The sequence below is a fragment of the Caloenas nicobarica genome, chromosome 10 (assembly GCF_036013445.1).
Source record: "Caloenas nicobarica isolate bCalNic1 chromosome 10, bCalNic1.hap1, whole genome shotgun sequence".
Classification (NCBI taxonomy): Eukaryota; Metazoa; Chordata; class Aves; order Columbiformes; family Columbidae; genus Caloenas; species Caloenas nicobarica.
In genome coordinates, this window is record NC_088254.1 from 1336848 (window position 1) to 1407672 (window position 70825).

Below are 70825 nucleotides of genomic sequence, written 5' to 3' on the forward strand. Positions count from 1 at the left end.
TTATCAGGCTCTGCTGGGCCCTGTTGGGATCCGTCAGGCTCTTTCGGGCCATGTCAAGTTCTCTTGAGCTCTGTCTGGCCCTGTCGGCATCTATTGGGCTGTGTTGGGCCTTCTCATGTGTTATCGAGCCCTGTCGGGTTCAGTTGGGGTTTGTCGGGATTTCTCAGGCTGTCGGGCTATGTCTGGCTCTGTCAGTTTCTCACAGGCTTTGTTGGGCTCTTTCAGGCCCTCTTGGGCTCTGTCAGACTTTGTCAGGTTCTGTCAAGCTCTGTGAAGCCCTGTCGGGCTCTGTGGGGCCCTGTCGGGCTTTTTCGGGCTCTTTCAGGCCCTGTCAGGCTTTGTCGATCTCTGTCAGGCTCTTTCAGGCTGTGTCAGGCCTTTTTGAGGTTTGTCAAGCCCTGTCGAGCTCTATCAGACTCTGTTGGGCCTTGCCAAGACCCAAAAATTCTGTATTTTGACCCTCAAAATGAATATTTAAATTTTTAATATACCTTAAAATTGAGTTTGGGGCTCAAAACGAGGCTTTTTGCGCCCCAAAATGAGGTTTTTGCCCTCAAAATGAGCATTTAGTTCTTTAAAATGGAGTTTGGGGCCCAAAATTCCACCCTCCCTCCCCAAACTACCCCCAAATCCCTCCCATGGGACCCCCTCAACCGTTTGAGACCCCCCCACCGTCCCCTGATAGCCCCCGAGACCCTCCCAACCCCCCCCATAAACCCCCCAGGACCCTTTGAAACCCCCAGAACCCCCAATAACCTCCCTAGGACTCCCCAGGACCCCCTGGAACCCCCAATTTCCCCCCCAGTTAACCCCCCCGGACCCTCAGTTCTCCCCCAGACCCCCCAATAACCCCCCTGGGACCGCCAGACCCCCCGTTAACCCTCAATTAAACCTTTAATTCAATCAAACGCCAATATCTTCCCCGTTTCCTGGCCCCGCCCCCAAGCGCGTCTGCGCAGGCGCAATCGCCCCACTCCCCCCCGCCGCGTGCGCTGAAGCTCCACCCCCTCCGTGCTCTCGGCCAATGAGTAATCGCTCCGGTCCCCTCCCCTTTCCCCACCCCGCACTCTTTGAAGGAGCGATCGCTCCGCCCCTCTCCGCGCTCGCCCCGCCCCCTCTGTGAATGAGCGGTGGCTCCGCCCCTCCCCGTGCGCGCGCTCCAGCTCCCTCCTCCCCCAGCGCAGCTTTTTTTTGGCGGGAAGCAGCGTTTTTTAGGGGGGAAAAAAGCGGCAGTTTTGGGGGCGGGACGGGACGGTGAGGGGAGGCCACCCACGGTGGGGGTGGGGAGGATGAGAGAGGAGCTGAGGGGACCAATCACAAGGAGAGAATGAGGGGACCAATCACCATGAGGGACTGAGGGGACCAATCAGAATGAAGGACTGAAGGGACTAATCGCAACAAGGGAAGGACCTGAGTGACCAATCACAGGCAGGCAAGCCCAGCACTGGCCAATCAGAAGGAAGGACCTGAGGTGACCAATGGCAAGGAGAGATTGAGGGGTCCAATCACAAGTGAGGACTGAGGGGACCAATCAAAAGGGAGGACCCAAGGTGACCAATCACAACAAGGAAGAACTGAGCAGGGGCCAATCCCAGTGAGGGCCTGAGGTGACCAATCACAAGAAATGATAGAGGCGACCAATCACAATCAAGGACTCAGGAGACCAATCACAAGTGGGGGAGGAGCCAAAGTGACCAATCACAGCTCATCAAGCTCAACACCCACCGATCACAAGAGAAGGCCTGAGGTGACCAATCAAAATGAGGAAGGAGCTTAGGGGACTAATCAGAAGGAAGGATGGGAGCCAATCAAAAGGGATGAGCTGAGGGGACCAATCACAATGAGGGAGAAGCTGAAGGGACCAATCACAAGGCAGAACCTGAGGTGACCAATTGCAATGATGGACTGAGGTGACCAATCAGAAGGGAGGACCCGAGGGGACCAATCCCAGCCAGCCCGCCCCAGGTGGGCGTGGCCAGGAAGTCACGTGTTGCCCACATCAGCCAATGAGAAGCCGCCGGTGTCGTCTTTATTCCGGAATCCCCTCCACGAGGCGCCACCTGCCCAATAAATAAGAGAGGGGGTGTGTGGCCAAAGCATCATGTGACACCCCCCCCCCCAGACCCCGCCCCCTTCCTCACCTCTCCTCCTCCTCCACAGCCAAACGACCAATGGGAGCAACAGGAGCAGCGCGGCCACACCCCCTGCGCAGCCAGCAAACAATAGGACGAGCGGGAACTGGGCTGGGCGGGAATGGAAACCACCAATGAGAGGGCGGCCAAAAAAATATCCATTTTCCTGCCATTTTTGCCACCAACCAATGATGTTTTGTGAGGGTGAAACTCAAGGTCAGGAGAGGGTGAAAATTGGGGGAAAAAATTAAATTAATTGTCATAAGAGGGTGAAATTTGTGAGAAAAACACGAAACTTATGGTCAAGAGAAGGTGAAAATTGGGAGAAAATTAAATTAATCACCGTGAGAAGTTGAAATTTGTGAGAAAAAGGTGAAATTTGTAGTTGGAGAAGGTTAAAATTGGGAGAAAATTAAATTAATCATCATGAGAATGTGAAATTCACCATGAGAGGGTGAAATTCGTCATTGTGACGAGACAAAATATGAAAGAAAATTAAATTAATCATCATTGGAAGATAAAAGTTATCATGAGAAGATGGAAATCATGGTCATGAGGAGACGAAATCTGGGAGAAAATTAAATTAATTGTCATGAGAAGGTGAAATTTGTGGTTGTGAGAAGGTGAATATCGGGCGAAAGTTAAATTAATTGTCATGAGTAGATGAAATTCGTCATAAAAAGGTGAAATTCATCATCACGAGAAGATGAAACTTGGGAGAAAATTAAATTAATCATCATGAGAAGTTGAAATTTGTCATTGTGAGGAGACAAAATTTGAGAGAAAATTAAATTAATTGTCATAAGAAGGTGAAATTTGTCATGACAAGATGAAAATTGTGGTTGTGAGATGGAGAAAACTGGGAGAAAAAGAAATTAATTGTCATGAGGTGAAATCCATAATGAGAAAGTGAAATTTGTGGTCCTGAGAAGGTGAAATTCATCATGAGGACAGAAAATTTGAGAGAAAATCAAATTAATTATCATGAGAAGTTGAAATTCATCACAAGAAGGTGAAATTCATTATCGTGAAGGAGAGGAAACTCGGGAGAAAATGAAATTAATTGTCACGAGAAGGTCGAATTCATCATGTAAAGGTGAAATTTGTGGTCATAAAAAGGTGAAAATTGGGAGAAAATTAAATTAATCATCATGAGAAGAAATTTGTGGTCATGAAAGGATGAAATTCATTGTGATAAGGTGAAAATCATTATTGTGAGGATACAAAATTTGGGAGAAAATTGAATTAATCATCATGAAAAGCTGAAATCAATCACAAGAAGTTGAAATTCATCATTGTGAGAAGATGAAATTTGGGAGAAAATTAAATTAATTGTCATGAGAAGGTGAAAATTGTCATGAGAAAAGGAAATTCATGGTCATAAGAGGGTGAAAATTGGGAGAAAATCAAATTAGTTGTCATGAGAAGACTAAAAATTCATCATCATGAGAGGATGAAATTTGAGAGAAAATTAAATTAATGGTCATGAGAAGGTGAAATTCGTCATAAAAAGATGAAATTCATCATCATGAGAAGGTGAAACTTGGGAGAAAATAAATTAATTGTCATGAGAAATTGAAATTTGTCATCATGAAGAGATGAAATTTGAGAGAAAATTAAATTAGGCATCATTAGAAGATAAAAATTATCATGAGAAGATGAAATTTGTGGTTGTGAGAAGGGTGAAACTTGGCAGAAAATCAAATTAATGGTCAGGAGAAGATAAAAATCCTCTCGAAAAGCTGAAATTTTCCCATTTTCCCCCATTTTGAGCCCCAAGAACAGAGGTACCGCTGACGGTGACGTCGGCCATGTTGCTGGGCGGCCCCTCCACCCACGTCCCGCCCATGTTTTCCTCCACGGCGCAGCTGAAGTTCCCGCCGAACCCCGGAGGGGTGCGGGGGATGTAGAAATGGGAGGAATTCCCCAAATTTTCTGTCATGGAACCTTCTGGGCCTGGTGCCATCTTGACCCCATTTCGGTAGAAGTGGAAGCTCATGGCGAAGGCAGTTCTGGAGGCCTCGCACGTCAGGCCCAGGGGGGCGTCCTGAGGCACCACAAGAGTTGGGGGATCCACGGACAGGTGGGGAGCGGCCGCCGCCTCTGCCGGCAAAAATTGACACAAAATCCAGAGTAAAAATGTCATATTTGGGCAAAGAGTCAACACAAGTTGGGCTGGGTACAATAGGAAGCCAAGGGTTGGCTGTGAAGGCTGAGGTGAAGGGGTCACTGAAGCCTAAGTGGGATTTTGGCCCCAAAATGGTGGATTTATTCACCAAAGTGGTGGATTGTTACCTCAAAATGGTGGATTTAGCCCCCAAAATGGTGGATTTTGTCCTAAAAATGGTGAATTTTACCACGAAATTGGTGGATTTGATCCCCAAAATGGTGGATTTAGTCCACAAAATGGTGGATTTTGACCTCAAAATGGTGGATTTGTCCTCAAATGGTAGATATTGGCACCTAAATGGTGATCTCATCCAGAAAATGGTGGATTTTGTCTCCAAAATGGTGGATTAGTCGCCAAAATGTTGGATATTGTCCTCAAAATGGAGGATTTTCTCCCCCAAAAGTTGGATTTTGTCCCCAAAATTCTGGATTTTGTCCCTCAAATGGTGATTTTGTCCTGAAAATATTGACTGTTGTCCTGAAAATTGTAGGTTTTGTCCAGAAAATGGTGGGGTTTGCCCCCCAAATACTGGATTTGTCCTGAAGATGTTGGATTTTGTCTCCAAAGTGGTAGATTTTGTCCTGAAAATGGCAGATTTTTTTCTTCAACATGGAGGATTTTGTACCCCAAATGTTGGATTTTGTCCAGAAAATGGTGGATTTTGCCCCCCAAATGGTGAATTTCCCCCCCCAAATGGTGGATTTTCCCGACAAAATGGTGGATTTTGTCCACAAAATGGTGGATTTCGTCCCCAAAATGGTGGATTTCTCCCATTTTTTACCTGTGATGAGCAGCAGGCGGGTCTGGCTGGGGTAGGACGAGACCCACCGGCCCTCAGTCTCCTCCTCGTACCCGCAGGTGACATTGCCGGAGAGGCCCCTCCCAGCAGTGGCCACTTTCAGCTGTGCCTCAGTTTCCCCCGACATCAACTGGGTCCCCTCGGTGACCTCGATCTCATCCTTGTAGAAGTGGAATCGCCGCGCCCCGCCCCCTGCCGGAGCATGGCAGAGGAATACGAGGGGTCGACCTTCCACAATGATCCCGCCCGCAGGGGTCAAGGTCAAGGTCGGCGGAGGCGGGAGGTCTGAAATTGTGAAAGAAATAGCTTTAGAAGGTTTTTTTTAAAGATTTTTAGCTTTTTTCCAATGTGAAAATCTCAGATTTTGAAGTGAAAATCTCAAATTCTGAGGAGTAAACATCAAATCTGTTGTGAAATCTCAAATTTTGAGGAGAACCCCTCCAAATTTGAGGTGAAAACATCCAGTTCTGAGGTGAGAAACTCCAATTTTGAGGAGAAAATCCCCAATTTTGAGGTGAACACCTACAAATTTGAGGTGACAACCTCTGATTTTGAGGTGAAAACCCTCCAATTTTGCAGAAAATATCTCAAATGTTGTGAAAATCTCAAATTTTGAGGTGAAAATCTCCAATTTGGGGGAAAAATCTCAGATTTGGAGGTGAAAACATCAAATCTCAGGTGAAAACCTCTAATTTTGAGGAGAATATCTGCAATTGTGAGGTGAAAGCCTCCAATTTTGAGGAGAAAATCTTAAATTTTGAAGTGAACACCTCAATTTTGGCCTTCCACGGTGATGTGGGGCCTCAAGGTCAAGGTCAGCGGAGGTGGGAGGTCTGAAATTGTTAAAAAATAAATTAAAAACTCCATTTTTCGTTGAATTTGGGGAATTTGACCTCACGGTGGCCAAAATTTAAGGTGAAAATGTCAAAATTTTAGGTGAAAATCTCCAATTTTAGAGGAGAAAACATCAAATCTGATGTGAAAATCTCAAATTTTGAGGATAAAACCTCCAAATTTGAGGTGAAAAGTCCAGTTTTGAAGTGAAAGCCTTAGATTTTGAGGTGAAAATTTCCATTTTTGAAGGGAAAACCTCTGATTTTGAAGGGAAAACCTCTGATTTTGAGGGGAACACCTAAAATCTGAGGTGTAAACCTCAAATTTTGAGCTGGTAGCCTCCAATTTTGATGTGAAAACCTCCAATTTTGAGGTGAAAACCTCCAATTTTGAGGTGAAAACCTGAAATTTTGAGGTGAAAACATTTAATTTTGTGGTGAAAACATCACTTTTGAGGTGAAAATCTCCAATGTTGAGGTGAAAATCTCCAATGTTGAGGTGAAAATCTCAAATTCTGAGGTGAAAACCTCTCATTCAGAGGTGAAAATGTCCAATTTTGATGTGAAAACCTCTGATTTTGAGGTGAAACACTCAGATTTTGAGATGAAAATCTCAAATTTTGAGGTCAAAACCTCCAATTTTTAGGTGAAAATCACCAATTTTTAGGTGAAAATCTCCAATTTTCAGGTGACAACCTCCAATTTTGAGTTGAAACCCTCTGATTTTGTGACGAAACCCTCCAATTTTGTGACGGAAATCTCCAGTTTTGATGTGAACACCTCCAATTTTGAGGTGAAAACCTCAAATTTTTAGGAGAAAATATCAGATTTTGAGGTAAAACTCTTCCATTTGGAGGTGAAACCCTCCAATTTTTACATGAAGATCTCCAGGTTTGAGGTGAAAACCTCCAATTTTGAGCTGAAACCCTCCAATTTTGGCCCTCGGCTGCCGGAGTCACCCCACGATGAACATCACCATGCCCACCTCTGACGCTGATGACGACAGGTTTGCTCTCCCTCGAGCGCAGGTAGCGACGGCCTGGGGTGAGGACGCTGTAGGTGCAGGTGTGGGCACCGCTGTCCCTCGGCCCCGCAATGGTAAATGTGTAGACGTAGCTTCTCGTCCTCACCCGTGCGTCCACCGCCCACCCGCTGGTCCCTGAGAAGTGGAACCCTTGGATCTTCTCCTTGGTGGCCGGTGGGGCAGAGCAGCGGAGGGAGATGGTGTCGCCCACGATGTATTCGAGCTTCTCTGGCGTCACCACAATGGTGGGAGGAGGAAGAGGGTCTGGGGAGGGAGAAACCACTTGATTGTCCTCAAAATGTCTATTTTTGAGGGTTAGAGAAAATAAAGAATGAGAAGAAACCACACAGTTTGCCTAAAAATTGACATTTTGGTGGTTGGAAGAGATGAGGCAAGAAGAGAAGCCACCCGATTCTCCTCAAAATGTCTATTTTTGGTGGTTGGAGGAGATGAGGTAAGAGGAGAAAACACCCGATTCTCCTCAAAATGGGTGGTTTTGGTGGTTGGAGGAGATGAGAGATGTGGAGAAACCACCCAATTTGCCTCAAAATGGGCATTTTGGTGCTTGGAGATGAGGGATGAGGAGAAACCACCTGATTTGCCTCAAAAATGAGTATCTTTGGTGGTTGGAGGAGATGAGGAATAACCAGATTGAGGAGAAACCACCCAATTTGTCTAAAAATTGCTATTTTGGTGGCTGAAGGAGATGAGGCAGGAGCAGGTGGGACCTCAATGGGTTTAGGGTAAAAAACGGTGAATTTGGGGGCTGGGGGGGCGGGGGGAGTGGTCCAGGTGGTCACATGACCCAGCAGGGAGGTGGAAACAGGTTTTTTCCCCCAAAATTCGTTACCTGTGGGTGACACCGGCCGGAGGAGCTGGAGAGAGGCTGGAAGAGAGAAATATGAGTGAAAAATGGGAGAAAAAGGGGAAAAAAAGGAAAAAGAAAAGAGAAAAAATAGTGAAGAAATGGGGAAAAAGGGCAAAGAAATGGGGAAAGAAGTGAAGAAATGGAAAAAGAGTGAAGAAATGGGGGAAAATAGTGAATATTTGGGGGGAAATAGTGAAGAAATGGGGAAAGAAGTGAAGAAATTAGTAGAAACAGTGAAAAAATGGGGGGAAATAGTGAGGAAATGGGGAAAATAACCAAGAAATGGGGGGAATTTGTGAAGAAATGAAGAAAAATAGTGAAATATTTTGGGGGAAAAAGTGAATATTTGGGGGAAAAAGCACCGAAAAAAGGGAAGAACCGGCATAACCGTGGTGGCAAGAGGGAGGAGGCACCGAAATGGGTGGAAAAACCCCAGATTGGGAAAAAAATGGTGTTTTGGAGGAAGATATGGAAGACTCACCGAGCAGGAGCACGAGGAGCAGGGTACCCATAGTCCTGTCAGCACGAAAACGGTGGAATAAAGGGGAAAACGCCCCAAAAAAACCCGGCTGGGATTGCAACATCTTTGCTGATGTCACCAGAGCGGGGATGTCTCGTGGTTTTCGGCTTCTCCGTGGTGGCTTTGGGCCAAAAACTGGGGTTTTTGAGGAGGAAAAACATGGCGAATTGGGAGAAAATGGCCCTGAAATCAGGGAAAAAAGGCCCCAAAACAGGGCAAAAAGTTGCCCCGAATTTGGCCAATTCCTAACTGAAGCCATTGGGTTATCCCCAAGCTGTAGGAGATGATGCCTTTTGATGGGACATTTGGGGTTTTTTCACCTGATTTTGAGGGAAAAACCCCAAATTTTGGGCCTGTTCTATCTGGGGAGAAAAAAGGCAAAAAGGGGGACTCCAGAGTTTTGAAACGGGGTTAAAAACCTCATTTTTGGTTGTTTTGAGATCACAGTGGTAGTTTCATCACATTTCGGAGGATTCTGCATTCGAAAATGACAGTAAAAAAGCCCAAAGTTGGGAGTTTTACTTCCTGATTCCGAGGAACCTCAAGGGCTGAACTTCCCCATTTTCAGCAAAATCGTGACTCATTTTTAGCAAGTTTTATTTTTTCCTTTGGAAAATCCATTTTAAGGGATGAAATATTCATTTTGAGGGTCCAAGTATTCATTTTGAGGGTCAAAATTCTGATTTTTTTTAGGGAGAAAATCCTCATTTTTGGGCCAAGAACTCCATTTTAAGGGTCTAAATGCTCATTTTGAGGGCAAAATACTCCTTTTTGGGCCCCAAACTGCAGTTTCAGGAACTAAATGCTCATTTTGAGGGCAAAACCCTCATTTTTTGGGGGGCAAAAAGCCTCATTTTGGGCCCAAACCTCCATTTTAGTGGACTAGATGCTCATTTCAAGGGTCAAAATACTGATTTTTTAGGGCCCAAAGTCTCATTTTTAGAACTAAACTCCTAATTTAGGGCCCACAGTTTCATTATTTAGGGTCTGAAACCTCATTTTGGGGGCACTGCTATTTTAAGGTCAAAATCCACCACTTTGGGGCCAAAATCCACAATTTGGAGACAATATGCAACATTTGGGGGACAAACCCCCCATTTTGGGGAATAAATCCACCGTTTTGGTATACAAAATCCTTCATTTTGATGACAAAATCTACCATTTTGTGGACTAATTCCACCATTTTGGTGACAAAACACACCACTTTGGGGACAAAATCCACCACTTCCTGGACAAAATCCACCATTTTGGGGACAAAATCTACCACTTGGGGGACAAAATCCAACAGTTTCAGGACATAATCCAACACTTTGAGGACAATATCCACCATTTTGGGGACAAAATCCAGCATTCTGGGGACAATACACAACATTTTGGGGACAAAATCCACCATTTTGTGGCCGCCTTCACCATCAGCTTCCACTTCTACCACAATGGGGCCAAGATGGTGCCGGGCCTGGAAGGTTCCATGACAGAAAATTTGGGGAATTCCTCCCATTTCTACGTCCCCTGCACCCCTCCGGGGTTTGGCAGGAACTTCAGCTGCGCCGTGGAGGAAAACATGGGCGGGACGTGGGTGGACAGTCCGCCCAGCAACATGGCCAGCGTCACCATCAGTGGTACCTCCGTCCTCAGGGAGGGAAGGGAACATGCCCGGGGCGGAGTAAGGAGAGCCACTGCTCATTCACAGAGGGGCCGGGGAGATCACTCATTGGCTGAGCACGTGGAGATGTCGGAGCTTCCAAGAACGCACACAGGCGTGGGAAGGGCACGGTGGCGGAGGGGCAGGCAGAGCGATCGCTCTGTCAGGCTCTGTGAGGCCTTGTCAGGCTTTGTCAAGCCCTGTCAGTCTCTGTCAGGATCTGTCAGGATTTGTCAGGCTCTGTTAGTCTCTCACGGGCTTTGTCGGGCTGTGTCAGGCCCTGTTGGGCTCTGTTGGGCCATGTCAGGCCCTGTTGGGCTCTGTTGGGCCATGTCAGGCTCTGTTGGGCTTTGTCGGGCCTTTTTGGGCTTTGCCAAGCCCTACTGGGCTCTGTCAGGATCTGTTGGGCTTTGTTGGGCCTTGTCAGGCTCTGTAGGGCTTTTTCGAGCCCTGTCAGGCTCTGTCAGGCTTTGTCAGGCTCTGTGATGCCTTGTCAGGCTCTGTCAGGATCTATTGGGCTCTGTCGACCTTTGTTGAACCCTGTCAAGCTCTGTTGGGCACTATTGGGCTCTGTCAAGCTTTCTCTGGCTCTGTTGGGCTCTGTCGGGCTCTGTCAAGCTCTGTCAGGCCTTGTCCGGACTTTGTCGGGCACTACTGGGCTCAGTCAGGCTCTGTCAGGCTTTGTCAGGCCGTCTCAGGCTCTGTGGGTCTTTATTGATTCCTGTCAGGCTCTGTACGGCCCTGTCAAGCTCTGTCGGGCTCTGTCTGGCCAAGTCGGGCTCTGTCAGGCTTTCTCATAACCTGTTTGGCCCTGTCCAGCTCTGTTGGGTCTTGTTGGGCTTTGTTGAGACCTGTCAGGCTCTGTTGGGCTCTGCTGGACTTTGTTAAGCTCTGTCAGGCTCTTTCTGGTTCTGTCAGGAATTCTCGAGCTTTGTCAAGCCTTGTTGAACTCTGTCAGGCTTTGTGGGGCACTGTTGGGCTTTGTCAGGTTCTGTCGACCTTTGTCAGGCTCCTTCGGCCTCTGTTGGGCTTTGTCAAGCCTCGTCTGGCTTTGTCAGGCCCTGTTGGGCTCTTTAGGGCTCTGTCGGGCTTTGTCGAGCTTTGACAGGCCCTGTCATGCTTTCTTAGGCTTTGTTGAGCCCTTTTAAGGCTTTGCCGAGCTCTATTGGGCTTTGTCAAGCTCTGTCAGTCTCTGTCAGTGTTGTCGCCCTTTATTGAACCCTGTTGGGCTCTTTCACACTCCATCGAGCCTTGTCAGGCTCCGTAAAATGTTGTCGAGCCATGTTGGGCTCTGTGAGTCTCTGTCGGGTCTTGTTGGACTTTGTTGAACCCTGTTGGTCTCGAGCGGGCTCTGTTGGGCTTTTTTTGGGCCATGTAATGCTCTGGTGGGCTCTGTCAGGATTTGTCAGGCCCTGTTGGGCCCTGACAGGCCCCGTTGGGCTCTGTCGGGCTCCTTCGTGCTTTGCAGGGCTTGGTCAAACCCTGTCTGACTTCGTCAAGCTCTGTCAGACCCGGTTGGGCTCTGTTGGGATTTGTCGAGACCTGTCATGCTCTGTCGGGCTCTGTCATGCTTTGTCAGGCCCTGTCGGGCTCTGTAGGCCTCTGTCAGGCTCTGTCGGTCTTTGTCGGGCTCTTTTGGGCTCTGTCAGGCTTTTCCAAGCCCTGTCAGGCTTTGTCAGGCTCTGTCAGTCTCTGTCGGATTCTGTAGGCCTCTGTCGGACTCCGTTGGGCTTCGTCGGGCTCTTTCAGGCTCTGTCAGGCTTTGTCAAGCCTTATTGGAGTTTGTCAGTCTTTGTCAGTCTCTATCGGCATTGTCACCATTTGTTGAACCCTGTTCAGGTTCCGTCGCTGACAGGCTCTGTTGGGCACTATTGGGCTCTGTCAAGCTTTCTCTGGCCCTATTGGGCTTTGTCGAGCCCCGTCAGGCTCTGTCAGGCTTTGTTGGGCTTTGTCAGGCTCTCTTGGGTTCTGTTGGGCTTTGTCGAGTCCTGTCGGGCTTTGTCAGGCTCTGTTGGTCTCTGTCGGTATTGTCACCTTTTGTTGAACCCTGTCAGGCTCTTTGGCACTCTGTCGAGCCTTGTCAGGCTCTGTAAAATGTTGTCAAGCCCTGTTGGGCTCTGTGAGGCTCTGTTGGGTCTTGTTGGGCTTTGTCAAACCCTGTCGGGCTCTGTGGGGCCCTGTCAGGCTCTGTCAGCATCTGTCGAGCTCTGTCAGCATCTGTCGAGCTCTGTCAGCCTCTGTCAGGCTTTGTCAGGCTCTGTCAGACCCTGTCAAGCTCTGTTTGGCTCTATCTGGCTCTGTCAGTCTCTGTCAAGCTCTATTGGGCTTTGTTGGTTCCTGTGGATCTCCGTAGGGCTTTGTTGAGCCCTGTTGGGCTCTGTCGGGCCTTGTCGCAATCTGTGTGGCTTTGTCAGGCCTTGTCAGGCTTTGTCGGGCCTCGTCAGGCTTTGTCCAGCCCTGACGGGACCTGTAGTGCTCTGTCTGGCCCTGTTGGGCTCTGTCAGGTTCTTTTGGGCTCTGTCTGGCCTTCTCAAGCTTTGTCAAGCCCTGTCGAGCTCTGTCGGGCTTTGTCGGGCCCTGTGGTGCTTTGGCGTGCTCTGTCGGTCTCTGTTGGTCTTTGTTGGGCTCTGTCATGCCTGGTCGGGCTCTGTCAGGCTCTGTCAGCCCTTGTTGGGCTTTGTCAAGCCCTGTCAGGCTCTGTCAGGCCCTGTCAGGCGTTGTTGGACACTGTGGGGCCCTATCAAGGTCTCTCAGGCTGTCAGGCCTTGTCACGCTTTTTGAGCCCTGTCAGTCTCTGTTGAGCTCTTTCAGGCTTTGTGGAGACCTATCGGGCTCTGTCAGGCTCTGTAGAGCTTTGTCGAACCCTGTCAGGTTTTCTCAGGCTCTGTTGAGCTCTATCAGGCCTTGTTGGGCTCTGTCGGGCTTTGTTGGGCCCTATCGAGGCTTGTCGGGCCTTGTCGGTCTCGTTTGGACTTTGTTGGGCTTTGTCCGTCTTTATCAGGCTCTTTTGGGTCCTCTCAGACTATGTGTCAGGCCCTTTCGGGCTTTGTTGGACTCTGTCGGTCTCTGTCAGGCCTTGTCGGTCTCTATCAATCTCTGTTGGGTTTGTCGGGCCCTTACGGGCAGTGTCATGCTCTGTCAGGCTCTGTCAGGCTCTGTCGGGCTCTCTAAAACTCTGTCGGGCTCTGTTGGTCCCTGTCGCGCTTTGTTGGGCTTGGATGTGTGGACTCCTGGTCGAGGATGTTGGGGAGCTGAGTGTGCAGGGAAGGAGTGCAGAGAGGACCCAGGAGGAGGATAACAGTGGATGAAGGAGAAGACAACGTGCTCAGAAGGGATCGGAGGACACACACGGCTGGCGACACCGGGGAGTTGAACCCCCAGGGAAGAGGGATGGGCTGGGAGAGAAGGGATGGGGTGGGATGACATCAGAGCTTGTCCCAAGGGGAAAGGAAAGATCCGTGCAGGACCACATTGAGGGGACCATAGCCATCTCCATTGGGGCACTGAGGGGACCATGGACATCTTAGTTGGGTTGTTGAAGGGACCGTGGCCACGTTGACTGGGGTGTCAAGGGGACCGTGGCCATCTTGGTGTCTTAAGGGGACCATAGCTGTCTCAGTTGGGTTGTTGAGGGGACCACAGCCGTCTTGTTTGGGGCATTGAGGCATCGTGCCCATCCCAGCCAGGGTGCTGAGGGGACACGGGGTGACAGCCCGCGGGTGACACCCGCCCTCTGTCCCCTCAGGCGTGGGCTGGCCCGCAGCCCCCCCTCTGCCGCTGCAATGGTACATCCCTCCGGCCTCTCCCCGCTTCCCGCTCCTCGCCAGCCTAGTGACCGTCTCCATGGGGACGGAGAGACGCCTGCCAGCGGAGGAGAACGTCCGTCCTCATTGGCTCCCCCTGCCGGGAGAGGGCGAGACGAATCGGGACACCGCCCAATCGCAAGGCCGTCCGCTCCTCCGGCCCCGCCCCGGCGGGTTAAGGAGGCGGTGTCGGCGGCGGCGGTTTCCGGCGCGGCTGTCGCAGGCGGAAGCGGCGGCAGCGCGGACATGGCGTCGGGCGGCGCCTGTGGCTCCCGCTCCCCGACCCCCGCTCTTCCCCGACCCCCACGGCGGCGACGCGCTGGGGGCGGCCGACAGCGCACACGGAGGGCGAGGACATCTTCACCGGCACCGTGAGTGAGGGCGGGGGATGCCCCGGGGGTAGGCCCGGCCCGGGGCGGCGCTGGGGGAGCAGCTGCGGGGCCGGGCCCGGCGGGGCACGCGGGTGCCCCCGGCTCTGGGGTGCCTACGGGCAGCGGCGTGGCGTCCTCCGGGCTTGCTTAAAAAAGAGGGAAACGGCCCCGAAATCAAAGAGGGGGTCGTGGTGTCGCTGGGCTCTCGCTCCTGCGGGGAGCGCAGCTTCTTCTGCCCTGAGAGCTCCTTGAGTGGCTGTGGAGGGGGGACAATGGGGTGCCCGGGGTCAGGGAGCAGCGAGCAGCCCTGGGGGGAGCAGGTGGCTCTGAGGCTGCGGAACAGCTCATCCTGGGCCGGCCTCAGTTTCCCCAGGTTTATAACCCGTGAGTTCTCACAGAACCCAAGCATCTCGAAAGTGTGAAGGTGTCACTTTGCAGTGCAGGTGCTCGATGCCCCCCCCAAATCAGGGTCACAGTAACCCCTGAGCAGGCCGCCTTGCTGGTTTGAGATCTGCTGGTGGTCACAGCTCTGTGTCTTTGCTTGTGAGACTTCATAGGGAAAAGCTTCCTCTTCCTCCAGCATCAGTTCTTGTCCCCTCGACATCTGGTGTGGCTGCCTTTGATTTGGAATTGGGGGGTGAACCCCTCCATGTGGCGGAGATGAGGAGACAGGAGGCATCTGATGTCCCTCACTCACGGTCAGAAGGGTCCCCAACACCTTGGTGACCTCCTTTGCCTTGTACCGGCACAACTGGCTGCAGGAGGGTCCAGGGCGGTTTGGTGGTGCTTGTTCAGCAAACCATGTCCCTGTGTTGCTGCACGAATCCCCTGCTGAAGGCGGAGGTGGGAATGGTGAAGGGTTTCAGCACCTTTTCTTGTTTTTAATCGCTTTTTGGGCATGAATCCCTGGTTCTGGGCTCCTCCGGTGGGCTGGGTGCTTGAACGCCACAAGCCCTGGGGTTGATTTGATTTTTAAATATAAACTAAGCACTCTGCTTCTAAATAGTGTATCACTTAATCTTCTGTCTCCTTCTTGTCATGCAGAAGAATCTAAAAGTTGAAAAATATCCCCTTGTTTTGCAGGTGATCAGAAAGCATTTATCTCATGTCAATTGGTTAATGATGGGTCTTTTATAGCTTAATCACAGTATACATGAATTTGGCAGCTTCTCTTCAGTTCCCTTTTTTCAATACATTTGCAAATTCTTTTGCTATATAGATCTACAAAACATTATCATGTTGCAGTATGGCATAGTTTTCTGTTACCTGATAGCAGTACCAAATAGAACATTGTAGCATAATGCAAGTAAAAATTATTATCATTAAAATTAGAGTCACAAGATGTGTCATTTTTCTGACTTCATGTAATACTTCAGTTTATTCCCAAAAGGATTTGCGATTGCTCATATTTCAATACTATATAAGACTATTGTCAAGACTGTAATTATTACCAATAATGCCAACAAGGGATATTTTGCAGTTTCAGATTTGATCTGTGCAAACATTTCTTCCAGCTCGTTTTGGGCTATAATAGTTTTCACTAAAGACTTGTATAAAAGCTAACTAGGAATAAAAGTATTTGTTAAAGTCACCAAGATCAATGCTGAGAAAACTGTGAAGCGATAGGTCTGGTTCTGATGTCTTATCCGGTGTTTTCTTCACTCTCGAACAGTGAATCCAGGCAGGTTGCTCTTGAATCTTGATGGCAGTAAAGGCATCAGCAACACCTGGAACGGTCCATTCCACTTCTCTTCTAAAGGTGGACCTGAAAAAGCTTTAACAGAAACTTAATCTCTTGGCTTGAAAGAAAAGGCCTAAGTTTTCCTTGGCTCAAGGCTCAACTGTAATTCTGAGCAGCACTATAGGTAGTGCTTGATTCCACTTCAAATTAGCTTCTTGACAAATTTTGTTTAACTGCTGTTTGATTAAATGATTCATTTTCTTTTCTACCTGCCCACTTGCTTAAGGCTTGTAGGGAGTTTGTAACTGCCAATCAGCCTCTAATGCTTTACTGACTTGCTGCACTACCTGTGCAACAAAATGTGGCCTCTATCAGAGGACATCACAGCGAATACCCCAAATCGGGGTATTATCTCATTTAACAAAGTTACTTTTCTGACTTTACTAGTTGGATAGGGGAATGCTTCTGGCCAACCTGAGAAGGGATCTGTTAATACCAGCAAATACCAGCAAAACTCCTTTTCTAGAGAGTTCAGAAAAATGTATTTGCCAATATTGTCCTAGTATATTTCCCTTTTCCAGTTGTTCTTATTTTTACCCTATTTACAGTATTAAGATTGTTTTCCAGACATATTTCATATTGCTGGGTCACTTGTTTCTAAATAGTATGTAAATTCGCTCTTAGCTTTTAATCAAATTTTGGTATAGAGCATCAGCTCCTCAATTAGTTTTGTTATTTTCTAATACAATTTCCCATAACATACTGCAAGGAATAGTTTACTGATGTTGGTTCGAGGAGACAGCCATCCAGAATCAGAGACATTACCTTCATATCTCTGTCTTTTTAGAAGCTTGTCTAGCAGTATAATCTGCAATCTGCCAATTTATTTCCAATTTCCTGATCAGTGTTTCCCTTTTGATGCTCCTTGAAATGCATGATGGCAGCTTTTCTAGTAACAGCACAGCTTCCAACAATTGGATTATCGTGTTTAATCTGCTTCCCTTCTGCTGTTAATAAAATTTTTCTTTTCAAATGGCTCCATGGGCATGCACCACTCTAAAAATATACTTTGAATCAGTCCAAATATTAGTCTTATCTTTGGATAATTTTAAAGCTTATGTGAGCATAGCTTTCTGGGTAGAAGTCCCAGGAGGCAAAGGTTTAGCTTCTATTACCTTGTGGGCAGTTGTCACTGCAAACCCAGCCTTATGTACTCCTGGCTTTACAAAGCTGCTTCTGTTGGTGAACCAGGAGTCTTCAGCATCCTCCAGTGGCTGGTCCTTTAAATCCCATCTGCTGGAGTAAACAGCTCCCATTGTTTCCAAGCAATCCTGGACCACAGGCTCTGAAACAGACCCACTGAGGGAAGAAGCTGGATTGACAGTGTTAGTAGTGACAATATTCACATCATCTTTCTCCAACAACACCGCCTGGTACTTCAGGAATCTCAAGGTGGAAAACCGATGGCTACCTTTTTGTTCTAGTACAGTTGTGACTGTATGGGACACTAACACAGTCATTTTCTGTCCCATAGTGAACTTGGAGCTTCCTGTATATTGGGTACAACCGCTGCCACAGCCTAAGGACACCCAGGCCAGCCTTTGCTCACTTTATCTAATTGCTTAGATAAGTAGCCACTGCTCTCTTATAGGCTCCTAATTGCTGTGCTAGGACACCCAGAGCAAGGCCTTGCCTTTCATATGAGAATATCCACAATGGTTTGGTGACACCTGGGAGTCCCAGGGTTGGAGCCCTCATCAGGTCCTTTTTTAGCCTCCTGGCTTCTCCTGTCCAATTAAACTTGGTGTTTTCTTTTAACAGTTCCATAATTATAAGTTTCAAGGTTGTAAGTTTCAAGGCCAGGTGAAGATAAAAGTGCATTTTCAATGACAGCCACAGCAGAAAGTGTGGTTTTCCAAGAGTGCCTGGAGTGCAGGTGCTGCTCCTGGGGTCCTCTGTTTATTTGGCAGATACTTTGACTGGCTGAGCCACAGTGCCCACAGGAGGTGGGACCCCTTAAACAGGAATATAAGTGGAGTCTTGCATACACATAGTACTGGGCATTCAAATTACCTTCCTGCTGTCTGGAGCATCTCTCCCTTTTCTGCGTCATTTGTGACTCATTCCTTCTTTTACAGATTAAGGGACCCATGGGTTTGAGGCTGAGCCCAGAAAAACGTTCCGGCCCTGCTCCTTCCTGGGCCAGTGCCTGCAGTCCTTAGGTGCCTCTTCTGAAATGGGAGAGGTATCAGTAAAGCAAATGCAGACTAGACACTTTGGATAGACCTGGAGCACTTAGACCACAGGTTTGTACCCTTCTTATGTTTTTCCTTCTTTCCTTCTTGTTAAAATACACATTGGGACAGTTTGCTTGAAATGACTGTTTTGCCTTGTTTTCTCTCCCTTTTAGTCTTTAATGTCTCTATTATTAGTGAGCTGCCTGCATTCACAGGGAATCCCTGTGCCTGGAAATCTTCCTGCTGCCTCTTCCTGCAAAGGTCTTGCATTCAGGATTTCTGGTGGATGGCTGTTCAGGGAGCTTAGAGCTGAAAAGGAACAGTGGAGACAAAGCAGGATCTCAGACTGTTGCAGACATGAAGCAGAAGCATGGATGTTGTTCAGCCTGGCTCAAGCTTATCTCCTTTCCAGCCCAAGGGCTCAGCAGGACTGTGTGTGCATGCAACCCAGGATGAGAGAGACTGCTTGCTTTTTGGCAGGTACTTCAAAGCTGGAGTATCTGCTCTGCAGGTATAAGGGCTTAGGTTTAGCCTCATGTCCATGATCTGACCACACTGAGCTGTGATAATTAAAAGCAGTGCAATCTAACCTCAAGATTGGCTGTGGCTATGTGAAGATGCATAGTGTGACCAATGGCTGGGTTCTGGCTTGAGCAGTACAGCAGCTCTTCACTGCTGGAGCTGAACCCTGCCCAGGGACCCCCAGGGATGGGGATGAACATGGGCACATGGAAAGCAGAGTTCAGTTCATGCTGTGCTCCTGTGATCATCCCCCATGGTTCCACCACAGGACAGCTTGGCCATGTGGTTCCTGCTTGGGATCTGCCCCAGTCCAAGAACATGTCCCCTTCTCTGCCTCCACATGCATGGCTCCCCAGCAGAGAAGCCAAGGATGCTGCTGCTGGACGGTCCCTCAGGTCCCTCATTGATGGGGCAGGGCTTGCAGTCACACTGCCTGGGTCTGCACTGAGAACCAGAGCCTAGTGCCTTTCAGCCACCTGGGCAGGAAAGGTAAAACAGGGCCTCATGCGCTCAAGGTGGAAGTGTCCATGGCCCCCACTGCAGTGAACACTGAGGAGGCAGAAAATGCTAAGCAACACTGGCTCTGGGATTGCTGTCTATACCACCATCACCCCCAACACCACCTCCAGTTCACTACAGGGGTGGGCCTTGTAGCCCAGTGCTTAGAGCACTGGCCTAATAAACCAGAGCCCAAAACTGGAGCAGCTGTAAAGAGGAGCACCTCCTCACACAGCTCTACACCTTCCCTGGCCACTCCCTTACCCCAGCTCTAAGTTCTGCCTCATCCCTGGGGCAACAGGAGAGATACCTTGCTCTAAGTGGCCCAGGAGGATTTTGAGGCAGGCAGGGCACTCCTGGAAGGGGAGTTTCTGGCATCCCTCCTGATGCACCTTATCCCCTTGCATGGGATCCAACAGTGAGGTTTCTTGTTTATCACCCAGGCAACCCAGGTCCCACTCCTGGTGTGGGAAGCAGTTGTTGGTGCCACTATGACCAGATGAGGTTTTTTTGGTTTGTGTGACTTACAGCCTTTTATTCTATCTTCTCTGTGCTGCCTGCAGCAAATCAAAGGGGGCATATCTGGGCCCTAGACCAAACTGTCCTGTGTAAAGGTGGAGCTTTTCAAGAAACTGCCTCTAACATCCTCCACACCTTCCCCCTGTCCCCAAGTCATCACCTTTTTGCCCATAACACAGCACTGTCCCACTGATGTCTGCAGCTCCTTCCCATCACTGCAGTGATTCGTCTCCCCACACAAGAAAGCTGGCTCAAACAATCCCTCAGCAAGTGCTGTCAGGCCTCTTCCCAACTCAGGCTGTGGCCAGCACATCCCCCCTTTCTCAGGTCTGCCTCTTTCAAGGCTGGGGGCTCAGTCTAGGGGACATGCTCAGACACGCCACTCCATCGTCAACCCCAGCACCCCTACAACCAGTGAGTTGATGGCCAGGAAAGACCGCAGAGGGACTAACTCAGGGAAAGAAAGACCCACTGTACCACTGGGAATTGCTACCCAGAGCTGGGCAAAGGCCAGCCCATGCCTGGGCTGATTTCTGGCACAGTCTGTTTAATAGCAGGTTCCTAACATCTCCATAATCTGCTCCCTACCCTCTTCCCCTTGACTGTGGGGAGTTTGTTTGCAGCCAGTGGTGTTTATCTTGGCAGTAAGATCTTTCTTCCCAAAGGACCAGAGGACACATCCCATGGCAAGGGGCATGTCTCAGTCATTGGCACTTTGCCACTTCCTGCCCAGGGTGTCACTGTGAAGCTGGGGTTGGCTTGGGGTACACACCACATCTAGACAGCTGGGCATGGTTTGCTCCCCAGCTTGAAACACACTTTGTGGAGCTCCAGGAAGGCACCAAGATGTTACCTCCTCCAAATCCCAGTTTTTCCTTTGCTTCCGAGAAGGAAACACATCAGCCACCAGTGAGGGTGGGATGCAAATCTACAGGCAATGAGCAACCGCCACACACAAGCGGTACATCCCTTGTCCACATGACTGTGTTAAACACAGACTGAGCGTTCAGACCTTAACTGCACTTGATATAATGACACTTCATAGCATGACCTTCATAGCATGACACCAGCAGTCCTGTTTCTGGAAACAGCTCCTTTCCCACTGATTTCTCCAGAGGGTTGAATTGTCATGCATGGGAACTGGAGCATTTGTGTTAGCCTTAGAGACAGTAAGAAAATGACAACTCTCAGAGGGGCCAAAATGTTCAGCAACTTTTTGTCCTCGGACCCCTGTCTGGCTTTCAGCTGGAACAGGGTTAATTTTCTTCTTAGTAGTTGGTATAGTGGTGTGTTTTGGATTTAGTATGAGACTAGTATTGATAATATACTGATAGTTTTAGTTGTTGCTGAGCAGTCAAGGACTTTTCAGCTTTCCACACTCTGCCAATGAGGAGGCTCACAAAAGCTGGGAAGAAGCATAGCCAGGACAGCTGACCCAAACCAGCCAAAGGAATATTCCACGCCATATAATGTTATGCTCAGTATATAAACTGGGGGAATTGGCCAGGGTGACCATCATTGCTTGGGAATGGGTTGGTTATCAGTCACAGGTGGTTAGCAACTGCATTGTGCATTGCTTGTTATGTATATTCTTTTATTATTATTATTTTCTCTACTGTCCTAATTAAATGTCTTTACCTCACCCCACGTGTTTGGCTTTTTTTTTTCCCTCATTGGGATTGGCGGGGGTAGGTGAGTGAGTGGCTCTCTGGCACTTGGTTGCCAGCTGGGGTTAAACCATGACAACCCCAAAAAGAGACTTCCATTGCCCTTATCCAGCTCCCAGTCCATTTCTCCACTGGGGTGCCACGGAGACAGCAGGGTCTTCTGAAAACAGGACTGAAACCATAAATATCTGCACTTGAAGCCCTGCCCAGGGACAAACCCCTACACAAAGGACGCACAGATGGAAAATACAGGGGGGAAGCCCATTTTTCCTTCGTCCACCACAGCTGGGCTGATAGATGAGCCAGAGCCAGACATGGTGAGAGCTGCCATCCTAGCGCACACAACATCTTTGTTCCCCAGCTCACGTGCTACCCAGTTTTGCAGAATGCTTCTGGCTGGGGAAGATAAATGAACACTCATTCATTCCACAGTTTACTTGCAGGCCAATAAGTGAAATAATCTGAGTCTTTATGCTCTTCAGGTTTTGTGGAGTTGCTGCATTTGTTGTAAGGAATGGCATCTGTAAAGGAGGAAAAGCAGCTTTCAGTCTCAGAAGATGGGGAATCAGGAGGCCAAGGGGAGGCATGTGGCATAGCAAAACTGCCTCTTGGCCCAGAGCTGCTCCTGGCAGGACAGAGTGGTCCTGCTCAAGGAAGGAGATGCCATTGTTTGGGGTGGGCAGAGATAGTCCAGCAAATTAATGACTGTGTAAAATCTCAAGGAAAAGGCAGGGCTACAAAATAATAAATCCTACTTCTGCCCAGACAGTTGATGTTAATGCAGTGCATTGACATGTCCAAGGTTCCTTGTTCTGCTCCTCCTTAACTACATGTTCTGATAACCAAGATAAAGAGATACAAGCTGAAAAAGATTTGGCAGTCTGGTCTTGTTCCAGCATGCTGGAATGTACTGTGAAAAATCAAGAACAAATGCCCTCTCATTACATGTAGTGTGCACCCCTCCACCTTGAAATAAGTTTCTGGATGGTAGCAATGCTGGCCCCACTCCCATTTCAGAGGTAGCCCAGGCATAAGAAAGCAGGGATTCAGCTTTCCTCCTGCATGCCTTGACTGGCCCATGGAGAATCTCGCCTAGGGGTTTGCAGGTGGAATGCCTGCAGTTGCTCCCAAATCACCATGCAGCCACTTTTGTTCCTTCTCACCATTCCCCACCAGTCCAGTGCCTGCCTTCTGCTTCAGCAAGGCAGAGGTACCACAAATGTCCTGCTTTCCAGCTTCACTGGTCACCCTCTGAGCCAAAAAGGATCCTTCCAGAAAAGCCCACATCCTACCTGCCCATAGCATCACCAGCTTTGCAGCCACTGTCCCTGGGACCTGCTCACAAAAAGTTTCCTGCAACTGAGCAAGCTGTGTCATCCCAACCTCAGAATGGGAACTTGGAGACAAAAGCTGAGCACATGACAAAGGGAGTCCTTGCAACCCAGCAGGGAGAGCTGTGGAGGGAGAGCCTGTGCCACTAAGTAAAACTCTGAAATGATTGTACTATCATTACTATTATGGGTTGGAAAGAGCTGTATAAAATGGAGACACGGGAAGTCTGGAACCAGACAGTGATGGATGTTTGAAAGATTCAGGTCCCTGCTGCTGCTCTGTCTATTTTCTCAGTGACTGTTCAGCTGAGAAGCCTTTTCAGCATGCTATAAGATACAGGAATAATATAACATACACGTCTATATGCAATACAGTACAGAAAATGTAAATTATCAGTTCTTTAGAGAATCCCACAAGGGTCCCAAACTTAATGCAGTAATATCAGTGGGGACTGATAATTCTGAACGATCTCTCTACCAATTATCCACCCTCTTGCTTCAAGCAAGGGGTTGCACCAGAGTCCTGCGGAGGTCCCTTCCCACTGATGGGAATCTGTGTTTCTGTAATACCTTCCCCACAACTCATTCCCTCTGTCCTTCTCACAGGCATAAGAATCAGGACACAATCATGCCTGCTTTGGGTTTGCTCTGTTACGACCATTTCTTTCGAGATAATTATTTTGGTTGACTTACTGTGTACCAAGAGATACTGCAGGCAGGATGCAGATAACTGATGTGTACTCAGAAATTATTTCTTGGCTATTGCACTCACCGAATAGCAAAAAGTAATGAGGATAAGCAGTGATATGTCCACTGCCTCAGTAAGACAACCAAAGTCTTTGTTAGTCAGATGGAGAAAAGTCAGCTTCCAGCTCTCGTGGAGACAAAGATTCCCATTTTCTTCACCTCTTTCTCATAATATTTTAGAGCTCTTCAAGACAGTGGGTTTTCTCTGGCATCCTCAAGCAATTAATTGTTAGCATCTTGAAAAACTTACCCCCCTAACTACAGGCCTTTGCATTTCCCATGGTTGAATTTCATCAGGTTCCCCTCAGCCCATTTCTCCAGCATGCCAGGGTCCCTCTGGATGGCAGCAGGCCAAGGTGAACAGCAGCAAAACTCCTCCAGTGTATTAACTAATCCTTCCAGCTGTGCATCATCTGCAAAATTGCTGTGGCTGCACCCTATCCGATCATGAAGATCATTCATGAAAACATTAAATAGTACTGGCCTCCATACTTGGTACACCACTGCTGGCTGGTGACTAGCCTGCAGCTGAGCTTCATGCCACAGATCACATTGTAAGCTTGGCCATTCAGCTGGTTTGCACTCCACTGTCTGCTGGTCTAGTCTGCACTTCATCAGTTCATCAGTGGTAATGGGAAACAGTGCTGAAACCCTTCTTAATGGCATGATAAACAGTATCCACCTCACTCGTCTCATCCACCAATGTAGTCACCTCCTTGCAGAAGGCTATCAGTTGCATGAGGCATGATTTCTCCTTTTGTAAATCCATACTGGTTACTTCCTAAACATAAGAGGAGCATACATATGCTAATATGTAACAACTGCCTATATCAGCTGGCAGCCACCCACAGCGTAGGAGGGATTCAGTGTCCCTGGGGAAAGAGACACTGCTTCATGTCTCATGGGCACTGATGCCTGCAACTGATCCTTCCAGCCTGGGATGCATGCCTAGTCACAGGCCCAGCAGGCAAGCCATGCAACCGTGAGGACTGGTTGATTTAACTCTGATCTTCAAAGACATGAATGAACATTAACCACATAGCTCTGACAAATATGCAGAACTTAATGCTTTATGCCTAATGCTGATAACCAAATATAAGAATCAGTGAAATGAGTCTGATTACAGCAAACAGATATTAACAAAGAGTAATCAAAATGTGGTAAGCACTTAGTTTATTGACAAATGGTGTTAGAAAAATAAAAGCTTTTGAGATTGAGTGCTCAAATTCTGAAATGCAGCTAATAAATTCACACTACTGGCAAGAAAGGAAGTTATTTATTAGCAATCTAATTATGCATTAAACACTAACAGCTGACAATTAGTGACTCCCAATTAATTAACATAAAAATGATCTGATGCTAATGCTGCTTAGTGAACAGTAACCTTCTACTGGAACAGTGTGGAAAAGAGAAGGAGGCATATTTTTTATCCTCAGAGTCTCTAGGTTTGCAGATAGGTCTGTATGTTCCCTTCAGAAGATCCCAGATGGATAATAACAGCAGAAACTCTGTTCTTTAGACTCCATTTTGCTTTGTCTTTGGCTTGACCCCTTAGCACCGCCCCAGATGCAGCTGCAGCACACCGTGGAAGTGCATATCCACATAGTAAGCGAACTCTTTGGGCATGATGTGCATCCTGCTGTTGGGAAGCACATTGTCATAGTAATGATGGGGCAGGGAATGGCCATCAGGATGCAAAGAGAAGGGCCAGAATCCATAGAGTGTAATGCGTTGGCACAACTCCAGAGCAGCATTCACTAGCATGAAACCTGAGGAGAGGCGAGGCGTACGAAAACCATGATCATGCCAGTACTTGCTTAGACCACTCAGGTACTGAGGGTGGAAGAAGAAGATATGTGACTGGGAGGCAGAGTCCTGTAAGGCATAGAGTGCTCGATAAGAAGGCTCACTGTTACCAGGGTAGGAGAAAGCTGGGATGAGGAACCAAGTCTTTCCATAGGAAGCTGCTGCTTTCACGAATGGCAGGCGTCGACCATTCAGACCACGAAACCTGTGAGGCAAGAGATGTGGGACCATCATCCTCTGCCAACCCCATCCTCATTCCTTCCTGCCCTTCTTGTGCTACTCTGCCTTGCAGCAGTGAAATGCCAGTCCTACTCTTCACCTCCATTTTCCCCTTCTCTGCACTTTGTGGGTGATCTGAATTCAAGATTCTCAGGTGCAGCTAACACGGACCAGATAAGCTGCTTGAAAATATCCAGGAGGTTTGCTAATAACTAGTTGGTTAAAAGGCTAAGAAGACGTCTTCAGATTTAAAACCTTGGTGGCCTCACAGCTCACAATTCATGGAGAATGATGTCTCATAATGGTGGAGCAGAGGGCTAGGAAAGAATTAATGCCACCTGCCTTTAAAGATCTACTACATAGATATCTACCTCTGAGCTAATTGTCTAAATGTACCTTCTAGTCAGTGGAGGGAAACAAGCACAGCTAGATCACAACAGACCTGTCTTATTTTAATTTTAGATGTTTGCTGTAGGACAAGGAGTACCTATTTTCTCCACTGAACAAAAAGAGCATTTATGCAGCTAGGGTCAGAATGATATTCAATAGTTCCCATCAGAGCTCCTCCTGACAGCAGCAGTACAGAATACAGCTGAGCCCCTTTGCCTGTCTTGATATCACCCTTGAGATGATCAGCTCACTGGAAAGACTGGAAATGCTATTAGTCTCTAGTGGTAAGCTAAAACAATCAGCAGTAACCAAGTCTTGAACAAAGTCTACCCCAAACAACTCCAATACTTGAAGTATCCCTCCGTATACCTCTGCACATAGGGGAGCATCTCATGGCAGTAGATGCCAATAGCTTTTTTTGTACGGGCCTTGTGTGGTAGCAAAGGCCTGTCTGTTTTCTGGGACCCAGAGCAGAAGCAAAAGAGATTGCTTTTTCAAGAACACACAGTTAGGAGTCTTCTCCTCCATTTTTATTACCACACCTATTACCTTTTATGAAGGATACTAGGGTTCACAGTGACAATGCTTGATTTTCTGCCCACATCCTCAGGGAAGTCCACAGAAGGCAAGTTAAACCTGGTTGAGGTGATAAGCAAAGGAAGCCTATGAGAAATCATGCTCCACGATATCCTGAGAGCTTACCCATTCCTCTGTGACATTACTCAGGGCAGGTACACCCCACCATTTCCCCAACCCCTCAACTTCACCCACACTCAGAACATTTCCTCTGTCTGCATTTTCTCTACCCTACCTCATTCCCATGAAAGTCACCTCCTCTCGCTAGTCTCCTACATCACTCCTGGGCAAGCTGGCAGCAATTACCTGATTACAAACTGGTGCCTATCAATTTTAGAGCCACAGCTACTGTTCCTGAGGATTCCTCCATTTCCTACTACAGCGCAGGTTTTGTAGGGAGACTCTTGAAAGGGGGATTTCTATTAAAAAAAAAACATGTAGTAATTCACTCACCATTACAGAATTACAGTAAAGACCTACCACAAATCCTCCAAATTGATACATTCCAGGGTGTATGAGAAAAAATAATGCAGATTGTGAGTTGTATTCCCCATCAAAGAGCACTTCTACCTCTGGCAAGATCTCCAGCAAGCCACTGCTGACTTTCAATCGCTTTGAGGGATAGCCATCATAGGCAATCTCAGACCCCAGTGGTGTGTTGTCTTGTGTCACAGCCAGCCAGGCTGAGGCGTTGCAGCAGCGCCCAAGCTCTGCCCTGTAAGGGGGAGAGAGTAGAAGACAGTGAGCAGAAGCCTGGGGGCAGGATGAAGTAGGACTGTAACAGGATAAAAGAGGAGAGAGGGATGAGAATGAGAAGAGAGGGCATCACCTGTACTGGGCCAAAGCAGTAGTGTTGAACTTCCAGTGGCAGTTCTGCATTAACTTCACTTGTGTCAGGCTCCAGCTCTCCTTCACCCTAGGGCAGAAAGAGCTCGTAAGCAACTTGAATGCTCTCACAAAGACTTATTGCAAACAAATGGTTCTCTGTTGCATCCCTTCCTACTCCCTGGACCTTCACTGAGACCACCAGGTGACCTAGTTTAGCCAGTTGCCTGTCTTCCACTGCCTAGCACACTTGTGGCCATGACTCTCACTTCCGAGGTTGTGTTGTGTTGCTCAACAGTCTTTGACATGCTTCTGCTTCTGGAACCCCAATGTCAGGCCTGAAAAAAACAAAAACAAAGGCTTAAACTGAGCCAGAATAACATCCTCACACAGCTTTCTGCCATTACTCCACCCCAGCAATCCCATATGTGCAGTGTCTCCCCTTGGCCATGTCATGGCCCTGCCTGCAACCTCTCCCACCCTGCGATATCCATCTGAAACTAGCGCTATTGCATCCATTCCCTACACCATTTCCACTCCTGCCCTATTTATTCCTCCCCTAGAGGCCTCCTGGAGGGACCCTCTGTGTTCCTACCTCCTTTCCAGGACTGAAGGGACACAGTTTCTCCACTCTGTCCCTCACTTACCTATCATTCACCACCAGAAAGTACATATAGACAAGTGAGACTGCAGCTACAGGTAGCAACGTGAGCCATAGCTTGTGCATCGTCAGCAGTCTTTGCCTCACATACTCCTCCCTGATGATGCTGTTTGGCATTTTGGAGAACGCCTGAGAGCAGAAGAAATGAGGAAAGTCCACACGTGAGCTAGTCAGTGTAAATACCCAGCCCAGGGCTTCTCTGGCACTGGCCCTCATTGAAAGTTTGCCTTAACTCCCTGCGAAAAAAAAAAAATCCTATACAAGGGACAGTAGGGAACTCATTTCTCTTGGGCTATGCTGAAGCATGCCATGGGGTTGTCAGTGGATCCCACTGGGCCCTGTTGGAAGGCACCATGGACCAATACCAATCTGTACTATTCCCTCTCCTCTGAAGCTATTCCAGGGCAATGATTCCACTGTTATTCTTCCACATGCTTGGCTCCACTCCCTGACACTTTCTCCAACTCATCTCTCTAGCAGTTGTCTGAAATTTTCTGCACACAAGTTGCCTCATTTACGTTGGAAAGAAGGAGGGTTTTCACCTCATTTGCTTTACTCCCCTGCACATCAGGGGCCATGACCAGTACCAGTGATGCTTAAGTCATGAGCACAGAACCGCAGTGCATCCTGCTCATGCCAGCTGTGAGCCTTTGCCCTGGAATGCTGTGTCTTGTGTTGAACCTGTTTGCAGGCAGTCACCTTAGTCATGTCAGCTCTACATCAAAACAGACGTGGCGTCAGATCAGCATGTTTCTTCAGAGGCACATCTTTATCTGGTGTGGGTAAGAGAAGCAGTTTTTCAGAATTTTCTTAAACACACCGCTGTTTGCTCGCAGCACCACCTTCCCATCCTTGGCTGAGGATTAATTGTTCTGTCTCTCTCCAAACAGTGGCATGACCACAAGGTGCAGCAGAGAAGGGAAGGAGGAAGCAGAGCTTTGTTGACATTCTTTTTGGAGTTTTGCCTCTGAGTGTGGGAGATTCAAGGGATTTTCTTGAAAAGAATGGACATTATATTGAACTGAACTGAACCGGCCTGTGAGGCCTATGTGAACAAGAGCAAAACAGCCTACGTGCCTTACGTGACTTCGAGCAGCCTTGAGCGAGAACAAGAGAAAGTGTGTCCAGTGAAGAAATCAAGAGTCAGCAAATCAGCAATTTTGTAGTGAAGTAATGCTGAATGTTAGAGCTCGTGCAAACTGTAAAGATCCAATCCCTTGTTAGTCTGCGGCACGTGAACAGTAGCCATTACCCAATCACATGCAGCCTGTAAGCACGTGAACAAAGCAAAAAGATACTTAAGGAGAATTTTAACAAGTAATAAACGGCTTCAGCTGGGTTCACATTGGATCGTGTGGAGTCCGTGGTTTTCGCCCTCGCAAGTGGTGACCCCGACGTGATCTGCAAGGAGAATTTACAGCGAGGGGACGACTGCTGAAGGAGGGTAAGCCTCGGCTGGCCGGCGCGGCTGGACCGTGACCGAAGACGCAGTCTGTGGGCTGCGTGGAAATAAAAGAGCCCGGAGTAGAGGATCCAACATCATTGCACAACGGAGACCCAAAGAAGAGGTCAGCAGCCGGGGGCGAGATGGGGCAGAACATATCAAATAAAGAACGGGTAATTCTGCAGCTACTCTCGCGTATCCTCTCTAGGAGAGGAGTGAAGTATGAGGAGAGTAACCTCAAAAGATTATTAATTTGGTGCCGGGACAATGGGTTCAGATAGAGACTTGGGAAAAGGTGGGAGGTGTTTTAGAACATAGGAAAGCACTTGGAAATATGAGGAAGGAAGATCTTGTGAAATATTATAATCAATGGTGGCTGCTGTCTAAGTTAGATGAATGGGAAAAGTGGCCGGAGAATAGAACCTTGAAGTATAACATTTTGTTGCAAGTAGTGTTGTTTTTAAGGCGAGAAGAGCAGGACAGAGGTAAAACTCTGCAGAAGATCGTTGGATCGTTTCAGGTGGTTTTGCAGGTGGAGTGGTTTGGGCTTCAATAGGCTGGAGAAGAATTGGCTGATGGCACACGAGTCATGGGGTGCTTACCGGGGTCTGCAAGATGCTTTCCTTATTAACCTGTTTTCTTTGTAGATATCTGTTTAAGCATATTACAGTTTAATAAGTCTTTGCCTGTTATATGGTATAGTGAGTTCACAGAATCATGAGAATCCATTGACTCAAAATATACATTTTGTGATTATACAGAAGACAGTGAGTAATTCAGTTTTTTACTGCGTGAATGTGATGATAAGGTTTTGTGTGTAACAGCTGTTACTTTTCTTTCTACAATGCTAGCTTTATTCCAACATCCAGACTTGCGCAACTCTGTGATAGGCTGTGTCTCATCTCGGTGTACTAAATTTGGCTCTTTTGTATGCACACCAGGTAAAGAATCCTGTTCTGGGATAACAGTTGTAGCACCTCAGATGAGACGCATATAAAAGCCTTGCCCAGTTCAGCTTACTAGAGCAGCAGGGGGGCAGGTGCCAATTGGGCTCCAACGCGCACTGACCTGTTTTGTCAGGGAGATCCAGCGGCACCTCTACCTGGCTGAGCAGTAAGCAGTTCAAAGGTGCAATGCTAAAATTGAGATATTGTCTTGAATAAGTGTAATTGTGATCCATTTGCATATTTGAACTTAGCATTTGGTTTGCAAATCTGAGATCAATATTTTAATTTGCATATTTATATTTGGTACCAAAAGAATTTTGTTTGGGGAGATAATTGCAAAATGGGAACCGATTCCAGTACTAAAGTACCACTTTACTTCCCCTTAGGATGCATCCTTACACATTAGAGTAACTTTTTGGGGAAATACTCTGATAAAAGAAAAATATGGTTTGAATGTGGAATTCTGGGTTTTAGTGCTATATAGAAATTAATGTTGTTCTACAGAACCTTGGAAAAAAAAATTGAGATGAAGTATAGTAGTATAAGTTGAAAAAAAAAAAATTAAGTTGTTAAACTCTGATTTGCATTGAATTTATGTGCTAGTTAGAAGTATAGGAAATAAAAGGTTGTATTTAAAAGGTGCCAAAATATGAACTGATTTTGATCTAGGAAAATTAAATTAATGAATTAATGGTTAATATGCTGTTTATTGACATTGCAAAAAGTAAATGAGGCTAAAGAATGTAGCTATTGCTGAGCTAATTGGAATTGCATATAAAGTGTATTATATTCGGAATGAAATGGGAAACTTAAAAAAACAAAACAAAACAAAAAAACCAAAACAAAAAAGCAAAATATCCCAGGTCTGTGCTGTACAGCTTGAACATAAATTTAAGGCCTGTGTCAAGCTGCAAGATAAACTCAGCTTATTGTAACTGAGAAGTTTTGCCAAGGCCAGGCAGCTCCCACTTAGCACCAGCAATTACGCCACTTGCGTGGCCTTGCCTGTATCTAAACTGCAGCGAGAAGATTCTAAAGCGGCGAAAGGGGGTTCCTCCCCCCACCGCTACAGCGGTGTTGTAATACTGAATGAAGCAGTCTGAGGATGAAATTTAAAAGCATCTCCAGCAGATCCGTAGTTCTAATGAAGCCGGGAAATTAAACCAAGAATTTTTTTTAATAGATTTATTCTGTGGTAACTTTTTGTGGTAACTTTTTTTTATTCTGTGGTAAGAGACTTCTTATTAAATTCACCATGATAGTTTTTGAAATCATAGGAAAGAAAGAAAGGCCATTTTTTGAAACCAATGGAATGCCAAATTTGGAACAAAGTTTTAACAGATGAATTCTTGTATTTGCCAGAAAGCCTTATACCTCTCTTGGATCAAGATTTGTTAACTAAATTTTAAACTCAAATAATGTTTTCTGAGAATTCTGTTCAGTTGCATGTCTCATAAGAAAATGTTTGGATGGTGCAGATCTGCTTGCTGCAAGCAAAAAATCTCCAAGGAAATTCTGGGTGCTGAATTTCCACTAGTATCAGCAGCCAAAGTATTGGTAAAGCCAACACTACACTGATAAACAGGACTTCAATCTGGTAAGGAAAAACAATATCCAGTAAACATGAAAGCCAAAATGGAGTTAGAGACTTTGATGGACAAATTTATGACAACCTTGCAGGCTGACTGCATTCGATTGGACTTGCATATTTGTCTATTTATAGTTACAACACAAAAACAACCTGTGGCTATTGTAGGACAGTAGGATGAGAATGCTAACAGACTGATATACTAATTGTTACTGATCAAAAAATGCAGGGAATTAATTTAAGTCTTAATGGGCCATGATCCTTTTGTCATATATGTACCATTTGTGAAATCTAATTTTGATTTTTTTATTTGCAATCTATGTCCTTTTAAATTACATTAGCTGATTTTCTTAACGGCATAGCTTTTGGCATGCCTAAATGTAAATTGCTGTAGAATCTGCATGTCTTTGATGTCAAGCTACAGAACATACTTGTATTTGGTCCGATCCTACGTGCTTGCACAGTTTTTGTTGATAGTTTAGGAAAGTCTCACAAAGCTGTAGTAGTCTGGCGTGAAGATAACAATTGGCATCATTCTGCTAAAATTATTGAAGGTTCAACCCAATTAGTAGAACTTGGTGCAGCTTTACATTCCTTAGGGCTTTTTAAGGAGGAACCTCTAAATTTGATTTGTGATTCTGAGTACGTAGTCAGGACCATCCCCTCCACCTTTTTTGAAGAAATCTTGCAACAGTAGCTCTTTGAATTGTTTGTATCATTGCAAACTGCATTATAGCACTGCAGACACCCACTATCTGTTACTCATATATGCTCTCATACCACTTTACCAGGTCCTGTAAGAGAAGGAAATGCGGTTGTGGACTCTTATACTGTAGCTAGAGTCCATTTCCAGTCTGCCAGGGCTTCACATGTTTTCTTCCATTAGAATACTGCTACTTTAAAATAAATGTTTTATCTGACACTCAAACAAGTAAAAGACATAGTTTGCTCTTGGCTGAAATGTCAAGGCCTAATTACAAGTTTACACTTCCTTGGAGTTAACCCTCACAAGGCTCATAGCTAATGCCATTTAGCAGACTGATGTTACATATGTATCATCTTTTGGTCGTTTGAAATATGTACACATTTCTATAGATACTTCTTCAGATATGCTTTGTGCATCTGCTTGTAGTAGTGAGAAAAGCAAGGATGTCTAGTGCCACTGGACCCGCTGTTTTGCTATGCTGGGTGTGCCACAACAGATTAAAATTGACAATGGTCCTGGCTAAACTGCTAGATCCGCGCAATATTTTTTATAGCAATGGGGTGTTTCGCATGTCACGGGTATTCCACATTCTCCCACTGGATAGGCTATTATTGGACAGGCGCATTCCACACTGAAACAAACGTTATTAAAACAAAAAAGGGGGAATATGATGCCTCAGGAACAATTAGACAATGCAATATATACTTTAAATTTTTTGAATCATGTTGTGCCTCCCTCTGTCACAGCAGTGGAAAAACACTTCCATGTTCCAAATTCACTGTCTCAGAGACCAAAGGTTTTGTAGCGGGATCCCCTGCACAACAGTCAATAGCAAGGTCCTGTAGAGTTAATCACCTGGGGAAGAGGATATGTGTGTGTTCTTGTTCCAACAGTACCAAAGTGGCTTCCTGCAAAATATGTTAAACCTCACTATGAGCTGGAAAAACAGTGCAAGAACCCAATGCCAGAGATGCAATGTCTGTCCCTGCAGCAGAGGGCAACAAAGAAACAGAAGAGACCAAAGGAAGAGGCCAGTGATGTTACCTGGGGGCAGCTGAAGAAGTTACAACAAAATGCAAGTACAATGATGGCAGCAGCAGGCCCCTCACTCCGATTAACACTTTCTTAGCCTATTCGGCTATTATCTCTTGCAACAGTGCAGTAACAATGACATGCACTGGGTAGGTGGTGCATGGATACCACCAGAAGGTCAATTGCTGGATTGGATTAAACTTAATCAAATACAACAGTATTTTGTTGAGACCCCTCCTGTATGTATTTGTAAGAAATTAATTAACAATTGTTTGTCAGAGAAGTTTCACTTGTTTTATCAGTGATGGGGAATGGAAGGGTGGTTCAGAGTAATGTGGATTTTGTTTCCATTCTGGGTCTTAACATGCAAGGTATCTAAAATAACCACAGAAGATGTTTTGAGTTTGTACTGGACCCCCTGTAAATTAGAGGCACTAGCATATCAGAATGATACAGATTTAAATTATTTGGATTAGGGATTAACTGGTGAAAAAACTTTCAATGCATTTGTTTTCCTTATCAGGAAGACTAACCAGCCTTCTCCAATATTTGTTAATAACTGTAATTGTTGTAATTCATATTATTCCATTCTATTGTAAGTTGATTTGTAATAATAACGTATAACAGGAAAATAACACATAAGGTATGATGATCCACAATGGGCATCCAAACTCACAAACTGAATGCCCTCTTTTGACTTTGGAGGCAAGAGGTGACTGCACCACCACTCCAAAGTAGCCTGTCAGATTGTGACTGTGGTCACAGGGTGGATTGTGTGGCAGTTGCACATTCTCCTGAGATTTAGAGCCTTCAATGGGGCTGTTGATGGCTCTTTATTACCTGTTCTCAGGTACACACCCAGGGTGGTACCAAGGTGTTGTCAGTCACATCCTCCCCTGTCACGGGGCAGGGTGACTTCACCTCTACCAGCTGGTGGGACAGAAGGGGCGGGACCCTCGGTCAATTGACAGGGTCCTCAACAAGACGTGCCCAGAGCAGCTGCAAAGCTTCTGGACTACATTGTAATGCCCACAGCCACATCTGACTAGACTAAAAAACGGGGTTCCCGCCAAAGATGCCCTTCGAGTCATCTTCTCAGAGCTGCGGGTCTGTGAACTAGAGTCCTTTCCTTAGACAGGAACACCGTCTAAGGAGACTTCCTGGGATTGAGAGAGCCTCACCTCCTCATTTGGGTGAATGATTATTTACTAGATATATCCTTGAATGAGCCCTAGTCTAATTTAGGCGAGTGATTGTTTATTGTGAGTACTCTGAAGTGAGAGGCATCTAGTTTTGTTTCTCATGAGTGACTACATGCACGTTGTGGATCCTCATTATTCTTATGTTATTGTATTCAAATAATCTCCTTAACTGATATCTGAGCCTGTATTTTACGTTATCAAAGTGCTAAATATGTGTAATACCATTGAAATTGAATTATAGTGTTTATGAGCGAAACCAAGTAAAACAGCACCCTCAAAGAGCAGTCTCAGCTAATGTGCAAGGCCTGACTTCGGATTTAGCCAGTGCCCTGAAAAACAATCACATAATTTGTAAGAATTAGCACTGTAAGATATAATGGTTAACATTATCTAATAGCATAAAGTGATTAGACCCAAAAACTTGGTTTTCAGGCCTCAATCTGCACATATGGGTTTTTGTGGGAATTACAGGATGGCTGAGAAATCTACTTTTACATGGATTAGTAATGATGTTTATGATTGTTGCTATACTGTTAATTGTGCCTCGTTTGATAAAATTGCTCGAACGCATGATATCCAAAGCCTTTGCAAATGTTTGGTTTGCACAAAAACAAAAAGGGGGAATTGTGGGAGATTCAAGGGATTTTCTTGAAAAGAATGGACATTATATGGAACTGAACTGAACCGGCCTGTGAGACCTATGTGAACAAGAGCAAAACAGCCTACGTGCCTTACGTGACTTCGAGCAGCCTTGAGCGAGAACAAGAGAAAGTGTGCCCAGTGAAGAAATCAAGAGTCAGCAAATCAGCAATTTTGTAGTGAAGTAATGCTGAATGTTAGAGCTCGTGCAAACTGTAAAGATCCAATCCCTTGTTAGTCTGCGGCGCGTGAACAGTAGCCATTACCCAATCACATGCAGCCTGTAAGCACGTGAACAAAGCAAAAAGATACATAAGGAGAATTGTAACAAGTAATAAATGGCTTCAGCTGGGTTCACATTGGATCATGTAGAGTCTGTGGTTTTCGCACTCGCATCTGAGTTTGCTATTTTTCATCTCTGCTTACAGGATGCTGAGTTAGCTTAATCCAAATTTTTCCAGCAGAAGTTTTGATGGTTTGGGTAAAGATACAGTCCCCCATAACATTCTGGCTGCTAAATTGGAGAGATATGGATTTGATGGATGGAATATTAGATGGATAAGGAAATAGATGGATGGCTGCATCCAGAGAGTTACAGTCAGTGGCACAACATCCAAGTGGAGTCCTCTAAAGAATGGTGTCCCTCGAGGGTCCATACTGAGACCAATACTATTGAATATCTTCATCATTGACATAGTGTAATTGAGTGCACTCTCAGCAAGTTTGCAGATGACACCAAGATGAGTGGTGCAATTTGCAGATTATGCCAAGCGAAGGGATGCCATCCAGAGGGACCTTGACAGGCTTGAGAAGTGGATCGATGTGAACGAGTTCAAGACCAAGTGCAAGGTCCTGCACCTGGGTCAGGGCAGACCCCGGTATCAACACAGACTGGGGAGTGAAGGGTTTGAGAGAAGACCAGCAGAAAAGTACTTGAGGATACTGGTGGGTGAAAAATTGGACATGAGCTGGCAATGTGCACTTTCAGCTGAGAAAGCCAATTGTATGCTGGCCTGCATATACAGAAGCATGGCCAGCAGGTCAAGGGAGGTGATTCTCTCCTCTCTTGTGAAACTCCATCTGGAGTACTGCATCCAGTTCTGAGGCCCCTGGCACAAGAAAAATATGGACCTCATAGAAGGGTCAAGAGGAGGCCACAAAAATTGTCGGAGGGTTGAAACACCTCTTCTATGAAGAATAGCTGAGACACTTGAGGTTGTTCAGACTGGAGAAGAGAAGGCTCTGGGAAGACCTTATTGTGGCATTTTAATACTTAAAGGGGGCTTCTAAGAAAGATAGAGTAAGAATTTTTACTAGGGCTTGTAGTGACAAGACAAGGGGCAAAGGTTTTAAACTGAAAGGCAGTTGATTTAGATTGGACATAAGGAAGAAATATTTTATGCTGAAGGTGATGAGACTCTGGAACAGGTTGCCCATCACTGGAAACATTCAAGGTCAGGTTGGATGGGGCTTTGAGCAGCCTGATCTATGTCCCTGTCCATGGCAGGGGGCTAGAACTAGATAGTCTTTGATGGTCCCTTCCAACCCAAACTGTTCTATGATTGTATGAATCTTTGATTGTATGATTCAATGGTTCTATGAAGGTAGAAACTTTAGATTTATCAGGACTGCAATGCGATCATCAGTGACCTGTTCACAGGAAAAACAAAAGCTGTTTCTTATCATTATTGCTCAACTATGGACTTTATCTCCCAAATCTGAAGCCAGACTAATCGAGCCCTGGGTAAAATGAAGGTAACAAAAATGTTTGTATTCCTATCAATCAACAAGTGCACTTCCTATTACCTATTACAGGTTTGTTTTATGGGGGGGTTATTGAACTACTCATGTTCAGGTTTTTGTGGGTTTTTTGTTTTGTTTTGGTTTGGTTGGTTGGGGTTTGTTTGTTTGGTTGGTTGGTTTGGTTTGGTTTGGTTTGGGGTTTTTTGGTGTTGTTTTTCTCTTTGTTTGTTTGTTTGTTGTTTGTTTTTTCTTTCCCTGAGTAACAGACCTTTCCAGATGAGAGTAGTATTCTCTTTAAGGCCCTTGGTCTGCATAAACATACTGACATCTCTTAAAAGTAACAGCTGCTGAAACCCAATACAAGCAGTGCACAAAGGTTTAGCACTAATTATATAACAACAGACTAGAAAACTGAAATTCATGGTTCAGTTTCCCACTCCAAAAAAACAAGGTTAAAACAGTGATTTCAATAAAATAAAAAGGTACGGACTTTAAACCCAAGAAAGCTAAAGTTGACATACCTTTTAGGCTAAGAAGTCCGTGAGGCACACCTGTTTGATCCTGAAGCAGGCTCCAAATACACTCATACCTGTGCCGATAGAGTTTTGCCGCAGCTCAAAACTCCAAACAATCTGGAACTACCCTCCCAGGGGGAGGAGATCTGATGATTTTCTTCTGGTGGAATGACTCACTCATTTATGAGAATCACCTTATGAACTGTGATAAGCTCTCCTGACAGTCAGTACTTGGTGCATTTATGTCCAGATCAAAAGCCTTTCTTGTCCTTATTTTTGTACATTGTGCATACTGCTGTACATAGAAAGTGTCTTGTCCAACTGTTGGAATGTTTTGCAAACAGCTGCTGCACAAGACAACGCACACAGGAAGACAAGAGTTCTGAGTGTATAGCCAAGACTTCAGAATCCTGCTGCAGAGCTGGGAGGGCAGCCATCTGCTAGGCTTAGCACAGAGGCTGGCTGGAGTAAACCGTGCCTGGACCTTCAATTCCCAAAACTTCTTAACAGCCTGTGGAAACTGGAATACTCCTGCAGAATCAAGCTCCACCAAGTGCTCAAGCCCTTGCACTTACGAAGCCTTGCTCACTGCTCCTTCCTGTGACTGGCACTTTCAAACAAAAACCCCAGCAAAATGGTGGGATTCGCAAAGGCTTTCTGCATCAGCCAGCTGAACCTCCTCATCCATGTATCCCCCAGTGTACTGAGACAACAGCTTCTGGAGCTGTGATCACCTGGGCACCGTGGGTACAGTGACCTTGTGTTCTAATCCATGCAGGCATCTGCACACTTCTGCATGTCCCCTTCCTACAGGAGCTCATGGTCTTCAACAAATGGCATCCAAACTTGTCAGGAAGAAATCATGTGTTTATCAGCGTGTGGGAGAGCTGTGCTTTAAATACATTTGGGAAAACCCTAGGCATGTGGGATTCAAGCCACATGTCTCGGGGCCTGGCCATGGCAATCACAGGTCACGGCATTGCTGCTGAGAGCAACCATAACCACTCTGTCACACTTCAGGTCTGGTGCTTAGCATGAACATGTCTTTAGAAGAGACATCCCTTATTTCTTGGGCCTCAGGCTGACCTATGCCTGACAAGGCAAGCCAGGACCCTGGAACTTATGCTGTCAGGTGGGGCTTGGGTAGAGTGGAGGCAGATGATCCCACACATATGCCAGTGAGCATGGTCTGGTGCCACTGTCAGACTAAAGACCACTTGAGTATGGAAAACGGAAACCTTCTCTGGGAAGTGTCCCAGGATGCCATGATGGGGATTGGTGAGAGGCAGCTCTTTGGGAAGCTGCTCCTTCAGGAGGAGGAAGAGAGCTTTGCCACAGTGGAGGATGACCCTCTCAACCTGGAGGACTGAAGAAAACCACCATCGAGAAAACAGACAGTATGGGACCCAGGGAGGCCTGGCTGTGGAGGGGAGCAGGACAAGGGGCCTAGCAAAGCAAGGAGACACTACTCTTCAATATGCTCATGTCAGGAGGAGGACATGACAGCCCCAAAGGAGTTGTGGTCCTGAGGAGCCTGGCCTCCACCTCCCGCTGGGATGGCACCACAGGACAATGACCACAACCATATCATCTGCACTAGTGTCCCTGTGCAGAGGAGCAGCCCCTGCCATGCTCTGGCTCAGCATCTTCTGCCCGGGTGGCTCCATGTCGCTTCTCTGCCATGCAACAGCCTGCCCTCCTTGAGTGCTTATGGACCCTTTGTTTTAGTGACCTCTAGGGCTATGGTCCCCTATGGTTAATGCCACAAAGAGTTATGGGCTTCTAGGCCTATGGACCCTCGTGGTCAGTGTCTCCTAGGGTTAGCACCATATTGACTTAATGACCCTTAGGGTTATTGGCCTGTATGGTCATATGCTGCTCCAGAGACAACCTGGTCTGCAGCGGAGCAGCAGATCTTGGTGCAATGAGGGTTTTCCTGAGGCAGGGAAATACCACGAGCAGTGGAGTGACCAATCAGGAGCCAGCAGCTGTCACTGGAGACACTGATGAGACCTGGGCATTGCCAAAGCAATGCTGACCATCCCCCACACCTATAAAAAGCAACTGAGGGAGTGCCAGCAAACAGGAGTGCCACCAACAGAGGAGGAAAACAGAACGTGGTGGGGCAGTTCATACAGAAGGGCATGCAGGAAGGGTGGAGAAGCTCTGTCAGCTTGACCAGGGAATAATGGTATCCACCTGGCAGAAAACCATGGCCTCTGTAAACTCAGCACCTACCACAAGTGATGCAGCTGCCCAGACGGAGATCTGGTGGGAAGACCCTGGTGCCAGGCTGCAGGGTGAGTCCTGCTCTTGGATGGCAGCAGTGAGCACCCCTGTGGGAAGTGTCCAGGGAGAAGAACTCCTCCACTTAGTGACAGAGCTCTGGGTGGAGGAGTAGGTTGAAGAGTATCAGGGAGTGCGAGAGGGAGATAGACCAGTGGAGTCGCACCTGACCTTCCTTGAGAAAGGCCCAGCAGGTAGACAGGGCGCATGATACAGAAGACTCCCTATCTCCTTGCTGCATGCTGGAATATAGTGACTCAAGGGATAGGGGCCAATGGCAGTATGTTGCTGCCTGGTGCAGCAGGAGGGTCTCTGCTATGACTACCCCACCTTCCCAGGTTCCCTTGCACAATAGGTATGGGGCTCTGCAAGTGGAACCGAACAATATAGAGAGTGACAGTTCAACTAAGTTGGAGGTGCCGCAGAGTTTATGTTGGTCTACACCCTCCATCAAAACTGCTACTATAAAGATAAAAAGTATTGTCGTCACAGGAGACTCCCTCCTGAAGGGAGCAGGCTGTCATCGTTTATTGTAGGGCAACAATAAAGTGCAGCAGATAGTCTCTATTAGCTCCTGCCCTCCCCACTAAGGGAGGGAATAGGAGGAAAAGGGAGACACAAGTTGGAAAGTTAAAAAAACTGTAAAAATACTGTTAATGAGAGAAAATAATGGAAAATATACAAAAACCAATACTGAATTTCCCAGAGTAGCACAGTGGCCGTGGCTGGCGTTGTGCCATTGGCTGCAGGGCAGACACCGGAAAGTCCTGGACTAGACTCGGCAGGAGACAGGAACTGGATGCACAGACTGGAACCAGGATCAGGACTGCAGGCAAGAGAACAGGCAGGGTCCACTTCAGACGCTGGCCATGGACGAAGAGAGTGAGACCCTCATGATCTCCCAGCTTTAAACTGCATATGACATGGATGGCACAGAATACCACATTGGTCAATTTGGATCACCTGCTCTGTCTGCCCCTCCCTGCAAATACAACACCCTCACTTAGGGAGCATAAGAGATTTATCAGGGGGCTTGGCTGCTGTAGCAGTAAAAGATAAGCCTGGGCCTTTTCTGCATTCCATTCCTAACGTTAGCCCAGTAAACTTGTAAATATCAGGCGTTATCAGCTCTGGAGTGAACACTGTCTGTAAAACATGCAGCTAGCTTCAGAAAAATGCAGTTACTTAGAAGAACCTAGCTGGAAGGAAAATTCACTTGCAGAGAATTGGTCTTGTTTTAACCAAAACCAGGACAAAGGCCCAGTATGCAGACTGGACCCACTACCTGGGGTTAAAGATGTGAAGAGAAAACTTGCTGCCCTGCTGCAGCTCTCAGGTTATTATCAGTTATTGATTTTTCAAGTAGGCAGAGATGAGGTTGCAATAGGAAATCCAAGGGCAATCAAGAGGAACTTCAAGACCTTGGGATGACTGGTAAGGGTTCAGAAACACAAGTAGTATTCTCCTCTGTGTCCCCAGTTGCAGGGAGCGACAAAGGAAGATGCAAGAAGACCCAGCAGATCAATACCTGGCTGCGGGACTGATATCACTGGCAGAATTTTGGGTATTTTGACCATGGGTCTGCTTATATAACAGTAGGACTGCTGATGAAAAATGGGGCGTAGGTTTAGATTAGATGTAAGGAAGAAATTCTTCACTATGAGGGTGGTGAGACATGAGAAGAGGTTTCCCAGAGAAGCTGTGGATGCCCCATCCCTGGAAGTGTTCAAGGCCAGGTTGGATGGGGCTTTGAGCAACCTGATCTAGTGGAAGGTGACCCTGCCCATGGCAGGGGGGTTGGAACTAGGTGATCCTTAAGGTCGCTTCCAACCCAAAGCATTCTATGATGCTGATTCTATGTTTTTTATAACTTTTTTTCCCTCTCCATTTTCAGGAAAGAAACTCTCTAGTGTTTAAAAGAAAGTAACATAAGAAAAAAAGCCACAATGGGTAATATTTTATGATCACTTCTAAAAACTGTACTATGCTTTTAAATGAATATAAAACTAGTTTTGTGAAAGGAAAAAAAATCCAGCAGTTAGTCAATAATTCTTTTTTTTTTTTTTTTGCAAATGTCAAATTAAAATTGTATTTCACTCAACCACTCTACTTTTGAAAGCTAAAATGAAAATACAGATAGGCTGAGAGTTGAGTCATTAGAGTGCAATTGATCTTACGATTTGATATTGAAAGTGGAATGCCTTTACCCTTTTAGTCTTCTACAGCAGTGATGACACTAGCCTTTGCAGGCTGCCATTTTAAACCCATTGGGAGAAATTTTATAGTGTTATTCACTAGTCTTATAGTGAATTTAATAGCATTATTCTTACACTTATATAAGAATTTAACCAAAATCACAGTACTATGAAAGTTTCTATTTTGTTTCTGTGAATTTTAAAATAAGCCCAGAGCTTAGTTGTAGCAGACAGCAGATAAGATAATTAGTGGAGACTAGCACCTATAATTGCAAATTCATTCTGCGTGTCGTGGACACATATTCTGAGCCACTCCTAGAATAGCCAAGTTGTTTCCTTTGGCTATACAAAGAGCCTAAATCATGAACACTAACTCACGGTACTTCAAAAAACCTCCATACATTCCTTGAATTACTTAGTTTGAGATTTTTGTACTCACCAAAGACAAAGAAAAAAAGTTGCATGTTTTCTTAAGATGTCATTACCTGTTTGTAATTCTTGTATCTTCTCATTGGAAAAAGGTACTAAAACATGTTGGATGAGTTTGTTAGTAGAAAATAGTGTAATGAAATAATAATAAACCAATGTTCATGCATGTATATTCTCAAATCCACAGAAAAGAGCAAAATAACAGTCAACTGATGTACCTCTAACATGAAAATGAGGAAAAAGTTAAAATGGAGCAGATAGACAGATATGTTGACAGATATGCAGACAACTAGGGAGAATAATTAATGGTATGTAAGCTAAATGTATACAGTACCTTCCTCTTGACTGCCCCTTGTATTAATAGAGCTGTTAGACAGAAAATATAAGGCAATGTTTCAAAAAATACAACATAAAGCTTTCTTGAAGTTCTATCTCTCATCTCTGACCTACATCTCTTGTATTTTTCATTCTCATTCACAATCTCTGCATCTTTAAGTCAAACATTTTATGTGAAAACAAGTAATACACTTTATCCCAGGAAAAGAGATGCTCCTCTGTTTTTGTCCTGGTGATGTACTGGGGAAGAGTCTACTGTACATGTCTTCCTTTGCAGCTGCTCTCTTTTCATATTCTTAACTAAATTCTTAGCCTTACTTTTGAAGCCTAAATACTTCCTGGGTGCCTCTGGGATGATTATCACTTGTGTATGAAACTCTGAATATTTTGAGCAAGAAGCTAATAAACTTATTCAAATACTGAAAAAATAATAATCATAGGCTATTAGATAGCTTCTTATATTCCCAGTGTTGCACTTTATGATTCCATTAATGAGCCATTCTGTTTTAAAGACTGCTGTTTACCTCTGGCCACCATGATACTGGAAAAACAAACTGTCTACTAAGTAATGCTAGGACCAAGTAAAATAAATCATTGCATCTTGGAAATTTTGGTTGAAATTAAGATATTAATAAAAAGCAGTGATCATTAATATTACAAGCATTCCCCCTCTCCCAAAATAGGCTGAGATAAGCTTCATGTTGTGGATTATTGCTTATCTCTGGTCTAAATGATTGACTTTATTCTCCTAATTTTTGGTACCTACAATGCAAATAACAGTGGAGATAGCTAGTTACTTTGCCTGTAGCTTAATGTCCCTATATAGCTCATATAGAAATATGGTGTCCATAGTCTGGATGTCTAAATATAATTGAAACAGGTGCATCCCATCTGGAAGAACTACCACACCCCAGTAGTAGAAAGAGGTGACATAGCTTCCGTTTGTTTTCTGTACATCCTCTATTTGCTTTAGATGAAAAGATTTTTTGCCTGAGCTTGACTTTCTGTAATGGTGTGTATTTTGCTTAGTTTGCCAAAGAAAGCAGCTATTAATTATTTAGCCCCTTTGAGCATCTTTGGCAGTCATCCATGGGTTTACCAGAGTTTCACAAAAATATAACTGAAATAATATGTTTGTGTTGCAATAACATTCAGGGCAAGTGGTTGATGTTCTTCAGTAATCTTCATCTCCAAGCATGTGGCAAAGATGGATATCCTATGTATCAGCAAAAAAAGGCTGCATCATGGCAATCCTAGCTAGAAGAAAAAAAACGGTGCATAAGCACCTGTTCAACCATGGTTTTCTCTGAAATTTTCCATTTCCATGTAAATCCTATGCTACTACTACTACGTGAGCAAATAAATCAACAAGATTCTAAATCATCCTATATTTATCTTTTATCTTTATTGTCAGCTTTAACCCATTTCAAATAATTTTCCTTCATCTAGTTGAAATTTAAGTAAACAGAAAAAAAACCCACCTTAACTCCTAAATTAGAAGAATTAGAATTCCTAAATTAGAATTCTTAAGTATTACTTCATTGAATTTTGAGTAAACTCTCAGTAGACAAATATTCAAATATGTAGGTGGATAGACAGAAGAGGGAAATAATTTTTTTTTTTTTTACTTTAGTGTGTTTAAAGGCTCTCTTACCCAACACTGTCTCCCCTCAAGATCATTCACACAGGTGCACATACATACACACGTGTGCACACACACGCACAGAGATCTCACCCCTAGAAACCCTCACACTCTACAGTGTCTCTGGCAGCTGGCTGTGACTCCCCTGGTCTCTCTGATAATCAGGTCCTCAGCTGAGATGGAGTTCACTTTCTTGTAGGTGAGATGACTTTCTCTGCTCCCTTTAATGCAAGGGGATAAAGAGGCAATCTGAGGCACAGCTCATTTTAGGTTGCAGTCTCGCTGCTGAGACTGAGTACAGGATTCAGTATGTGCATGTTTCCTTCTTTTTTACTGCAGCATGCGCTCCTTGTTTTAATAGTGTATGAATGACAATTCTGGCCCATTCCCAAATAAGATCCAGATATATTTTAGTGTTATCTTTTCATCAGCAAGGGTGGGACCACACCCTGTCTTTCCCATCTTGGTTTTGTCTTATGGTATTATACCTCAAAGCTTTGTGTTTTCATGCCATGCTTCTTTTCACAGACCATACAATGACATTATCAAACCTGTACAGGAGAATATCCATTACTGACAGAGCGTCTGTAGTCACCCTTAAGAAAATGGCAGAGCAGTTCTGTGCTGAGAGGTTTGAGAAGCATTACTCAAAATGAAAATATGGATGGTGTCTTATGTAAAGGCCCAAAATGAGAAACATGGTCATTTAGACCATGGAGAAAAGATAGGTATCATTCATGGCATGCACAGAATTATAACAGGACCTCTGAGTGCACAGGTATGAAAGGCTTTGGGACAGTACTGAGGCAGGGATTTCTCCAAGTGATAAGCAGTACAGATGTGGTGATATATGGCAAGCTATGGATTTCTGTATGGACTCAAAACACTCTACCTTATCTGGCCAAAGAACAGACATTGCTGCTGTGTAAAGATAAGTAATTGAGAATAAACAGGAATTAGGTTAGTCTCAACCTAACATCGTGTAATATATCATCTGAGCAAGTCAATTTAGGTTAGCTTTACTGTCAGTGCAGAAAATGGATAGTTCAGGAATACAGATTTTTTTTACCCAAATAGAGATTCTTCTTGCAATTAAAATGCATCATGTTTTGGATTTTGTGATGCTTTCTAGATCTCCACGATTTATGAACAAACTTACAATGATTTACTCTAGTGTACAATAAACTGTATCCACTCTATTAAAGTGACAGCTGTAAATGATCAAAGCTAAAGCAAATGGCTTTTAGTCTATTTTTATTTCAATATATTTTCAGTCTTTGTAGATGACAGTTCTGAAGAGAGGTTTTAGTGGTACCTAAAGTCATTCTCAGTGAATTCATCCTGGGTGGGTTTCTAAATATTCCCAAGCCATCAGTCCTTGACTTCTTGTAGTTTCCAGTCATCTGCTTGATAACTCTTGTGGCAAACGTTCTTTCTTGTCTCCTGATAAAATTCTATACTTGACACATGCAAGTACTTTTCCTTGGTTAGCTTATTCCTAGAAAACTGGAACACCAAAAATATTGTTCGCCTTGTTCTTTCACCTGCCTGAAAAACATCAAATTATCTCCATATGCCCAGGAGATGCCTATTTCTCATGCTCTTAATAATGTGATTTAAAGTGGGTGGAACCAATATTTGAGCACCCACATTGCAATCATGTGCACATTTAGCTGTCAAAACAGCCTTCCGTAAAAGAGAGGAACTCCTTATTCCAGACTTACAAAAACTTGTGATATGCCCAGTGTGAAATGGAGTACATCTCATTAGAAGCTACTGACATGGTAGTTTTAATTCTTTGTTCCTTATACAGTGTCACTTTCAGAGAGAAATGGAACATCCCACTGAGTACACTTGCAGAAGGGTGATGTCAGTTCAGGAGTGAGAGACACGGGATAAGCTGGAGATCTATTGCTGATATGGGGAGGTTTAGGGTGCAGGACTTCAGCAGAAAATTGCGTAAGACTTTGAGACTGGGAGGAGGACATGACACTGACAGTGGGACCCACTGAACAGAGCTGGAGGATGGGCCTGGAGCAGCTGAGATGTGCAAGGTGTTGCCACCAGAGAGAAGATGTTCTTCATGGCTGAAGAGCACCCATCCTATTCTGGAAAACCAGAGGAATGATCTGCAGACTTCAGGGAAGTTCAGGGGTTTCAGAAGCAGCTGTGAGGCACCAATGAAACAGTGGGGTCTGGTGGGGTGGGGATCTGGTCTGTGGCAGGAGGGATTCTGTTTGGAGAAGCTGGGTACCATCCCTATGTGGCTGGACTGCCGGGGTCCTGCAGGCTTGACCGGAGGGATATCGGGCAAAGTGAGGAGGTGAGGGCTCTTGTTTCGGGACAGAGCAGCAGCACTTGAGCCTGGGCCGTGCAGGGGAGGAGGGCAGTCCCAAGGCTGGACACCAGTGATGTGTGGGACAGACTAATACACCTTTGCTCAGGTTCTTTTGCTGTGTGGCCGCTGCAGCCGCCTGGGAGCCGGCGTGTCTCCTCTGCATGTCCCACACTGACCAGAGAGACGTCTGAGGGAGGTGATGCCTGGAAAGGTCATGCTGAGGACCAGCACCCGAGCCCTTTCTTTGACAGGACACATGTGGAAGGGGCTGCTTGGTGAAAGCACTAATTCCATCCTTTATTTTCCTGTAACTGTGCTCTGAGTTTCTGCTTTGATCAGCCCCCCAGGAGACCACTTAGATCTCCTGCAGCAGCTCCCTCTCTCATAGCCTCAGCAGGCCCCATTAAAACTCCAGGAAACTTTACTCCTGTGACTGCCCTTCACAATGGGTAATTTTCTCACATGGGCTTGTTAGAGTGAGGAACTGTAATAAGTTTACTGTTACCTATAACTCCCCATGAAGTCATCAGGTGCCTGGTAGGAGAAATTGTCTTTTGCTAGGCTTCGCAATTTCAACGAGAACGTGGTATAAGAAGGCTTCCTTTGTTTCTCATTTTTAAATTAAATTAAGCTTATTTTCTTCAAATAACTCGTAGATGTTGTCTTCTGGTCCTCGTGGTCCAACATATTTTGGACAGTTTCTGGCCCTTTTTTTTCATTAGCCACCAAGGATTAAGGGATCTCTTGTAAATTCTTCCTTCTCACCAACCCTTCCAATGGCAGAAGTAAAACCATGTTTTAAATCCTTGTCACCTTCGATGCCCTCTAATGATTTTCTTGTGAAATTGACTGCACATGCAGTCAGAACGATTGACCTTGTAGTTAGTTGTAGCACATAAAAGTTATGAAATGTATAAAATACTTCAGAAAATGTGTAGGATTTCATAATGTCTTGAAGATTATTTTTCAAACATTTTCACTTGATGGTAAAATGTATCAGCGCAACCACCGCTGGTTGTGTTGCTAGAAATGGGCAAATGATCATAAGGTACAGAGACAGACACATGTGGTTACAATAAGATGGGGAGAAAGATGTTTAGAGACGGGAGTTAATGACAACAGCCTTTGTTAGTATTTTTCCAATAGTTACAGAGACAGTCCAGCAGTCCAGCCACACAGAGATGGTACCCAGCTTCTCCAAACAGAATCCCTCCTGCCACAGACCAGATCCCCACCCCACCAGACCCCACCATTTCATTGATGCCTCACAGCTGCTCCTGAAACCCCTGAACTTCCCCGAACTCTGCAGATTGTTCCCCTGGTTTTCCAGAATAGGATGGGTGCTCTTCAGCCATGAAGAACGTCTTCTCTCTGGTGGCAACACCTTAGGTATGACAAATACAATTGGAAAAAAAATATTTGATATGTAGACAAGCAGACAGATAAATGTGTTATTTTATAAAAGGAAGATTAGGCAGATATGTACTGATTATTCAGCTAGCTAAAATATTAGGAATACAGGCATTCATTGTGTACACAAAAAAATATGTTTTCTTTCAACAAATAAAAATAGTTACAGAAGCATGGGAACTATTTCCAGGATGGAGATGGATTCTGAAGAATAACTTAATGAGAAAAAAATCCCGAACTAAAAGTTTCTAAAAAAAATTTTTTTACAACCCTCTTTTTAGTAGGCTTTGTTAATTACTTCACCAGCCATTAATTATTTCATAGTAAATTAGTCTTTCATAGAGGGGATACCATAGTATCATGGAATCAACTGAATACAGGTATTCTGATAACATTTGTGGGAAAATGACATTGATAGTCACTGCTGGCACACTGAGAGGGTAAGAATCTGACAAACACATTCCTGGATTTGTCTGTGTTAGTCTGGCTCTGGGAGAGAAGATCATGGCTATCTACCTACATTAGGACATTATGATCTGGCTAGGTGGATAATAAGACATGTCATAAAAAGCTGCTTGGAAGACTGAGGTCAGGGAGTAGTTGTTAATGGGTGATATTGTGCCTGGAGGCTGATGACAAGTGGAACACCTCAGGGATGCATCTTGGGATCTGTTATGTTTAACACCTTTATCAATGAACGAGATGTGGTGGCAGAGTTCACTTTTCTGAAGGCTGCAGATGACACCATGCTGGAGGGACTAGTCAGTATATTTGATGACAGGTTTACTGTTTTTACCTGAGATAGAGTTAATTTTCTTCATACTAGCTTGTATGTTGCTATGTTTTGGACTTCTGGTCAAAATTGTTGATAACACAGGGATGTTTTAACTATTGCTGAATGGTGCTTACACAGCAACAAAGCGTTCTTCGGTTTCTCACTCTGTCACCCCACAGCGAGTAAACTGAGGGTGCACAAGGATTTAGGAGGGGACACTGCCAGCACAGCTGACCCCAACTGACCAGAGGGATATCCCATACTGTACAACATCATGCTCAGTAATAAAAGCTATAGAAGAAGGAAGGGGGGACACTCAGGGTTGTGGGTTTTGTCTTCCCAAGTAACCGTTACATGTGGCAAAACCCTGCTTTCCTGGAAATTGCTAAACATCTGCCTGCTGATGGGTAGCAGGGAATAAGTTCCTTATTTGCTTTGCTTGCATGCACAGCTGTTGTTTTACCTACTAAACTGTCTTTATCTCGTCTCACATGGTTTTGCACTTTTACCCTTCCAGTTCTCTCCCCCATCCCATTGCAAGAGAGTGAGCAAGTGGCTGTGGTTGGCTGGGCTGCTTACCACAGTGAAACCACAAGAAAACTGTCAATCACTCAGATCTAAACAAGCGGAAACAATGGGTCAACAGGAACCTTATGAATTCAACAAGGACAAATGGGAAATCATGCACTTCAGAAGGAAGAACACCCTTGCAGGTATATCGGTTGGGGACTGAGTGGCTGCAGAACACCTCAAATAGAAGGCCTTAAAGGTCCTGGTAGTCATCAAGCTGAACATGAGCCAGCACTTTACCCTGGAAACAAAGAAGGTCAATAGCATCCTGAGGTGTGTTAACAGAGCATGACCAGCTGTGTCCAGTTTTGGACTCCCCGGTACAAGACATCAGTGGAGTGAGTTCAGCAGAAGGCCACCAAGATGGTCCTGGGGCTGGAACTCTTGCACTTAGTGGAAAGACTGAGGGAGCTGGCCTTGCACAGCCTGGAGAAGAAAAGGAGTTAGGGGGACCAAGGAGCAGTCTCCAACATCTAACAGGAGGTCTTCAAAATGGATAAAGCACAACAGGCACAAGTTCAGGCTGACTATAAGGAAAAACTTTTTCATGCTGAGGGCAGTCAAGGAGGAGCTGCTCAGAGCAGTTGTCTCCACCCTGCACGGTTCTCAAGACTAGACTGGATGAACCTCTGAACAATCTGGTCTGATCTTCTAGGTGAATATCAGGTACTTCTCGTGTGATATTGGACTGGATACCTTCTGAGGTGCCTTTCAAACTGAACTATACTGTAAACAGTCAGTGGAGAAGGATAAGAATACCTGTCATGCATTTCACCTCTTACAGATGAGTCAAGCTGAGAAAGATGTATCTTCCTCAATGACAACTTAAAGAACTAATAAAATCTCAGATTATAATATATCATATACAGTGTGGAGCAAATAACATCTTTAAAACAAAGTCAGCCACCAAGACTTCTGTTATAATCAACAGAAAAAATCAGTAGCTTCTGTAATACAATTCAATTTACCTGTTTCAGACCTGTGCATCAGCATGAGATGGGTCATGACTCAGAAGTGCCTGCTTCTCTCCTTCATGATTAGCCCTGACACTGAAGTTGACAGATCCTATACAACTAAAAGCATCTTCTTCAAGTCATGATCACTTGCTTCTAGTCCTGGTGTACAGAGTCACTTGTATCTATCAATGCTGGTGGCTAACCTCCTAATGTTGTGTCCACACTGCACAGCTCTTGGCCTCACTGTCATTCAGGCCTTGTGTGATATTTCTGTTTCTCAGACATAATACTTCTGCTGTGTACTCATTTTTCCTTCAAAATGCCTAAAATAGAATGAATGGTAGACTGCAGACCTTCAAAGTAATGTTTTTATATACAGGGTGTTTCAAAAAGGTGGACCCGATTTCAGAGTAGTATATTTCACAATGGCAACATGTTACAATTACACAAAAAAATTTACAAATGGTTTAATGAGTTATCAAGTTTTAGTAACCTTTTTATAAACACTCTATGTTCACTCCATCTGCTATACAGGCAACATCAAGACCATAGTTGAATTTTTCCCAAACGCCTCTCAAAGTGTCTTATTCCACCGAGGCCACCAGTGTTTTTGAGTTCATCCAGATTAGTCACTAATTGTGGCACAAAAACACAGTCTTTGATGTATCTTCACAAGTGAAAGTCTCAGGGTGTAATGCAATTTCAAATTGGGTCCATCTTTTTGAAACACCCTGTACAATCTGATGCTGAGGATCTGTGTGTCATTCCCAAGGCTACGGCAGGAGGTTGTGTACAGGTGTTAGAGGGCAAATGACTGATGAATTAGTTGTGGAAGACTGCTGTTAGTGAAAAGAATAAAGTCTGGCCTGGTGTGGTGGGCTGACCTTGGCTGGACACCAGGTACCCACCAAGCCACTATATCACTCCCCTTCTCAGCATGACAGGAGAGGAGAAAAAATCAGATGGAAAAAACTCATAAGTCAAGATAAGGGCAATTTAATAAAGCAAAAGCAAAGGCTGCACTTGGGAGAAAAGGAAAACAAAAGATTTATTATCTACTTCCCATCAGCAGGCTGTGTCCAGCCACTTCTTGGGAAGCAGGGCTTCAGTACACCTAGAGCAAGGGTGTCAAACTCATTTTCACCGGAGGCCACATGAGCCTCGTGGTTGCCTTCAAAGGGCTGAATGTAATTTTAGGACTATAGAAATGTAGAAGTAGTTACATTTATACAGTCCTAAAGTCATGTTCAGCCCTTTGAAGGGAACCGTGAGGCTGATGTGGCCCCCGGTGAAAATGAGTTTGACACCCCTGATGTAGAGGTGCCCTCTTTCTCTTAACTTTCATTGCTGAACAGATGCCATGTGGTACAGAATATCCCGTTGGTCAGTTTGGGTCAGCTGTCCTGGCTATGTCTGCTCCCAAGATCTCGCCCACTCCCAGCCTACTGGTAAGGGGGGAGAGACAACCTTGATAATGTGTGAGCACTGCTCAGCAGTAGCCAAAACGCAGGTGTGTTATCAACACTTTTCTAGATACCAGTACAAAGCATAGAACTATGAGGGCTGCTATGGGGAAAGCTAACTTCATCTCAGCCAGACCAAATACACCTGGTCTTTTCCACTCTGCCAACTCAAAAATAGTTCTTTAAGTGGGATATTTGTAGAATCACAGCTAGATTTCATTTCAGAGGGTAATATTTTGTTCTTTCTATCTAATAGGGCAACCAAGAATGATCTAGCATTTGTGTGATTTAAATTACTAGAATAACCTCAGAGAAACACCAGGCTTAAGTTATTTAGCAGTGTAGACACAGTCAAAGTCTAAGCCTGCCATTTAGATTCCTTTTTATAAAATCACCTCCTGAAAGTGACTAATCTGTTATTAGGCACTCCTTGTCAGATGTAATAATTTTGGTTTTGGAGTTAGTTGTCTCCAGTGAAAGAGGAAGGTGGAGGCTGTCTTAGAGATGGATTTCTGTGTTGTGAATATGTAGATGAGAAGACTTCTCTACCAGCTGCTGTACTGGGGTAGCTAAATAACACTTGCCACTAGATAGTAGAGATATGTCACTATAGTTTTGCTTCACTGAAAAGTCCTGAAAAGTATTATTATGATTGTGCTCAAAAGGAAAAAAAATACCCAAGAGCTTGCTGCCTACTGGAGACAAACATTACCATTTATAAGCTCTGTATAGTGAAGAGGTTTGTAGTTGTAAAAGTCATAGTAAGAGTATGTGCAAGGTGACAGTGTCTGCTTCATTAAGGATAGCCAGTGAAGGACATTTGAATGTCAAAGGGCATAATAAGAAAAAGGAGAAACTGAAGAGAACAGAGACACAAACCTGATAGACAACAACTAAGGGAGACAATGCCAAAGACAAAAATTGTCCAGTTAATAACTGATAGGCCATTTTATAAACTCCAGGCAAAGCTTTGGAGAGGACCACCTGGTCCTTGGTAACTGATAGAAGAAGGAAACAAGAGGAACATCAGGATTTAGGGTATTGGCAGGCAGGGGAGAGGTGCAGGGGGAGCTATGAAAATTATGTCTTTGCGTAATCACTGTCTGTCCCAAGTGTGTGTGAGTGCTGTAAGGACTAAATGTCAGCTACCAGGTATCCAGGCATGTGTGGATATGGGGACAGCAACTGGCATCAGAATGGGAGTGTTGGTGCCCCTTGCCCATGGTGTCAGCTACTAGAGTGAGTGGAGTCTCTGAGTCAGAAGCTGGAGAAACCATAGCTCTTGGGAACAACTCTTTTCAGGTCCTACAGGCTTTGTGTCCAGAGTACCAGCTACTAGGAGAACAGAGATGAGTGAAGTGAGTAAGGTCTCAGCACCAATAGCTGGAGTGAGACCACTGGGTCACAGCCTGCATGCCTGATCCCAGCTGCTAGGGGAGAGAGCAGAGGGTTTGTATCTTCTCAAACCTGATGTGTGTGTATGTGTGTGTATGTGTGTGTGTGTGCAATTTGCAAGTAAATGTCAAGCTGTGTGGGAGGTCCTTGGTCCAAGTTTGTATAGCACTCTGGGTATGGCCAGCTAGAATGGGGGAAGGTATAGGTGAACTATCTGCCTAGAATCACATTGTTCATAAGAAAAATAGGTGCTTCAAGACTGTGATTCATTCAATCTAAAGCAATGAAGACTCATGTTCTGAAAGTTTCTGAACGTCTTCACATTTATCATGAACTTTTCAATGAAACAAAGAAAATGTGTTTGTCTATTGCCACCACCCAAATCTAGACATAGGCTTTAGTAAAGCCTTTGACACTGTTTCCCACAGCATTCTCTTGGAGAAACTGGCTGCTCATGGCTTAGATGGGCATACTCCTTGCTGGGTTGTTGGAACAGGCTGCCCAGGGAAGCGGTGGAATCATTATCCCCGGAGGTGTTTAAAAGACACGTGGATGAGGTTCTCAGGGACATGGTTCAGAGGTGGCCTTGGCAGTGTTAGCTTTATGGTTGGACTCGATGATCTTAAAGGTCTTTTCCAACCAAAACAATAGAATTATTTTATGAAATACATATTATTTATTACTCATGCCTCTCATCAATGAATAGCCATGTGCAAAACAGATTTGTTTGACTGGGTTACCCAAACATAACTCTAAAAGAGTGATAATATTCAGTGACTAACAGTAAGAAAACAGGGACTTGTCATGTGCTTTTGCCACTCTGAGGGAGGCAGCGTGGGACAGAATAGTGGTACTCAACCAGCAACAATAACCTTTCTTATATGACCTGTGGCAGTGTACTTGGCTGAACAAGGACATTGCAACAATCTCATGGACTATCCACTGAGCCTTGCTGATTAGGTCCTGGTCCAAGGACATGATATAAACACCAAAAGCTGCTTGAGTGAGCATAAAAGCAAGAACTGGCAAGAAGCAGTTAACTGCAAGAATGCAAACAGTTACCATATTTGGGGACGCGTGATGTAGTAATAAGAGCCAATTAGCAATGTAGCTATACGCGTGAACAGCTCGTGGACAGACTGTATATCCAATCAAATAATAGCGTGTCACGTGTACAGAAATAAGATAGGTATAAATATAACTTTGTTAGAGCAATAAAGTGGCTTAAACTATGATCATATTGGCATGTCGTTGAGTCCGTTATTCTGCTGCTGCGATGACCCTCACAGATTTCATGTGTAGCGCAGGAGTGGGATGTGTGCTGTGACTTAGCCCACTTCAAGCTCCCTCAGAGAATAAGTGGCAGCATCACTTGTGGTGAGAGTGACTTACGTCAAGATCTGCCTTCTCTGTCTCAAAGACCCAAGCCTGATGTAGCTTCAACCGCTCTTGTTGTTTCTTTTGTATCTAATAAAAGAGATAAGGAGTGGGAACAAATAAGGAAGAAGCGTGATCCCACAGCAAGGGACTTCATTGCCTGAATTCATGGCATGTAGGATGAAGATGATCTAAACAAGCGAATGCAGTTCTGGATGCAGTTTAGCTGACCAAAGCCATAGCATTACTGAGCATGCACAGACATCTCATACCCTGCCAGAATGCACTAGGGTTTCTGAGACTTCCACATGGGACAGACAGATACAGTACCAGATTTATGGGAGCCTTGTGCCCCTTATGGAGAGCTAGATGGAGATGGAAGCATAACGTAAGACATTTGAGTTTGCACTAGATGCCTGTGTACAAAGACCTCAAGTGAGCACTTAGTGTGAGCTCGAGTAGGCTGAATCGTTCCTATGGCTCGCTGACTGTTTTGCCTAGATCTCATTTGTCTACAATGGAAGACAGGGTAACCAGCTCACCTGTGCACACCTAATATTGTACATAACTCAATCTGGAACTGAATCCTGCTTTGCATTTTCCCAAGTAAAGCTAATTCATTTTAGATACCTGGGCTACCCTATCTAGACTCAGATTTTCCTCCAGCAAGGTGCTGGTCTCCCACATTTAAAGGGTCAGTTCTGTCAGCCCTTTAAATATCTCAGATACCCTATGGTCATTTAGATTGCACTGGATGTCTGTTTAGGTACATAAATGCTGTTAACTGTTTGAAAGTTAGTCCTCAGGGCGATGCATGAACTGTGTTATGCTAAGTGGTCTAGTGGGAGGCCATAACACTGAGGCAACAAAGGTCTCCACCAGGCCCAGACAGTCACATTCATACTATCCTTGGCTAACATGTGGTTGCATGGTGTGTTCTTTGGTTGAAGCCACAAGCCATAGCAACTGGCCTGGGTTTTTTCTCAGTCACATGTACATTGGAGATATCCACACTCATCTAGTATTCTCAGCAACTAGTGAATGAAAAGCATGTACTTCCAGGGCAATAAGTATATTGCTTGTGGTATAGATATGTAAGCATGCCATGTGAATAGTTTCTTAAAAATGCCTCCTTGTAGATAACCTGGTCAGATATGAGCATCTACTACTCTCTTCCTGTAGGTCCTGAAGTCATTTGTTTGGTATGCCAATTCTTGGGCTAAAGCCTAACTTCTGCTCCTACTGCTTTTGGTGGTAGAAGAATTCTTTGATGGATCTCCATGCCAAGCAGCCCAGAGCATTTCACATCTCAGTTCCTCATGGTAAATCTGTCAACAGCAATTTGGCCACTGACACATGACAGACTATATGAAGAGATCTTTTGCTTGTCTGTTTACAGACTATTGAGAGGTCTTTAAAGCTCCACTCACAACATGTGGTTGCTCTGGATCTTTCCAGATGACCATGCTGATTCTCAGTGAAAAAAAACAAAACAAAACATTTAATTTGTATTATTTTTAGTATCACTAATCAAGACTACTTGCAGATACCTCAGCTGTGGGTAGTCTCAGCTATTTTTATACTTGCAAAAAATTCTATCAACTCTTAATTTCTTCAAATTTTGTGATAATTCAATGCACACACTTACTATCCTCCTAGCCTCTTCCTGGGCTTGTGATAGACTTATTTTTAAGGCTGTTTAAAAAATTACCATAGAATCACTGAGACTGGAAAAGACCCTTATCATCATGGAGTCCAATCATTAACCTAACACTACCAAGTCCACTGCTAAACATATCCCTAAGCACCAAGTCTACATGTCTTTTAAATACTTTGAGGGATGTTGAGTCCACCACTGGGGCAGATTGTTCCAATACTTGACAACCATTTCAGTAAAGAAATTTTTCCTAATATCCAATCTAAACCTCCCCTGGCACAACCTGAGGCCATTTCTTTTCATCCTATTGCTTGTTTCTTGTGGGAAGAGACTGACATCCTCCATGCTACAACCTCCTGACAGTATTCAAGAAGCAATTGGACAATGCCCTCAGACACATGGTGTAAATTTTTGGGGCTGTCATATGCAGGGACAGGAGTTGGACTCGATGATCCTCGGGGGTGCCTTCCAATTCAGGACATTCTCTGATTCTCCTTTCAAGTAGCTGTAGAGAGCGAGAAGGTCTCCCCTCAGCCTCCTTTTCTCCAGGCCGAACCCCCCAGGTCCCTCAGCCGCCTCCATCACACTTGTGCTCCAGCCCCCTCACCAGCTCCATTGCCCTTTTCTGAACTTGCTCCAGCACCTCAAGGGCTTTCTTGTCATGAGAGGCCCAAAACTCACCCCAGGGTTCAAGGTTTGTCCTCACTGGTGCCCAGCATAGGGGATGGTCACTGCCCTGGGCCTGCTGGCCACACTACTCTTGATGCACACCAAGATGATGTTGGTCTTCTTGGCCACCTGGGCACACACTGGCTCATAGTCAGCTGCTGTCAATCAACGCCCCCCCAGATTCCTCTCTGCCAGGCAGCTTTCCAGCTGCTCTTCCCCAAACCTGTAACATTCATGGGGTTGTTGCGACCCCAGTGCACGACCTGGCACTTGGCCTTGTTGAACGTCAGCCCATTGATCCAGACAGTCCAGATCCCTCTGTAGAGCCTTCCCACCCTCCAGCAGATCAACACTCCCACCCAACTTGGTGTCATCTGCAAACTCACTGAGGGTGCACTCGATCCCCTCATCCAGACTATTGATAAAGATATCTCACAGAGCCGGCTCCACTACTGAGCCCTGGGGAGCGCCACTTGTGACTGACTGCCAACTGCATTTAATTCCATTCACCATAACACTTTGGGCCTTGCCATCCAGTGACATTTATTGATAATTTGCCAGTAGATTATGAGACGCCTATCTTATAATCTAATTTATTCGACCTTTTATAGTATGATTCTAATGCTCTATGGAAAAGGATATGGCATGGGAAACAGTAAACTGATGTAGGTGGGAAAGGATCTCTAGAATGGGCACTAGAACAGGCCTTAACTTCTTCCTATGATTTTATAAATTATTGTGTCAGACCTGAAGAGTTAATCATGCACGCTCTGCAGATAGATGATTGCACATCAGAAAGGAATTTTAAAAAATTTCCATAGTTTTTGATTAGAGAATGGAGACATTCTCCATACACGTAAATCTTTATAGACTTCTGTCGAAGACTCTATTATGGCCACCTCCAGATAAGTGCTGTTCCCCATTTGTTCTGTTCTGTGTCTGCCAGCCCCAATAAGTGTTTCAATTACCTTAAGGTATCTTAGACAGGAACTAAACTGAAATACTAGTCAGTATCATCAGTGCTTGATAGAAAGCTACTCATCTCATCCAAAAATTATACCTGGGAAGAAAATTAGCTGCCTAAACACATGCATCTGTTATAATTGTAAATATCCCACAGTGTCCTGAGTGGCCTCCGACTGTCACTCCAGAAGGAGGGGCTGGTCTCTGGCACATCCAGTGCCAATTCCAGCAATCACAAGCTTTACTCTGGAGCATTGAATATGTCACGAGGATATCACCAGAGACAGTGAGAAGACAATTTCATTGCTCCAGATGCAGACAACAGTAAAAACTCAGTGGAGTGCTTGCTCTGGTGTGTCTTTAGTAGCACCATGGTAGTTTTGTGTCTTTGTGTCTTATTCTGGCTCTTTGCAGTCCCTATCACGAATATCATTTGTGGGTCCATGGGTCATCCAATGGAATAAAGCAGTTGCTGCAGAAGGATGTAAGTCTCCTGAGGCTACTCTGTGATATATCACAATCTCCAGCAGATGTTCTAAGTACAGAATCATAGAACATCCTGAGTTGGAAGGGACTCACAAGGATCATTGAGACAAATTCCTGTCCCTGCATAGGACAACCCCACACGTCACACCATGTTTCTGAGTGCATTGTCTAGTCTGTTCTTGAATACTGTCAGGTTTAGGGCCGTGACACCTCCCTGGGGAGCCTGTTCCAGTGTCCAGCACCCTTTGGATGGAGAACCCTTTCTTCATGTCCAACTGACCCTTCCCTGGCACATCTTCCTGCCATTCCCTGGGCTCTGTCACTGGTCACAGAGAGAACAGTTCAGTGCCTACCCTTCCTTCTCCTCTTGTGAGGAAGCTGTAGACCACAATGAGGTCTCCGCTTCTCCAGGCTTAACAAACCCAGTGACTTCAGCCGCTCCTGATACAGCTTCCTCTCCAAACCCTTCACCAACTTCATGGCCTCCTCTACACACTCTCCAGTACCTTTATATCCTTTTTATCCAGTGGCACCCAGAACTGCACGCAGTGCTCCAGGTGAGGCTGCACCAGTGCAGGGCGGGACAATTCCCTCCCTGAGCAGCTGGCAATGCTGTGCTTGATGTACCCAGGACATGGTTGGGCCTCTTGACTGCCAAGGCACAGTGTTGGCTCATGTTCAACTTGCCGTTGGCCAGAACCCCCAGTACTCTACATCTAGTAATGTGAGAGTATTCACTGATGTCTCAGCAGCTGACATGTTGCTGAAAGGTGAAGAGAAAGGAACAATACACTTAATTAACCCAGCTATGTCACATTAACTTCTCATAGTGTTAAATTATTGTAAAGTAACAATAAAAATGTGTTTCTGAGATACATTTTCCTCATAAAAGGCAAATACACTTGTTCTGCTTTGTGTCAAGAGATTGATTTCACACGGCCCAAATGAAGTAAAAGAAAAACATAGTGACAATTCTTCTGAATCAGTGAATTTAAAAAAAATGACCAGGCAAACCAAGAGAAAAATCTACAAGCAAGGAAACACATAAACAATTCATAAATTCAAAATCGTATATTAGCCTTTGAGTGTTCATGCATATTTGTATCTGTGCACTAATAAGAAAAAAGTGCAATTCAGATAGTAATTATCATAGTAACAAAAAGTAGATTAAATGGTGGGTAAAGAAAGAGGAAGAGGAAAAACAGGAAAGTGGAACATTGTATAGTCCAGGAGTAATTTTGATTTACAGTAATAACTTCCCTGAATTATTTCTTTATACAAAAGCAACAACAACAGCTGCTGTTGCTCATGCTCATGATAATCTGTTCTGTAGTCAGAATACAACAAAGACCCTGAATATCAACAAGAGTCAATCTCAAAGTGTTCCCAACTCACAAAGAATGAAGACGATGGTGTCTGATGACTATTTTTTCCAAAGCCTTCTTGAATGCCTTGTTTCTCAAGCTGTAGATTACTGGGTTCAGAAGGGGTGTGACCACTGTGTAGAGCACAGATACAGCCTTATTGAGCTCTGAGGACAGGTTATAGGTGGGACGGACATACATGGAGATCATTGTACCATAGTATATAGTCACTACCATGAGATGTGAGCTGCAGGTGGAGAAGGTAATTCTTTTTCCAGAAGCAGAGGGTATCTTCAGGATACTGAGAATTATAAGTAGGTATGAGACAAGAGTCAACAGAAAACAGCTGGCAAGTACCAGAAAAGAGAGGATGAAGATGACAGCTTCTGTGACAGTGGTGTCTGAACATGAAAGCTTCAACAGTGGAGAGATATCACAGAAGAAGTGATTAATGAGGTTGTCACTGCAGAAACGCAATCTGGAGACCATCAGACAGGGCAGAAAACCAGTGAAAACACCAGTGACCCAGCAGCCCACAGCCAGACAGGTATAAGACTCAGCAGTCATGACCACACCATAGTGCAGAGGTTCACAGACCGCAAGGTATCGGTCATATGCCATCACTGCCAAAAGGTAGCACTCAGTGGCACCCAGGGAAATGAAGTAGTAAAGCTGTGCCATACACCCTGAGAAGGAGATATTCTTCCTCTTCGCCAGTAGATTTGCCAGCATCTTGGGTATAACTGTGGTGGTGTAACAGACCTCTAGGAAAGAGAGGTTCTGGAGAAATTTGTACATGGGCAAATGAAGTCTTGGCTCCAGTGTGACCACTGAAATAATAATGATGTTTCCTAGGATGGTGAGAGTATAAATAACCAAAACCACTGTGAATAGCAGGATCTGGCAGTGTGCATTGCTACTGAAGCCCAGTAGCCTGAATTCCAGTACTGCTGTAAGATTTGTCATGTCTTGGAAAGAGCTAGGATTTCTCTGATAAGGGAATAATCAATATCAGAGTATGTTAACTTTCAGTGGTGAAAACACTGTCTATAAAGATTGTGATACTCAAATAAACCTTGGGAACAGTATTAAAGTCACTACCAGTCTGTCCTTTTTTTCCTCCCTCCCTCCCATCCTGCTCTCTCTCTCTCACGAAATGTAAGTTTTAACATGTATTTCATGAACTTCACATAGACAATTATAAAATAAATTGCAAATAGTCCAGTAGACAGACACTCTCCACACCTGCACACAAGAATATATATAAGAAAGTACATAAATATGTAAAGAAACCACTCATACTAATCCATAGTAAAAAGGTATACATGAGCTTACACACGTGAACTCAGAGACACCCCCCCCGGCTTTTCACTGAAAGAGATATAAAAACTCATATACATAATCAACATTAATAATTACACTGAAAATTCAACTCATTAATGCACACATGAATCTTTCGTAAAATACATAAGTACTCATTTGCATGGTCCTGAACATACAAATACAAGGGCACAAGTAAGAACTCTCTCAAGGTGCTCGGTCGCAGAGGACTACCAACTTGCACACAGATTCACAAGCAATCTTAAAATTTCTTGTTAAATACTGTGAGTAGAGAGATATTTTCCATCTCAAGAATGGAAACCACAGATAATAATCTATTACCAGATGATTAAGATTGAGACATTGATCAAGAGCAATGTATCTCATAAGAATAAACTCCACTTTTCACATGCATAATAAGGCTGATGCACATAGCTGTGGTATCTAGTTACTTACATATGAACTTATATGCATAATATTGAGCCTGTGTCAAATTTTTACAGGGCTGTTTTCCAAGCCCTGAAGACATTTGGTAGTGCTAGGTTTCAGTCTGCATTCAGGTCCTTGTCTCAAACTGGATACAACAGTAACTTAGGTCTTAAAGGTTGAGGCACAATTAATAACAATATCAGAAAAAATTGCCTGGTGAATTTAATCATCCTTTACTCTGCAGTTTGGGTCTCATTACTAAACATTGACTACAACATCTTATTGGATAGAAAACAATTCTAGTCTGAACTACCTTCTGGTCAGTCTTGACTTTCATAAAGATAGACAGCCACAGATAAAGGCTGAACTGTACCAAGCACTGATTTCAGTAGTTGTTGAGGATCTCTGGAGAGTAACTCCATGGGTGGAGGAATTCCATGGGGCACATTAGCAACAATGGACAGATGACACATTTGCACGTAAGAGCTTGTTAGTAAAAGAAGAAACCCTCTGGAAAACTGCATCTGAAATTCACCAGAAACATTATAGATCTTTCAGCTGACAAAACTGTTTTCTGGAGAAAGCTTATATGTAGCAGCTCAAATAATTTTAAAATTGAATTCTATTTTGAAAAACAAAAAAACACATTAAAGTTTTCCGTCTGGGACATCTTCATAGTATATTTCTCTGAGACTATATCTTTCCACTACCTCTTCTGAGTGACACTTTGGGAAAGCTGTCTAGGCAAAGCATGTCCATTGCAGCTTGTTCACCACACATGGGCTTTCAAGGATCTTTTTCATAATTTCTAGTTACCTTCACAAATGTTACAGGAATAAAGTAGGAAGAAAAAAAATGAAATTATTGTAAATAATTTTTTTTCTATTTATTTCCTATTTATGATTTTTTTCAGTCAATGATCTTGAAACAGTAAAATATCAAAACAATCTTCCTAATTATTCAAATTTATTTTTGAAAACAAAAATCTTACTGATAAGGAAAACTTTAAATAAAATTTTCTCATGATTTTTCCACTTCCAAGTAGATTTAACTGTACAAAAGAGTGTCACTGGAAGGCTGCCATGAAGTTGCCCCAAAGCCATCTCTTCTCCAAACTGATAAAGTCTAGCTTCCTCAGTCTTTCCTTAGAGGGAAAGTGCTCTAGCCCTTTGGCCATTCTGTAGCTCTCCACTTAACTCACTCCAGCTTGTTGATATTTTACCGGAAGGCCTGAAACTGGATGTAGTATCTATTCTGAACTATTTTCTGCATGTGCGGTAAGGTAAAACAATAGCTGATATCACTTTGGATGATTATGAGTGGTCTATAATTTGTTATTTCTATAGAAATGTCTCATAGGTAAGTGATATGGAACACATTTTCTGAAACTGGAAAGCTGACAGCAAGGGCTGATAATTCGTATCACCTAGCATTACAGGGAGGATTCAACCTGCCAATTCAGACAGCAACACACAGGTGTTCACACATAGAGCCTATCAGTACAGTAGTGCTCAAGTTGTCCTTCCAGAGCCCAGTGAAATAACAGATGTTGGTAGTGTATTTTCCTAGACCCAGGCAAGATTACTAAGTGCTAGCTGCCGTGGCTTGGGGAACTGAGTCCCATGTTAGAGGCATAAAGCATATGAGAACAAGCACTCCTTTTGGCCACCCAAATCACTCTCCAGCATTTTTTTTTTTTCCACTGGCTCCAACTGCAGGGCTATGGTAGGAGCCACGAGACCTATACCCTACATACAGCACTATAATCTGATCTTGGACCAAGGCCTGCTAGATAAGAGGAGTGCGGGGTCCTATACCTATTAAATGTGTGGGAACCGTGTTACTCAGCTTTCTTACGGCTTTTGCAAACTTCAGGCTAAATTGCCTTTCTGTGATTCCCTTTGTTCTGGAAATTACTCTGAAACCAAGCAATCAATTTCACATTACCCAGGGCTCTGGTTGTGCTCTGCAGCTCTCTTACCTTGGCCTTATCTGCCATAGTTGCCCTTTTTCCTAGCCATTTTGCCTCGTTGCCTCATACACAATGAGTTCTTTCAGGCATCTTTCTGACTGGGATCAGTCTCTGAAGACTCAAGGCTGTTTCTATTGCTTTCTGAAACATCTAAGAGGCCCATGGCAGTAGTAGCTAGTCATTTGATAGAATTTGATTTAGTGGCCAAAGAGAATCTTGTCATTAATATTAGCAACGTATCACTGCACTGCTGTATGCCTTGAGGAAAAACTGAGATTACTCAATAGCAACACTAACTTTACTGATTGCCCCTTGACAATATTAATAAACTTTTGAAATCAGCATCAAGGAAAATTTTAAATTCAAAGAGTTTACTTAGAGAAAGTCAATAGTCCCCTCTAGTGTAACAGAAGTAATGAGGTATCCCTGAGGATGAAGCTGGATTCTAATATTAAATGTGCATGGAGACATTGTGGCAGCTGCACACATCCCGATGAGCTCCAGAGCTTTCAGTAGGGCTCTTAAGCACCTTTTGTGCCCCACTGTATGCACCTTGGTCAATGCCTGACAGTGGCATCCCCCCACTCCTCATGTTCACCTCCCCCCAGGTTGGGGAGCAGGAGGAGTGGGACCCTCAGTCAATAGATGGGGTCCTCAGCCAATGAGGTGCCCAGGCCCAGAGAAGCTTCTGGACCATGCTCATAGTGATCACAGCCACATCTTACCTGGCTATAAAATATGCCCCTGCAGAAGCCCCCCTTGGAGTGTTCTTCTAGGAGCAGCAGGACTGTGATTGGACCCCTGCCCTGAGATCGGGACGCTACCTAAGGAGACTTTCTGCGACTGAGTGCCCCCACCTGCTCCTTGGTGAGTGATTATTTTCTTCTGGACATATCCTTGAATGAGCCCTTGCCACCAGCCCCTGGGCAAGCAATTATTTCTGCTGAGTATCCTTGAGTGAGAGAGGCCTTTCCTGAGTGAGTGCCTGCACACTGTGGATCATCATTCTTCTGTGGTTGCATGGTAACAATATCCCCAGCTGGTACATTGAACCTGCAGTTTATTAAACGTTGCCAGAGTACTGACTGATATTGGATTAACCACTCCCCCCACCCCCCTGCTTTGGTTTTGGTCTATCATTTGGTTTTGGTTCCAAATTAAAATTCGCTTTACCTTATTATTTGCCTGGAGTAGTTTTGGGTTGCCTCCATGACACTCATACATGTTGTAAATTAAACTAAGTTGGTGTCGTGGTTTAACCTGAGCCAGCAATACAACCATGACAGACACTCACTCACTCCCCTCCTCACCCCCCCCCAAATAGGGGAGAGAATTGAAAGGGAAGGGAGTAACTTGGCTTGAGATAAACACAGTTTAATAAAATAACAAAATACTAATACACTACTAGTAAATATATATAGGTCCCTGAGAGCGAATAGAAGAAAATGTGAGAGAGCAACCAGAAGATCCTGACTCTCCTTAAATATGAAGCATGACACTAATGGGATGGAATACTCTTATGATCAGTTTGAATATCAGTCAAGCTCTGTTCCATCCATGCCCCGCTTCCTTGATGTCCCACACCTGAGGGCAGAGCACTCAGAATGTCCTTGGCTCTCAGACCAAAGCAATTAAAAACATTAACTCAGTTCTGGGGTGTTATCTCTTGTTCTCAAACTGAGTCCAAATAATGACCTTGTTAGCTATGGAAAGGAAGGTCTCTAACTGAATGAAGAAAATTAACTCATTTTCAGTCAAACCAGCACAGTTGGTATTAAATTCTCATGTTGAAATGAAACCATAAGGTTTCCTAAGTGGAGCCATGATGAAACTGAACCTCTGCTGTCCCTTTGCATGCAACAGAATATTTTTTTGCAGCTCTAAGAATATCCCCAACCTGCTGACACTTTTGTTACTAGAATAAAAATACTAGAAATATTGCTGCAGAGAAATTATTCTTAACTGATAGAAACCAATACAGATATTATTCCTGTTCACCATATCTTCAGTGTACACTCTCCGATTTTCATGCATCCTTCTCGAGAGCAGTGTAGGGAATCTACCCAGTTTGTAGCAGATATAATGGAGACAAGCTTAGTCACAAGGTAAATTCCCTCCGCAGGCACTAAGATGTAACTGTAAGTAAATTGGATGTGACCCAACTGACCATCAAGAGGTCCATAGTCCAGTTCTGGAAAAAGAGGTCACAGTGTTGTTTTCATTGTTGGGATTTACATGTACCCAAACTTCTATCATAGTCAGTGAAGCTCCAGTGAATGGACCCTAAAGAAGAGCCTAGCTGCCCAGCTCTCTCTGCAACAAACACCTCCGTTATCAGGTTGGCTGACTGGCTGCTTAGGTTCCATTTGTTTTACTGACAAAGGCAGGTTCAGTTGCCCTAGAAGGTGGAAGTTAATATCATTTGAAATGGTCAAGGGGAATACCCCCAGCACTTAGCTGTTTACTAGAAGGATGTGCATCTCCCATAATTTTACCATCATAACTTGGGACTACTTGTAGATGCCTTGAGAGGCCAACGCATATCAAATGTCACTAAGAATTTCTGTGTGTTAACTTAAACCTTTCTTCCAAGTCCATATTAGGAACCTACACAAGAAACTCATATGTGATGCACTTTGTTCTGTGCATACCTAAACTTCAGCAAGAGGAATACTTCCCATGTCTTTTTGGAGCGCAAACTAGACCTTGTCTTGTCCAGTGTATTTTGTAGTTGCTTTTGGTAAATATGAGCAGAACTTTACAACTTAAAATTTTAGCAAATGCAGCTTACCGAGTAACATGAAGCAAAGAGTATATTAAAAATCATACAACCTTATATCTCTAAATAATTAATTATATTTCGTGTGCACCTACTTAAGCTAAATGATTAATGTTGAACTTAAATTGGGTTCATCCACTGTCCTGTGAATAGTAAACCCATTGCCATACAGCTCACTTATTTAGCAGAGCGAGCTCACAGTAGCTCATCCAGGCAGTCATATTTATAGAATAAAGTGGTTGACTCATAGTCAAATTGCACACAGTAGGAAAAGTCTGCACGAGACTCCCTGCGCCCACAAGTTACCGGTGTTCTGTTCCTGTTCTGTTATCCTGGGTCTCCTGGAGGAGTTCTTGGCCTGGCTGCGGCTCAGGCCCTTCCCTCCTCTGGAGCCTGGACCAAACTGCGGCTGGTTTGCCTGGGGGGGGTCGAGTGCATCCACGACAACCCCCACACGGCCTTCTAACCTAAAAGTGTTATGTGACTTGGCAGTTTGACACTAGCAGACTTCACTGCCTCAATGTTCTGGAGTCCAGAGGTCTGGGGTAGCTGAAGATCCATGCTTTCAACAGCCAAAGGATGGAGAGACAATTTGTGTTTTCTGTTTGACTGTAAATCTCAGTCTATCTTCCAGTTCACCTTGATCACACAGGTCCCAGGAAAGGTCACTGTAGAGCGCAGGTATTGACCATGTGGCTTTTTAATGATTTCGTCTTAGAGATCACCTGCAATGCAACAAGGACCATGTGTCTAGGGCTACTGAAGAAATATCAAATACTTTGGTTCCCCCCGATTTAGTAGATGGAACACACAAACAAGAGAAGGACTGCAGAGGTAGGTAAAACATATTGTGGCTTGACTGGAATTTCTCCCATAGTCATTGAGTTATCCCAAGCAAGCTGAGTTCAAATAAGTCAGAATAGTTTCTGTTGTTTCTTGAACTCAAATATTATCAAATTTCTATTAATGGCTTAGTACACTAGTTTACGATTCAGTATCAGTGACTATGAGCTGAAGCTAATGTCAAAGTTGCTTTTATTTTTCTCAGATACAGCATATTCCCTTCAGATAATATTATTAAGGTCAGTTCAATCTAATTCATTCTAAGAAATTGCAGCCATGGCTGAGAACTTGTGATATGCTATGTCATACTAAAGTGCTTTTTCTAAATGGTTGGGGTGGGGGGCAGTGTTGTCATTTACGGTGATCTTTTAAAATATGGAAAATGTTTTAATATTTGCTTCAGTTTAAGAGAAAAAGAAAACATCCTGCATGTTAAAATTTGATAGGATGTTTTAGAGTTGATTATCTGAGTTCTCAAGGCAGAATTTTGGGGGAAGATAAAAAGAAAATTTACAACTGGCATGAATTAGAGAGAGTGTTTACGTGTCTCTAACTCATGTCAGTTGTAAAAACATGAAATACATGAATGCAGGATGCAGAGATTCTTTTGAAAATGCATACTAACTGCAACCCATATTTTTATTAGAAGTGTAACCTACAAGTGAAGGAGTGCTCGCAAATGTGTGCCAAAGGGTGGAACAGAAGATCTGGAAAAAATTTGGAAAAGGTAGAGGGGTTAAATAGAGGTGATGAGCATGAGGAAGGATAATTCCCACAACACCCAACTTGAGGACTTCTACTAGGATCCTGAGCTCTGTGTCCTCTCTCTATAACCAATGAAGAAAAATGGAGTAGACAGTCAACTTAGAGACCAACTCATGAGGTGCTAAACCAGAAGCCTAACTGCACATTAGTCTGAATTGTGCTTTGGAGGTATCTTACCTCTAGGGGCTCCCTTAAGAATGGACTCCATCTTACCGAATGGCATCATGTGTAAGCTAAGCATTCTGTCTCAGAAAGTGATTGAGGTTTCCTTTATGGTCAGTGGAAAGAGGAAGGTGCCTTTGAAAGCTTCCTGAAGGAGAACTTGTCTTGCTAGGTTTGGGTACCAAAGATACAGGGTTACCTTTTCCTTTCTAAAGGCCTTATCTGTCTTTCCTGCCTTCCCAAATACTTTATCCACTTCTTCTAGAGGTCTTGCTTCCCTGAGTAAACCAGATCCCACCTTAAAGTACAGGTTGTACCACACTGTGCTATACTGTAAAGTGTATGATAACTGTCTGTAATAATTCTACTTCCAATAATGCACGTATGCAGAACTGAACAACAATTAGATTTTGTGCTTTCTTTTCAACATATATTTTCCAGCAGACATCTGATACAGCTGATTTCATTTAGACACTGATAGACATCTGTACCTTTACAAATTGAGACACTTGTGACAGCTGATGGAGAGAAATACGTTGCTCTAATGGGCAACTTCTCAGGTCAATTTTAGGCTTTTACTTCAGAAGGCAAATTTGTTCTCTAGAAGTGCCTATTTCCACTACTGGAGACTGATTTTTTCCCCTAATTTACGTCTGTGTAAATCAGTTGAGGCAATCTTTAATCCTGAACAAGCTTTTAAAAAAACTACACAGTCTTTCAACTCAGGAGGCTGGTATGAAGACTCTCTTTTCACTACTGAGGGTGGCAGCATTGTCATTTGTGGTGATTTTTTTAAATATGGATGAATCACGATGATCACGGTGAAGTGCCTTGAGAGATTACAGCATCTTTCTTGCACCATTTTATCTGGTCATATTGGTATAGGTTTACCCTGAATTCTGTGCCTAGGAGTTAGGAGATTGTCACGGAAAGGAATGTTAGACAGCTTAGATCTAGCAGCAATTTAGGATTTTTGAAGTAGAACACAAGTTTAATATATGATTTCTAATAACACTTAATCAACAGCTGATTAACAAAATTATTTAAAACAATTCAATGGGATTTGTTATAATTAAAACAGTGACTTGATTGCAGATTCGATGGTGTCAAGGGTCACACTGTACTTAGGAAAGAGGAAGTTAAATGACTTACATAGAGACACACAGAGGTATATGATTAAAATCTTATATAGAAATCTATAAACATACATATACTTGCACGCAACAATCCACGGATATTTTAATATAGTCACACACTTATGTTTGTGCATATATATATGGAATATATGTGGAGGTATACCCATAAAATTTCCCTCTCAAGTTAAGTGAATGACTCACTTTAATGCATTGGTATTCCTCAACACTCTTAGGATGAGTTTATATTCTGGCAACATCTAGAACTCTCTAGATCATCTAGTTCTGCTACTGTTTTTCTTGGGCTGAGTCCCAGGTACCAAACTGTCAAAAGTGACTGATGGTCACTAGCTTTCCCAGGCAGAAAGGGGTCTGTTCTCATGTGGCAAGAGTTCCAAGAGTACAAAGGGTTGTGCCTTCATGTCTTGACGCACTGCGTTTGTGCCTCAGTTTTTTCCCCAACTTCACTGCACTTATACAATACGGAATTGCTCTCAGCAGAGCTACAGAACACGGAGAGGACCCTCAAGTGTTCTGTCTCACTGCACACACACAATGGGAATTTTTTTCCCCAAATCATGCCTGATAAGCCTGATAGCCAAGTAGTAGAGTTACCCAGGAGAGGGGGAGAGGGTGTTGCAAACACCACAGAGACGTCTAAACACAGTTATTCAGTTTCATTTTACAGATCGATGAGGTTTTGGCAGACCTCCAGGGGAACAGAGCAAGACTTCTCTCAATCCTAATGAAGATCTGCAAATGCTGTATAATTGATTTGCATAACTGAGACATACAAAACAGCATACGACACTATGTATAAGCACCTAAATGACCGTGCATACACAGAAATCTGAACTTGTCATCCAGTGCTTCCTAAGTTTTCAAAAGACAGAGTGCACCATGACAGGTCATCTCTTTCATTTTAAGGTTTGTAACTATTGTAGGTGTCCAAGCTCCAATGCAAGGTGGCTGAGAGTAGAATGAAACTATTAATTTAAACTAAAATCCTCCAGAGGTTGCTGAGAAATGTACCAAACCATTTCATTGTTGTCACTGTGTCTTTATTGTTCCAAAATGAAATCCTCTGAAAAAGGGACCACTGGAAATAAACGATCTGCAATCATGTTTGTTATCCTGGGTTTTTCTCATTGCCCAGATAAGAAAGTCATTTTCTTCATCTTATTTTTATGTATTTACATCATCACCATGCTGGGAAATCTAATTATTCTTCTTGTAATTAACATGAATCCTGTCCTCCACACCCCCATGTACTTCTTCCTTAGGAACCTGTCATTTCTGGAGATCTGCTACACCTCTGTCACTCTGCCCAGAGTGCTGGTCAATCCTCTATCAAGTGATACGTCCATCTCTTTTGGAGGTTGTGCTGCACAGATGTATTTCTTTCTGTTTGTTGAGGCAACTGAGTGTGGCCTCTTAGCTGCTACGGCATATGA

General features: G+C 44.4%; 4 protein-coding genes and 1 long non-coding RNA gene across 5 annotated transcripts in view; 2 read left to right on the forward strand and 3 right to left on the reverse strand.

Annotated features, from left to right (window-relative positions):
* Nucleotides 1-1178: 1178 nt before the first annotated feature.
* On the reverse strand, nucleotides 1179-8364 carry LOC135992673 (uncharacterized). The gene is made up of 7 exons (XM_065641995.1): nucleotides 8308-8364; nucleotides 7809-7844; nucleotides 6920-7222; nucleotides 5084-5386; nucleotides 3924-4235; nucleotides 2142-2243; nucleotides 1179-2060 (listed from the first exon to the last, which is right to left on the reverse strand). Exons 1-7 carry the CDS (start codon nucleotides 8336-8338, stop codon nucleotides 1984-1986), a joined length of 1164 nt encoding a protein of 387 aa, XP_065498067.1. The 5' UTR covers nucleotides 8339-8364; the 3' UTR covers nucleotides 1179-1983.
* A 5647-nt stretch (nucleotides 8365-14011) lies between these two features.
* Nucleotides 14012-18669, forward strand: LOC135992524 (uncharacterized). Its single transcript, XR_010606747.1, has 3 exons — nucleotides 14012-14162; nucleotides 17982-18149; nucleotides 18254-18669. It is a non-coding gene; the product is annotated as an uncharacterized LOC135992524 (long non-coding RNA).
* Nucleotides 18670-24915: 6246 nt separating this feature from the next.
* On the reverse strand, nucleotides 24916-27958 carry LOC135992310 (alpha-2,8-sialyltransferase 8E-like). Its single transcript, XM_065641361.1, has 7 exons — nucleotides 27828-27958; nucleotides 27450-27518; nucleotides 27185-27271; nucleotides 26926-27070; nucleotides 26662-26774; nucleotides 26329-26415; nucleotides 24916-25375 (listed from the first exon to the last, which is right to left on the reverse strand). Exons 1-7 carry the CDS (start codon nucleotides 27956-27958, stop codon nucleotides 24916-24918), a joined length of 1092 nt encoding a protein of 363 aa, XP_065497433.1.
* Nucleotides 27959-59995: 32037 nt separating this feature from the next.
* Nucleotides 59996-60940, reverse strand: LOC135992530 (olfactory receptor 11L1-like). The gene has a single exon (XM_065641787.1). It carries the CDS (start codon nucleotides 60932-60934, stop codon nucleotides 59996-59998), a length of 939 nt encoding a protein of 312 aa, XP_065497859.1. The 5' UTR covers nucleotides 60935-60940.
* Nucleotides 60941-70493: 9553 nt separating this feature from the next.
* LOC135992578 (olfactory receptor 10C1-like) overlaps nucleotides 70494-70825 on the forward strand; it is a 914-nt gene continuing 582 nt past the window's right edge. The window contains 1 exon segment of the mRNA XM_065641866.1: nucleotides 70494-70825. This exon segment is cut by the window's right edge and continues 214 nt beyond it. Within this exon segment, the coding sequence (XP_065497938.1) occupies nucleotides 70494-70825 (332 nt within the window).

Excerpts from the sequence above, each read along its gene's own strand:
- LOC135992310 (XM_065641361.1), bottom strand. The coding sequence starts at position 27,958 with ATGCCAAACAGCATCATCAGGGAGGAGTATGTGAGGCAAAGACTGCTG. Across the intron at positions 27,272-27,449 it reads AACACAACACAACCTCGGAA|GGTGAAGGAGAGCTGGAGCC; the intron begins GTGAGAGTCATG and ends TTTCTGCCCTAG. Across the intron at positions 26,775-26,925 it reads TGCTGGAGATCTTGCCAGAG|AAATCCCCCTTTCAAGAGTC; the intron begins GTAGAAGTGCTC and ends TTTTTTTAATAG.
- LOC135992530 (XM_065641787.1), bottom strand. The coding sequence starts at position 60,934 with ATGACAAATCTTACAGCAGTACTGGAATTCAGGCTACTGGGCTTCAGT.
- LOC135992673 (XM_065641995.1), bottom strand. The coding sequence starts at position 8,338 with ATGGGTACCCTGCTCCTCGTGCTCCTGCTCG. Across the intron at positions 7,845-8,307 it reads GCTCCTCGTGCTCCTGCTCG|CCTCTCTCCAGCTCCTCCGG; the intron begins GTGAGTCTTCCA and ends TCTCTCTTCCAG. Across the intron at positions 2,244-3,923 it reads GGCCGACGTCACCGTCAGCG|CCCAGTTCCCGCTCGTCCTA; the intron begins GTACCTCTGTTC and ends ATTCCCGCCCAG.